The sequence below is a fragment of the Lytechinus pictus genome, chromosome 7 (assembly GCF_037042905.1).
Source record: "Lytechinus pictus isolate F3 Inbred chromosome 7, Lp3.0, whole genome shotgun sequence".
Classification (NCBI taxonomy): domain Eukaryota; kingdom Metazoa; phylum Echinodermata; class Echinoidea; order Temnopleuroida; family Toxopneustidae; genus Lytechinus; species Lytechinus pictus.
Window position 1 is genome coordinate 36,152,323 of NC_087251.1, and position 65,154 is coordinate 36,217,476.

The 65,154-nt window shown below is 37.7% G+C and overlaps 3 protein-coding genes and 1 long non-coding RNA gene across 5 annotated transcripts in view; 1 reads left to right on the forward strand and 3 right to left on the reverse strand.

The window, feature by feature from the left end:
* The window catches only part of LOC129265796 (uncharacterized), a 19,336-nt gene extending 6,999 nt beyond the window's left edge, over window positions 1–12,337 (forward strand). For both annotated transcript variants that reach the window (XR_010294208.1, XR_010294209.1), the window contains exons 3-6: window positions 163–359; window positions 2,302–2,490; window positions 2,723–2,909; window positions 4,722–12,337. This is a non-coding gene — a long non-coding RNA (uncharacterized LOC129265796). The remainder of the gene's footprint in view (window positions 1–162; window positions 360–2,301; window positions 2,491–2,722; window positions 2,910–4,721) is intronic.
* An 18,541-nt stretch (window positions 12,338–30,878) lies between these two features.
* Window positions 30,879–44,180, reverse strand: LOC135154658 (S1 RNA-binding domain-containing protein 1-like). Its single transcript, XM_064101494.1, has 5 exons — window positions 44,080–44,180; window positions 38,008–38,163; window positions 35,746–35,831; window positions 34,755–34,853; window positions 30,879–33,714 (listed from the first exon to the last, which is right to left on the reverse strand). Exons 1-5 carry the CDS (start codon window positions 44,178–44,180, stop codon window positions 33,434–33,436), a joined length of 723 nt encoding a protein of 240 aa, XP_063957564.1. The 3' UTR covers window positions 30,879–33,433.
* Window positions 44,181–47,906: 3,726 nt separating this feature from the next.
* Window positions 47,907–54,132, reverse strand: LOC129265231 (S1 RNA-binding domain-containing protein 1-like). The gene is made up of 7 exons (XM_064101495.1): window positions 54,037–54,132; window positions 52,913–53,020; window positions 51,723–51,814; window positions 50,640–50,722; window positions 49,615–49,721; window positions 48,830–49,042; window positions 47,907–47,922 (listed from the first exon to the last, which is right to left on the reverse strand). Exons 1-7 carry the CDS (start codon window positions 54,114–54,116, stop codon window positions 47,907–47,909), a joined length of 699 nt encoding a protein of 232 aa, XP_063957565.1. The 5' UTR covers window positions 54,117–54,132.
* Window positions 54,133–55,429: 1,297 nt separating this feature from the next.
* On the reverse strand, window positions 55,430–56,647 carry LOC135154659 (uncharacterized). Its single transcript, XM_064101496.1, has one exon. It carries the CDS (start codon window positions 56,645–56,647, stop codon window positions 55,430–55,432), a length of 1,218 nt encoding a protein of 405 aa, XP_063957566.1.
* Between the last annotated feature and the right edge of the window lie 8,507 nt (window positions 56,648–65,154).

Consider the following 65,154-nt stretch of genomic DNA (forward strand, 5'->3'; position numbering starts at 1 on the left):
TGGTACCTTGAGCACCCGATAAAAGTAGTCATGCTAAAACTGCGGTAATACTATGCAGTACTTAAAAACATGTTAATAAGCTCTATATAAATGTTGCATATTATTATTACAACTAAGAATCAAGATCTCAATATTCTCTTAAATTTGTGTTTCTCTTTTCAGCAAGCACGGAGTGCTCCCCACAAGAGTAAAGCCCTGGAATCAAGGGTTCATCTGGCAGAAGTGGCCAACAGGAATCACAGAATATAGAGCTCAATTAGGAAGAATTTCTTTTTATGCTGAATGATGAACTCAACAAACTCAGGTCAATGGTCAAGATAATGCCCAGAAATATCCCCCCCCCCCCCCCAGAACCAGTGGTAAGTTGTGCAATATTTATGAATATTGTCTACACTGTGCGTCCCAGAAAAATACAAAACCCGGAATTATCGATGCTTTATCATTTCTTAATAAAAAATGTCATAGACAAATGACTTATCATGGTAAAACTCAAATTATACCCTTTTATCTAATATTACTTGGACAATTATTCATTCTGCATTAGTTTGTTAAAATGATCCGATGAAAGGAGAGTGAAAGATCATTTGGCAGATGGTATCTGAACTTCAAATTTTTTTTTTGCTCAATTATGCTTGAAGGAATAATCTTAGTTTTACCATATGAATATGGAGCCTCTAAGCTTTACAATGATAGGTAATTTGTCTATTATATTTGTGATTATGTTATGATAAATCTCCAATAGTTAAGTTTCATATATTCTGCACTTTATAGGGTATTTTTGCGATGATTTAAGAAAATATATTTTAGTATGCATGAAATGTAGATGCAATATCAAATTTTGAAGAAAAAAAAATTCTATCTGTATCATGTATCAGCGATTATGTGAGTGAAAATTTGAGGTAATTTAATCAAGGTCATATGTCATTTCAGGTCAAAACCTTGGATTATAATTTATAATTTGTCCTCGTTTCATAAGTAAATGGTCATATCCACTCATTTCCATTTCCTTCAGGCTTGTAATTCAAGTGTATTTTTGCATGTTTATGTACATGTTTTACTCAAAATGTTAGAATTCAATTTTCAATTTATGTAGGGTACATTTCTTCATAGTACATTTTTCATTACATCACAAATTCAAATGGGGAAAATTATGAAGAGCACCAAAGATTTTCAAGGACAATAAGAGGGACAGTGCAGCCAGTCAACAGGGGTAGCAATAATATTGCCCCTTTTTTGGTTTTGAATTATTACAATGTCTATCCAACAGATACATGAAAAACAAAAAATGTTTGATATTACAATGTCACAGAGTTATCAATCCTGTGTATATTGATTTGTGTAATGCTGCAGGCAAGTCTGCCAGAGTCATAGTGTACCAAAGTGATGATGTCACAAAAAACTTTTTTAGCATTTCAGCGCTTTTGATACCATATTTTGGTAGAACATGATGAAAAACCTCCACAACCCAAATTTGGTGGGAATCGGTCCATGGGGGTCTTAGATATGACCTCATGAGTACATAATAAGCCCCATTGAAGTCAATGTATTGTTGGCCTGGTTCTAAATGTTAGGAACTAGGCCAATAATACATTGACTTCAATGGGGCTAATTATGTATTCATGTGGTCATATCTTGGGGCCCCATGGACCGATTCCCACCAAATTTGGGTTGATATACACAACTCAGTGATATGCAAATGAGAGAGTCAATGATGTCCATCACTCACTATTTCTTTTGTTTTTATTGTTTGAATTATACAATATTTCAATTTTTACAGATTTGACAACAAGGACCAACTTGACTAAACCACAAAACGTTAAAACAATAGAAATACCACATGTTCAGGGAGGAATACAACTTTGTTTTACAGAACAATGAGGAGAAAATTAGAATATTTCATATGACAGGCCTGCATATGATAAAATACAAAAGAAATAGTGAGTGGATGACGTCATCAGTACGCTCATTTGCATACCTACCAGGATGTACATATAACTTTTTTTTTTAATTAAGCGAAACTTTGAAATGTCATAACTTTCTAATTTTACATCCGATTTTGATGAAATTTTCAGTGTTATGCTTGATAGATTTTTCTCCTTTTATTCAAATCAACTTTTATGAGGGGTGGACTTATCCTTTGATAATTTTCGAAATGGAAAACAGAAAATGTTTGGTATTTCAATGTCACAGAGTCATTTAATCCTGTGTATGTTGATTTGTGTATAGAGGCGAGACCATCAGAGCCATTTCACTTCAGAACCGATAATCAAATTTTATCTTAATGTATATTTCTCTCTACAGATGGCATATACTGCTATTCACAAGAACAGATTCCTGGAATCAAGGGTTCATCTGACAGAAGTGGCCCAATAGGAAGCAGAGAATATGGAGCTAGATTGGGAAGAATTTATTGTCATGCTGTAGGAAGAACTCGACAAACTCGGGTCAATGGTCAAGAAAATACCCAGCAATATGCCACTTGAACCTGTGGTAAGTTGTGCAGTATACAGTGCATCCCAGAAACATTGTCCCTCCGTGGCCTTTGATTATTACATTGTATAATCAACAGGTAATGTAAAAAAGAAAATATTTGATGTTTCAATGTCACAAAGTCATCAATCCTATGTATATTGATTTGTGTAAAGCAGGTGACATTGTTAGAGCCATTCCACTTCAGAATAAAGAACTAAGTCTCATCTTAAATTTATATTTCTGTCTACAGAGGGTATAGAGTGCTGTTCATGAGAGCAAAGCCCTGGAATCGAGGGTTCTACTAGCAAAAGTGGCCCAATGGGAAGTACTGTATATGGAGGTAGATTAGGAAAAGTTGGTGCATGCAGGAGGATGAACTCGACAAACTCGGGTCAATGGTCCAGAAAATGCGCTGCAATATGCCACCACAACCATTGGTAAGTTGTGCAGGATTCACAATTATTATCTACAGTGTTTCTCAGAAAATAATGAAACCAGAATTATTTATGCTTTATCCTTTGTATTCAGTTTTAGATAAATGACTGATCATTGTAAAGCTCAGCTTCAACTCTTTCATCTGATTTAAATTGGACAATTAGTCATTCATACACGATTAGAAAAAAATTTCTCAAGAAGGGGATACCCCAAAATCATTTGGTGGATGGTGTCTGAACTTCAAAAAGAAAATCACACGTCACAAAAGTTCAATATCTGCTCTTCAAGTTTTGTGCTGTGCTTGTTTAAAAATCGGGGCAACATCAACTCTAAAAGATCTACGCCGAAATTACCCAATCCATTATTCATCATCTAGAGTGTCAAAGCATAGCCTTCATATGACATCTGGGCCCTTTAACTCAAAGCATAGCAATTGACCATACACATCTACATGTATAGTGAGCTGTCATAAAATCTGTGTAGTAGAAATTGGTAAGAATTCTGGATTGATTACAGGTAGACCAATATGTGTTCTCGTTTCAGTTAAAATTCAATATCATGCATTCTCTTGATGATAAAATCTTACTTATGTTCCATATTTGATATCAATTTGTATCAATCACAAAGCTTTGTCTTTTTCTTTACCACCTTCTCCACATATTTCATTAAACAATTCAATATGATATATTTATGGCATAAATTCAGAATTAACAATATACTGATTTCGTGATGTAATTTCAGATGATACACGTACATGATTTCAGTTATGACTCCTTTCGGTTTTAAACCCAAACCAGGCTCAGGGGAGCGTTTCATGAAAGGACTTGTCGGACGTTTTATCCGACAAGTCCCACTTTATCCGACAGTTACCAAAGTAACAGTGCTTCTTAGCCAATCAGAATCAAGGAAAGATGTCAGATCTGACAACTTGTCGGACGGAAATGTTGATGAAACACTCCCCTGTTCTCTCCCCCCTTGTGACCTTGGCTGCTGATATGAATTTCATATGAATTAAGCCAATGAATGTGTGAATCATACTTTTTACTCTAACTCAATAAATAAAACTCATGGAATGCTAATTTTTGGTGTAAATAGTTTTTTTTTAGCATTCATTACAAATGTGCTGGAAAAAAATCAGTTTGAATATCAATTATTATATATTTCTTTGCTTTTGTAAATTTATGTATTTCTCCTTTAAAAAAAATCTTTTGTCTTTTTATTTTCTTTGGGCCAGATTCATTGCAGAACCTTTTTAAAGCATAATTATGCTAAAATCAATTGAGTTTTAGCTGATGAAATAAAAAATAGTCATATCTCTATAAGATGAGAAAATTCCATTTGAATTGACTTTGTTCACAGAAACATTATTTTTTTTTAGCAATTTGGGTCTGACATGCATTTACAAAATGTTAGGTAATTTTGGAACCATGTACCTGGCCCTCACAAATTTGGTCTCAAAAGATGGGCAAGACATGACAGTAAAAAAACCTGGTCAAAATTTTTGTGTGGCAATACGGTCGCAGTAGTTGCAAATATACATGTGAAAATGAACATTGTGCCTTAAATTGCAATATTCAAATTTCTTTTCCAAAACATATCCAATTTAAAGTACTGAATTTATAAACATCTGAATTTTTGGAAGTGTTTTTGTTGATATATATCGTACATATAATGATGTAAAACCTGTTGAAATTTGTTGAAAATGTTTCTGTATAATCATAATGAATATCATAAGTGCATTTTCCCCAATGCAGATATTTCTGAGAAAAGGACTTGTTAAAATAATTTTTTTTTTTTTCACTTTACCCCTACAGTCATGTCGCTCAATGTACGTCATGGATACGACCCCTATCTGGTGTCTACCATCTTCCAAGCATAAATAAGAGAGACAGTCTATCTGAGACGAGGACATAACACCAATCTTAGAATCATTTTCTACAGGGAGTGTCTGGTTTGAAAAGTTATTGGTCTTTATGTGATCATGTAGATCATATTAATTGAACAAATCATCACTTTAAACTTTATGTAAATATATCCAAAACTCTTTATCACCAAATATGGGATTCTTTATTTATTTTTCCTCATGAACCCATCATTTTTATGTGTTTTATGACTTTTGTGTAGCCTAAGCAGCAGGTCCAAGCTATTATCTTTTTTGCTGAAATTTCATTGTATCTGAATTATCTGTTGTTTCATTATGTAGGGCATGGTTACTAGGAGTAAAAAGTAATTTGTATATAAGGTTGGAAATTTTCAAGTGTTTGGCTTAGAATTAATTCTATATTGGCTGGGGCATATTGGGAGATCATATGGGTGAAAAGGCTTCCCTGAAATTTTGGTCGTCAACCCGATAATTGGCATGCACGCTGCCTTGGACCTAATCTACAAAATTGTATGATGTTTATTTCATGAAAATTGCTATTAACTATGTTAATTCATGCACAAGTGGTATGTAAAATCATACCTTTTTGCTCCCAAAAGTAAAGCTACAAATGACCTAATTTTTGGTGTAGAAACTGTGTTGTTCTTCGCAAATGCTCTTGAAAAAAATAATTGATACCAGATCAATTTCTTATGTATTGGATTGTTTCTGCAATTTGTTTTATGTATTTCTTTTTTTTACCTTTGCTTTTCATTGTATTTTAGATGAAATTTGTTGGTGATCAATTAATTTGAATCAATGAGAGTAAATGTACTCATTTATCAATATTTGGCTGAAAACACAATTTGTCCAAAAATTGTACACAAAATCACGTTTTAGAGCAATTTTTTGTCTGATATGCTTGTACAAATTATGCATATCTTCGGAACTGCATTTCTGGATGCTACAAATTTGGTCTTAAAATATGCAAAGAAAGTCACAAAACAACATGGTGAGAGTTTTTCATGTTAAAAAAATATTGCATGAGCGTCAAGCAGGCCCTTCAAGCCCCCCTTCCCCCCCCCCCCCACCCCGGCCTAGTTAGGAAAGTTTCTCTTGATGAAGTATTTATTTATTTATGTGTTGACAATTCTGCAAAAGTGGATCCGAAGGTTTTCCAGAGTTTTTGCCTATTGTGTTTTATCTCTGGTTTTTTACCCTGGATCTACTTGTCGTAGAATTATTCTTCCCCCCCCCCCCCCCTTTCGTGCACATTACTATTATACCTATTTTCCCATTGATTTCATTAATATTTATTTTCATCATACATTAATTACACCCAAAAAATTTAGAATATTTTGTAAGTTGTTAATTTCGAGATAAAGGTTTTTCTATGCTCAGAAATATGATGTATTTTGTGTTATTAATCTTTAACCTATTTGTTTAGGCCTATCAGCAACAATCAAAGTTTGTTATTACCATATTCAATTTATATCTGTTAATTTCTAGCATTAATATCTGCATACGCGATAAAATATATTTCAGAAGAATGAATGATGTCATTAGCATAAATAATAAACAAAGGACCTAGTATAGTTATTTGTGGGACACCAAATGTTATAGACAAAATATCAGATTAATCATCATTAAAAGTCGCAAAATAAACCCCTCACAAAAAGTTCAAAAACTCAAGTTTGATGGATGATTATTTGTTTAATACTGAACCACTTAAAATGAAAATGGTGTTATTGGTTAGCCTCTTTGCAAAGAGGTTCCAATTTTTTTTATTATATTATCATGGAATTTGCAACCACCCTTTAAGGTCAAGTCCACCCCAGAAATATGTTGATTTTAATCAATAGAAACAAATCTAACAAGCATAACATTGAAAGATTTTTCAAAATCGGATGTAAAATAAGGAAGTTATGATATTTTGAAGTTTCGCTTATTTTTCTCAAAACAATATTGAAATAACTTGTTCTCGCGATAATTGAAGAACTGTTTGAGAGATCAACTCGTCTTTCAATCTGTGTTTTTCTTCAGCAAGAAGTTTACCCTCATTGTGCTGCACTCAACCCAGGTTAAGATGAAAAACCATGGTAGATAGGTCTAGTGTTACTGGGTTAGAAAGTGCTCTCATATTATTGGATATTTTAGTTTCTTTTTCTTACGTATATTAAACTAGCAAAACAATTCTGGGAAGTGTTTCACAAAAAAAAATCTCTGACCAAAGTCATTGCGAAAGCATTAACATGCTCATGATCTTTGATACACAGTCTGATCAATTCATTTGCATTAGAGCACGTCCTTTGAGAGTGATTCAATCTATTGATCTGTTATTTTCCACACGCAAGTAGCAATTTAATCACATTTAATTTTTTGTGAAACACTTCTTTAATTTGTCTCTTAAGGCCTCCACACACCTTTCGAGTGGTCCACAATCTGATTTTGGAGCAAATTACATTTTGCTAATTTTCTGTAATGTGATGGACAAATATCTTTTCATTCGAGGCTTAAATTAACTGTGAGAATACTAAATAATTTTATGTGATTTCAAGCCTTTATTTTTTTTGTAAAGGCCAAATTGGTTTTAAATTGTAGAAAATCGTATGATTGCTATGACATCATTTCACTTTTATTCAAATGATGATGCAAGCATAGTCACAGATTTCAATGAGTATTCATTGGATAATTTAGAATTTTACACAGCAAGATGTGACATGTCTCTATGTTCACAAATACTCCTTTAATAATAGGTTCGCAGGCCAATCAAAAGGTGTGCGGTGACCTTTACATCAATGTCAGATAGCTTGGACCTGCCCTACATTGTACAATTGTCTGTGCTATATACAATACTTGCTTTGTATTCATGAAGTGTATTTTTTTTCTTTGTTGAAAAAATGAATTGTAAGACCAGCAGCCCGGAAGATTTATTCAAGTTGCAGGACCATAGCAGTTGACCTCGTTGATCAATGATGGTAGGCCCTCATCCTCACAAACATGGCTTCATCTCTGGTTTGAGCTGGGGTCTTCCAGCCAGAATTACACAGTGACATCACTACCAAGAGATCTCTTTTTCAGTGTGCAGAGAAGGGCACTGGACACAGTTGTGCATGGTAGACAACTTGCCACAATGTAAGTGCTTTAATAATGATTTCAATGATATTTCGTGCAGCCGAAAGTATGCGAGACAATGCAATCAGTTTTTCAGTAATTATGTACTTAGGGCAATAATATTGGGTGGCAATTTTCCCCATATCAGGAATATCTCTCCCTTTTCTTTTAATGACTATAATCCCTTCTCTTTACCTTAACTGGTATTTCTTCCCATTTCTGTATTCTTTTGTTGGCTGTGCCGGATCAATCCATTGATTATAGTCTTTCTTTATATACCTCCCAGTACTATTTGTTCTAGATGTTGCTCTAACTTTATCTTTGTTTCACATTGTTACAACATTATATTTGCCATGACTGATTTAATAATGTGCTAAGAAGATAAACAATTTTTATTAGAAATTTATATATACAGACATAGATCTTATTTTTTTATTGCAGAGCAATAATAGAGCAATGTGAATTATTTTGCAATATATTTATTCTCCTTTTCTGTACGTGTTCTTTTTTTGGCCAGACTAATTTGAATAAATATTTCAAACTTTATCGCGGTCATTTCACCATGTACGTCCATAAACCTCATGTTTGTGCCGAGTGCGTATCCATCATGTATTCACAGAATGTGAAGAGATATTGTGGACTGCACGAATGTTAAGATATGTGATGATAAGGTAGATTCTCAATGTAGGTTTGTCTGCCCAAATCTTCAACTTCGGATATACATTTTTTATCCATTTTTATGAGGGTTGTACACTTCAATGGTTTTTCCTCAATGTGTAAAAAAATGCTCCTTCAATCAGAGCAATATATATAAGTCTGGGATCTAGTTTCAGAAGCGCAATGTCAAATTTTGATTTCTAGAGCCTTGCCAGTGTAGTGTTTCAAGTTGACCAATGTTGATATTTGAAATATTGATGGAGCAGTTTAGCCAATATGGCTTTGGAGCTTAGTGGCATTGATCAAGATCGATCAAAAACTGGCTTTCACTCTAAATCGATGCAGTTAACCATTTGTTCTTCACAAAGTGAAGAAAGAGGAACTGGCGAAGTATGTTCGAAGAGAGTGCTGCTGACTTCCAGAAATTTGTTTCAGTCGCATGTGACATCTTTATATTTGGTGTTTGGAATCTGGTAATGTTGCGATAATCTTCAAGTACTGTCTGACCACAAGGAAAGGTGTTACTTTCAGCTTACGCATGATATCCAGAGCTCTTCAAAACCTCGTGCAAGTCACATGCTTCTTGGACTCCCAAATGCTGATATCTTATGAGACTGTTGGCCTCTTTGTGGTGGCATTAGAGGAATTCTTGGTGGATCTAGTTCCAGTTAGTCATTTTTGTCTTTTACAGCCATTTGATATTTTCCTGTGTTATTTGGATTTTCCAGATTTATTTGACTCTGATGACATGAAAGGCAATGTGAAGTCTTGGTATTACAGAGTCAGAGTCAATCTTGTCACTAAAAGAGAAGCTACATACATCTGATACATTTTCTGGCTTAGTAACTCTAGTTATTAAACTACAATGCATTTGTGTGAATTCTAATAAGGCAGATTCTTTGTCACCATTCATATTCTGTGTCCAGGAGGAAACGCTCTTTCTTTGGAATTAATTTTGAATAGATTTCCTGTGCAGAGGAAACTTCATCATGTTCAGGTATCCATTAAAGTGAGGGGAAGTTCCAGTGCTTAACCCTATATAGCCCAGGCTAATTTGAAATTACATAGACGGGGGGAGGCATTCTTACCCCCCCCCCCCCTGATCTTAGTTTTTTGATTTGGATACTATCTCTCGTTTTTTTAATGAAAGTTGTCGATGTCACTTTTTCAATCATAAATACATGAATTCAGTAGTTCGTAATCAGTATCTATAGGTAAAAATAATGATACATTTATGAATTTTGGCTACATACAGAATTTTCATTGGATTTGTCAAATAAAATCACATTTTTGAGCAATTTTGGTCTGACATGCGCTTACAAAATGTTGCCTAACTTTGTAACTGCATACCATTGCATTGTAAATTTGTTCTATAAAGTTGCGTGAGAAAAATTTCATGACATTTTGTGGCCTGATCTTTACAAATATATCACAAAAAATGTTGTGGAGGCTAAAAAAAGCCCCCCCCCCCCCGGGCTGTATAGGGTTAAGATATGCATGTACCTGCTTACCATTGCCAGTTATATTGGGAGGTCCTCCACTCAATGATTCAATTTGTTTACGATCTTGTGACATCTAAAAATCTTTCATGGGAACTTGTGAGTCTTTCACTTCTTTGCAATGATCATACAATGCATAATTTTCAGACCATCATAAAATTATTTCCTTCTTGCTTATCATTCCTTTGATCATGTCAGAGGAGTTTCTCAGCCACGTTCTGAAGCTTGACATGAAGTGATGCTAGGCTGTTCATTCATCCATCTCCCAGTCTTTGGGTAGGGCAGTGATTGGTAGATTTTTCCAACAGTGTCCCTTTGGCTAAAGAAATGGTTTCCTATATCCAGTGTGGAATAAGTTTGGGAAATTTTGTTGGGTGCTGTCTGTCAGATTTGACAGAAGAGGCAGCGTAGCTCAGTCGGTTAGAGCGCATGTTTCGGATAAGATCGTAGATCTCAACGTGAGGGGTTCGAGTCCCGCTCATGCCGAAACGCGTCTAACAAAAAAGTCTGATGCTATAGCGTTGTGTGTTAGCGTGCCTCACCTCTGTATTCAGTGCAGGTGTGAATACAGTTGGAAAACACTCCGTCCATCGGAAAGGACGCAAATGTTGGTCCCGTGTATAGGAGAGGTACAACCTATGCATGTTTAAACCAATACACTATTCGTCAAAGAGTAGGGTGTTCACCCGGTGTATTGCACCTGCCGGTCGCGGCAAAATCCAGGTCAAGTACCTGATGCGTTTATGCCCAGGAAGGCCCTGCATCGTATACATCCAGATCCAGACATTGCATGATTTGGTAGATTGTTCCAACGCTACATGACCCTTTGGCTAAAGAAGGGGTTTCCTCCATCCAGTCTGGAACAAGTTTGGACAATTTTATTGGATGCTGTCTGTGAGAGTTGTCATTGGTTCTTGATGACCATTAAGCTGAAGAAATGGTTTCTTATATCCATGGAAAGATTTTCTTTAAATTTGATTGGTTGTCGTCTCTGAAATTTGACATTTTGCTTCACTACTAGGTTTCATGCATTGTATTGCAATGATTGATGGGGGATTATAAACCATTGTGGAATATGAAGTGTACTCCCTCAGGACAAGCCTACTTTGAGGTTCCAACCCATTAGATCTATCTTTCATTGTCGGTGCCTCGCCTGATCTCTCAGAGTTCATGGTTATGTGATGGATATGCAAGCCAACATTTGGTTCTTGTATGATGGTGAATGAATAAATTAGCTATTTTTATCAAAATGCAGTGTTCACTGAAAATTCATAGAACCGCGATTGCATCATGAACAGAAAAGGATATATTTATTTGCAAATCATAATATATTCCATTTGCTCTTTTGAAAAGAAAAGCTCCCCCTTTAAAAATAAATCTATTGGCTAGGTTTTTTTTTAATGTGATGATATAAATTAAATTGATTAATAAAAATATGAAATGTGAAAAATAATTAGTGATAATACTCAAAAATATTAATTTGAACATTAGAACATTGTAGTGTCAGTCATGGATAGTTAATGTTGAAAGGATGTGAAGTAATCGAAAATGGGCAGATACGGGGAGCATTTTATGACAAGTTTTGTTAGTGATCATCACTAATTTGCTCTAAGCCAATCAGATGCAAGGATTTGTTGGTGAAAATCACTGACAAATCTTCATGAAATGCTTCCCTGGATGGATAGTACAGGGAGGTATGGGAAGAGAGCACAATCAGTGGAGGGGAAGGGGGAAGGGGAGATGGTTGTAAGGAAGGGAGCAGATTAAAGGAAATAAGGTGGTAGTTTTGTTCAAGGGTGAATGAAAAGACTACAAAGGAGATTAATAGATCGATTCTTATGGCAAGGAAGGGGGGATGGGGGGGGGGGGTTGGTAAAGGAAATTTCTTTTTATGAATGAATGTCCCCCCTTCAAAAAAAAGTAATTGTTGCCCCCATGAAATAATCACTTGGAAATTTGATGCATTGTCTATCATACTCTTGGCTACACCAAAGATCATTGAAATCATTATTAAAGCACTTTCATTGTGGAAAGTTGTATACCATGCACAACAGTATCCAGTGCCCTTCTCTGTACACTGAAAAACAGGTCTCTCTCTGTAGTGACGTCACATATTGTGTGATTTTGTCAAGAAGACCTCAAGCTCAGACTAGGCTGCTGGTCATTTTGTGAGGGGGTAGGGTTTGCCCCATTGAATTAAGAGGTCAGCTGCTATGGTATCTTGTATACTTGAATGAATCTTCTGGGCTGCTGGTCATTTTTTTTATTGGCTATTTAAAAAAAATCTTTAATAAAAGTTGTTGGAAAATGAAAATTCATTGCTTTTCAGTTATGCTTATTCTGTCCACTGTGTATATTATCCACTTACCTGCCCCCTCTTAATCTATTATGAACCCCGACACCCCCCCCCCCCACCCCATGTGAAATTTGGCTTTGTTCCTTTATCCCCCCAGGGTGGACCCCATTGCATGAAATGTACTATTAACGGAATTTTGCCATCCACTTGGTGGTTTAATGAGCCCCAATTTTTTTTTTTTCAGAAACAGTTTATGGTGAAAAGTTTTTACCTTTGTAATATATTTCTCCCTTTCCATTTTCTAATTTGGGCAATTCCGTAAAATAAGCTTTTCCTACATCCTACCTTTCATTTTTCTCAAGTTTTTACTTCACTTCACAAACTGACCAAGTCATGGTTATTTGACAGCATTACAGACTGTCATAAGAACCAGAAAATTTCATGAAGGTCACAAATATAGGGGGTCGGACGTACATATTTTATGGAATTGCCCATTTGTTTTTTTGGGGGGTCCATGGTTGGGGACACCACATTTGCTCCTGCGACATTTGCTCCGGTCTCAATATCTCAGAGTGTAGTAATGTGCACATTTTCCATCAGAGCAATTGTCGCCGGAGCAAATGCCATGGAACTCCATGGTACTCCATGGTCTACCATTGGATGGCAAAATTACTTTAATAGCATACAAGCAATACACATCAAGGGCATTAGTAAGAATTACACACACACAAGGGACCTTTGGAAGAGTTCTAACACACCTGAGGCAGAGCCGAGGGCGTTTGGACCATTTCAAAAGTAACAAATGTGGGTCATTCTAACGCCTTGGCAAAATGTGTATTGTTTCATAAAATAGTGATGTGGATCCTTATTTGATAAGCCATCCTTGTCTCAATACAGGCAAAAATATATATATATATATTTTTTAGGGGCTACTTCTCGCAACCTACTGCATAAATCTGCAATATTGGATACATACATGTACATTTTACCATTGCAGTGAATGGGCTCTTTTGAGCTTTACTAGGCAAAATTGTCCAGGGCCCCCATGTAATTAGTCTCGGTACCATGACCAGTTATTAGCAATTTTTCCTGTTAGCTAATTTACATAACTGGTCATGTGATAGATTTGAGCCAATCATCTGCTAAGGATCCATATCACTATTTTAAATTAATTATCATGCAACAGGGCCTAAGGCCGGTATTCTGAAAATTGTGTTATCTTATCAACCCTTTTGCTAGCAAGTATGTCATTGGCTCACATAGTAATTTTTTTCTATTTATTCTTTTTGCTTTGAATTGTTCATTTGTTATGAAGTAACCATAAATACCACTTTTAAATTTGTTTTGGTAAACACAGAAAATGTAATTCAAAAGATAACACAATTTTCAGAATACCAGCCTGTCATGGTTACTGTACAATGTGCAGAAGGTAAACCAAAGTTAGCAGGCTAATGTATATTTCAATTGTTAAATGTAGATTTCCATTTTGTATTCAAAGGAAATTCCTAAGTAGGCCTATATTTTCCTGGTGCAATTTTCATCCTTTTTTTGTCTTCAGAAGAACATTAATGATCCCTAAAAGGCATTTTATGTCACTATCAATCAATAAACCAAAGGATTTCCTTTCTTTATTTCTTTTGACCCTCATGATTTGGATTACCCTTGTCCACACTGTACAAGCCAAATAACCTTCAATTAGTCACCCCCCCCTTACACACACATACACACTCCTCCCATCCAGATTCTAAAATGTTGCAAAATGGATTGATATTGGCAAACTTTTCCTCCTTTCAAAAAATGACACTTTATAGTTACAGTAAATACTGTATTAATCTGTTACACAAATGAAAGTAAGCTTGGTCAACCACATTTTTTTTCCATAATCCAAAAGAAAAATCATGTAGAGTAAAATATTAAGTCATTGGTTAATGCCTTAATAACAATGCACATTGCAACATTTCAGGTATAATTAAAATTTAAAAAAAATGGGATCGTCTTATTCTATCTTACAAGAGTGAACTTCATGAAAATGAACTTAATTTTCTTGAAAAAAAATATTTTCAATTTGATAAGATTTATTTAAAACAGTATTTTCTGACAATGTGCTGTATATTTTGTCACACAATCGATTCTTATTATATAATAATAATCAATCCATTGAAAAACACTATACCTAAGAAATATGTATGGAATTAGGGCAAGAATAAATATTTCAAATTGGCAGTGTAAAGGGTCGTTTTCTTCAAAGTTTTTAAATGTTTCTTAATTTTATCATTAGGTTTTGGGTCTGAAGATAATCCGAAGTTTGTTCAGTTCTGTTGCTGAAGTGATCATTAGATCAGGTTTATCAATGTGAACATAAATTTCATGAAGTTCACTCTCATTTTCCAAGAGGTTTGTAAAAAATGGGTAGACAGGAGAAGAGAGACAGAGGAAGAAAGAGAGGAAAAGTGAGTGAGAGGGGGAGAGGGGGGGGGGGGAAGGGAGTGAGGAAGGAAGGGAGAGAAAAGGTGAATAGGATTGTGATGAGATCAGTTGACAAGGGCGAATGAAAGAGCCGTGGGTTAAGTTAGATGTGCTCGAGTTATAGACCAAGATCGAAAGGGTAAGAATAGCTGAAAATGAATCGAAGTGGGAAGAAGTGAAAAGAACAGAAGTTAAAATGCAAAATCTGTCAAGAATGAGAAAAGGGATGAGATATGCAATATATGAACCTGAATGTGAAGAGGGTGAAAATTGAGGGTTTTTTTTTTCAATTTTGAGGGGGCAGTAAAATAAGATTTGAATTATTAATGATCGATAGAAAATTAATGATTGGTAATTATTCAAGGGAGTTGAGAGGAACGATATCTTATGTACAGAAGTGAGAGGGTAGTGTAATGGGTCGAGAAGGGTCGGAAAGATTTACCGAGAAGGAAAGTGTTAAAATGATTAATGCAAATTAACAGCGACAAGTACAGAGGAGGAAGTAGAGAGACAGAGGGTTAGGAATACGATTTAAATGAAAATGATGAGCAATATAGAAGTATAAAATGAACGTGATGGGCAATTCCATAAAATGATCAACCTTTTTGTACGCCCGATCCCCATTTTTGTCAAGTCTTACTTCACTTTATAAACTGACCAAGTCATGGTCCTTTGAGAACATTACAGACTCAGATTTTTGTAAAGTATTATATACATGTTTACTAATTTGTTATTGTAAAGCGCATTGAAATGTTCATGTAATGCGCTATATAAATGTAACTTTTATTTATTTATTTACTGTCAAAAGAACTAGAAATCAGAGGCAGACAATTTCATGAAGGTCCCACATATAGGGGGTCGGACGCACATATTTTATGGTATTGCCCTGATGAGAAATGACAGAGTTTAGTGATGAAAAATCAACAACCAATTATTACATAGTTTAGAGATGAAACTACAAAAAATATGAAGGTATATAGATGGGGATAGATAGAAGAGAAAGGGACATTTTTTTATAAAATCGGTACGAGAATAAATACAAGTAGCCAAAAGAATGTGTAACACGATCATTTACTAATCAATCGTCCTGGGTGTCGTTTCATAAAGCTGTTTGTAAGTTACGCACGATTATTTTTATGAAAGGCTGGAACATGTTTTTTGTGGCAAAGTCAGCTAGATAGACATCTGTCAATGAGCACAAGAAAGGATCACCAGTCGTGCTTAAAGTCATTTGTAACTTAGAAACGGCTTAATGAAACGGTCCCCAGGCAAAAAAAAAATCGAATTAAAAGAATTTCGCCCAAATATCACTTGCACAGGAACTTATATTAGTTCGAATTGCAAAGTGCACATCAGAAAATAGGCCTATCATAATTTGTGGGAGGTACCAGCAATCGAATAAATGAAATATTTTTACTTCTCGAATTCTATGCATAGTTTCTTTGTAAGTTTTTTTTGGGGGGGTCAACTTGCAGCTTATCAGGGGATAATTCAAATTTTAATCGGCAAAACCGTTTTCTTGCGTTTCCGGCGCCTGCTCAAATAACTGCCGCCTGCAAGTAACTTGTTTAACTTTTAGGAATGTTGTAAACTAGGATTATGCCTATAAAAACGCAGTTTTTAACTAACAGGGATGCAAAATTATGCGATTTTTTTAGAGGAACCAAAGGAGAAAGCAAAGCGACCGAGATGTACAAAACATTGCCCTTTAAAGGAGAATGAAACTCTTCTATAAAGCTCGCATGAAAACAGAAAAATCAAAGAATAAGATCAATGAAAGTTCAAGAACAATATCGGCAAAACAATACGAAATTTATGAGTATTTGAATGTTGAAATTAATTTTTTTATGGAAATCCTCCTTTTAGTGGCAATGCAACCAAGGTTTGTGACGTCATAGTACAAATCTCCCCTTCGCACACTGAAAATATACCCTAAAACATCTATTTTAGCCCATTTTTGTTCATATTTTCTCAGACTGTCATCGATTCCTTTCTTTGATTTTCTGTTTTCACACAAGCTTACTAGGTCACAGGGTATCATTTTTTCTAAAGACTAAATTTGATGCATTCACCTTCAACTATTATGGGCTACATGCCAGGCGTAGACCCAGTGGAGTCGGAAGGTAAAACTGCCACAAAAAAAGGGGAATTATCCCAAAATACCTTCATGACCCCATTTTTTTTTCTTGGTTGTTGGTGTTATTTGCTTATTTTATTAGTATTATTATTTTTTTTTTTTTTTTTGGGGGGGGGGGGTTGCTTGTCAGTTTATCTTGAGATGAAACGCCCATTTGAATGACCTTTTTCGGGGGGGAATATGCGGCTGCATGTAAGTTTACCTTACTGCACAGCCCCCCCCCCCCCCAAAAAAAAAAAAAAAAAAAAAAAAAAAAAAAAAATTAATGAATAACAAGGACAAATAATCAAACGAGCATAATGCTAAAATTTTCATTGAACTCGGATGTAAATTAGGATAGTAATAGCATTTTTAATGTTTGCTTATTTTTCAATGAACAGTTATGCACAATATAAAATAGTCGGTGATGTCACTCGCTCACTATTTTTTACTTTTTATAATAAAAGATATATATCAAATTTTGCAGATTTGACAAGGGAGTAATCAATCTAAAGTTAAAGGTTGCAACAATGAGAATCCCTCATTTTCAAAGAGGAATCAGGCAATGTATCACATTATAAAGAAGAGAAATTCAGATATTTCATATTTCATCAAATAAAATAAAATACAAAATGGTGAATAGGCGATGTCATCATTTCCCTCATTTGCCTACTGACCATGCTTTAATTGCATACTGTTTTATGAAATTAAGCAAAAATTTAAAAAGTCGTGACTTTCCTTATTAAATATCTGCAGATTTTGATGAAGTTTCATCATTATGCTAGTTTGATATTCCTCTTTTCATTCATTTTTGGGGGGTTGGGGTGACTTTAACGTCCTCGTGAACTTTCCTGTGATGTAGCGTAAAGGTCGTCGGTCTCGAGCGGGCCGGCGGAAGACCAACTAGATCCTTCATTACTCCTGATCACGATGAGACTGCATCGGGTGAACTTTCAAACCATGGTATCAGTATGGTATAGGTTCGTCGATCAAAGTCCACCGTCCACATCCTACTCCTCTTGGTAATAGTCAGGGAGCTAAGGAAGACTTTTGATCAAACGAATGAGATACCAGTATATGAATATTGGAACATTATTTGGGAAGGAACCTCAAAATATTTACCAAACTAAACTTCTGACATTGTCTGCTGCATAAGTAATCCATATCACAGAATTTCTTTTCTAAACACACTCAAATTGATGCTACAATAGAGATGATCATATTACTATTCTATTTTTAATTAAAATCGAGATTGACAAAATCGAACAATTTAGCAAACAATTACATTTTTTCTTAATTTTTCTGATTTTTTAAAACTTTTTTTTATTTTTGTCGATTTGTTTATACTAAAACTTATACAACGAACTGATGTTTGTAACTCAGAAAAACTACCAACACCAACATATATGGGGACAATTTGTAAAAAAGAAGAGAGTAATATATTTTCCAATAAAGAGTTTATACGCTCTCATCAGAATATACCCTAAAGTTATGAATACAATATCACCCTTGACAGCATTGACAACTACTTTTCTTCAAAATTCGTTTTTAAAAATAAAATTTAAAATAAAAAGGCACTCCTTTTGGACTCTCCTGTGCAGATGCAGATGCAACTGTCAGAATTTCGGTTTAGTAAATGTTGGGTTCCGCTCCCCATTATGCTACAATATTCGGATAGTGGTATACCTCGTTTGTTTGATCAAGAGCCAATACTGCCTGACCATAAAACCGGGTCTTCTCATGTGGGAAATCTGATTGGCCAGTCAACGATGACGTCAGACCTCATCTCACCGTAAGATTATACCACATGCAGATGCCTTCCAATACCGCAATATTCTTATATTCACTTGACGCCGCCATCACCCCCTGATGAAAACCTTTCAAGTTCCTCGCTGACCAGACTGTATGCAAGATTGGCGGTTCCACTTCCAATTGTAGCTCAGGATCGATGGATTATACGTCTTGGCCGATGCTTCAGTTGCCTGACATTGCAGCTTTTGTTACTGCAAAGGATTACTTAGCTCAGGCAAATCTACATGTCACTGTCCCTTGAGCTCAATCGCAAGTGGCAGATATCACTGCAGGAATGAGATCTGGAGCTATTGTCAGAGGAAAAGTCCACCCCAGCAAACAGTTGATCTGAATAAAAAGAGAAAATCACACAAACACAAGGCTGATGATTTCATTAAAATCACTGCAGACGTAAAATAATAATCACATTTAAAAATTACTCTCGTTTTTCTCAAAATAGTTATATGCACAACAGCACAACATGATTATATGCAACTGAGAGTGTTGATGATGACTCATAATATGATTGATCAAATATTTCAATTTTTGAAGATTTAAATGAGAATAATGAAGCTATTTAATGAATCATAGTAGGTTACGGCAACGGTGCGGATTGAATTCTACATATTCATGAGCGGAAATCCCAGGGGGACAGGGGGACGCGTCCCCCCTACCATTTTGGAAAGGGGGGGGGGACATAATATCAAATGTCCCCCCTACTATTTGTGTTTTTCATTATGGAAAAAAAATACATAATTCAAAATCGATATTATACACATGTCTCCTCGAATTTCGAAATATATATAAACAGATAGTTTTCGTTAAGAACTTGGATAGGAAAAGAAAAGGTGACCCGACAATTGCTCCGCCGACATCTGCTCCGCCGACAATTGCTACGCAAAATAAGACAGTTGCTCCGCCGACAATTGCTCCGGACAATTGCTCCGCCGACAGTTGCTCCGTCGACACTTGCTCCGCCGATATGTGCTCCGTCGACACTTGCTCCGCCGATATTTGCTCCGCCGATATTTGTTCCGCCGACATGTGCTCCGCCGACATCTGCTCCGCCGAAAATTGCTCCGCCGACAATTGCTCCGCGACAATTGCTCCGCCGATATTTGCTCCGCCGAAAATTGCTCCGATTATACGACAATATTGCTCCGCGACAATTGCTCCGCCGATATTTGCTCCGCCGAAAATTGCTCCGATTATACGACAATTGCTCCGCGACAATTGCTCCGCCGATATTTGCTCCACCGACATCTGCTCCGATTATACGACAATTGCATGAACATCTTATTTCTCCAAGTTGGTCTATGTTAAATGATAAGAAATTCATCCTGATACAAATTGTTTTGTCGTTGTTTTGTTCTTGTTATAATGTTTTATTTATTTTATTCTCCCCCTATCATCACAGCTTTCTGCTTAAAAAACAAAACAAATTGTTCTCCCTGCCGCTGCCACTTGACAAATTGTAACGGAGAAGGGGAATGACACACTCCCCATTGAAATTGTGAATCTGGATTTTTGTTCATATATTATTATCATTGGTTTCACTCCGGTCTTGAGCGGGGAGAGAATTTGGGGGGGGGTGCTGGACACAATATCTCTTCTGCTTTCTAGCAACTTATACACCATACATTCGCGCGGGCTCTCTCTCTCTCTCTTTCTCATTTTGTTCTTTCACGTTGTTTATTTTTATTGGTGACCGCTTGATTTATTGTATATTTATCAGTATTATAATTATTAATATTTGTATCAATAATTTTTATTTACGTCTTCGGCCTTATCTACCCTTGCACTTTTTTTCCTTCAATTTGTTTCAAACGAAAGTATGATCATCACTGGCGTACAGATGGGGGAGGGGCGTGCTAGGGGTCACGGATCCCCCCATTCTCCCTACCAATGAAAAAAAAAGAATAAAGGAAAGGAAAATAAATGTCCTCCTTGTCTCGCCCCCTCCATTTTTTGTTGTTGGCTCATTACGCTACTGGTGAGTTACTATAAAACTAGACTTCGGTTGTATTTTTGTTCTATTCTGTGCAAAGCGACAATATAAATATATTATAATAAATGAATATATGTATGTATCTCTCTCATTACGTCTAAACAAATAATGTTATTTTTTAAAGACAATAATATATATACCATCAATAATATAGTTACAAATTCATGAAACCCAATACGCATCTCACTGAATTTATAATGCGAGCACAAAGCACGAGCTGTTATTGACATGGAAAGGGGACATTTATACGCCTTTTTTAAATTGTAAACATGAAGCATATCTCGGGGGGGGGGGGGATATCTCGTAAAAGAAATGAGAGCACGATGCGTTAATTTAATATTTTGGATCTATTTACCAGAGTTACAATTCTATATATTTATTTTTCTTTGTGTTATTTCTTTCGACAAACTGTAATTGAAGTATTGAAGAGTATATAGGCTGTTATGCCTGCTGATCATGATAGAATGTGGATTATTTTGCTGATTCATTATATCTTAACATGTGTTCTTTAAATTGGGTAATTTGGGTACATGTTAGAAACACAGGCATTGTGCATTCAGATGCACATTGTGGAAATGAGATTCAGTATTCCTTGCAGCTAAGAAAGGTTTTGAAAATGACACTACTCTCAATTACATGTATACTGTGTCCATAGTTGCGAGTGTGTGAAAATGAAGGTGTTTGCAGTCATTAAAGTGTAATTTTGGTTGGAAAACGTTAATAAAACTGTCGAGAACGTACAGTCTTCATGATTTCATTTATCTCATGTTCTGATCAGTAAATCAAATAAAAAATTATAATGACAAGAACTTGTTAAGTTTATCCTTCTATTTCAATCCCATGAATAAACAGAAATCGCGATATTCAAAAATAATAAGTCATACACCTCCTTTTTTCCTCAAGCTCACACTCACTCCCCCTCTTTCTCTCTCTATCTCTCTCTCTTTCCCTCCATAACCCTTTTCACAATCATTTTTGTTTGATTTCCGCATAAGCAAAACGACGACGACAATGATAATGATGGTGATGATGAAGATGCTGATAATGATGCTGATGATTATAATGGTGGTACAATGATAATGATAATAAGTACATGAACACACGTTTTCTTCTCATATAGTTCATTTTTGGAAAATACATAGGCGGCCATATACACATGAAGGTATATCATTTATGGAAGAAAATCTTGTTTGATTGATTTTTTTTATTTTTTGAAACTACGTGTAAAATTATATCCCCCATCAACAACAAATTGTTACTTACATTATAACATCATAATGAATATAATTCGACTATTGGCGGACCATATTTAGATTTAGATTAAGATTTATTCATTTTCCGTTCACAAAGCACAACAAAATCAAAATAACAATACATAGTCAAATTTAAAGTACAATATCAATCGGTATAATGCATAAGAATTAGAACGTATAAACAATGAGAACTAATGCGAACTAAAGTAACCTTGACTAATAACTATATAAAAAAAAAACATATGGATTTTATTTTTGGATTATTAAAAAAAAATTAATTATCCTTTTTCTATCAGTGAAGAAAACAATCATGATCAACATAAAACAAAAAAGCAACTCACTATTATATACAGTATTATCATAATCTAAAAACCTACGATGTGTATGACATGATGTGGATGTGGAGACCAGACTGAGAGCACTGTGTGTACGAGAGGATATGGAAACCAGAGTGGAGGGGTGTGCCGAGAAGGTGACACGACATGTAGCCTTTCACAAGTTGGTATTTTCTTGAATATTAATTTTTACTTACTGAATGTCTTGGTCATGTTTGTATGGCACAAAATTTGCCGACAGTAAACATTTTGCGTGACTACAGTACAGGTTTTCGACAAAATAAGGTGGGGTATACCGTTGAATTTCACCTGGAGCAAATGTCTCCACTTCGGAGCATATTTCGCCAGTCTGAGCGATTTTGACGCTAAGAATGGGGTATGTCTAATTTGTTTCTACTGTTATAACATGGAGCTATATGGTTATAATAATTACATGAAAACGCGTTTTTTTTTTCATTTTAATCGCCAGGCATGTAATAAAACTTACACAAATGTTCCCCCCCCCCCCACCATGACTAAGCATTAAGAATATATATCCCTCCTTTGTGCTTACCCCTTTTTTTATATTTTTTTCTATATGCATGTATCAGGGACCGCAGAGCCGGGGGGCTTTAGCCCCCCAATTTTCCAAAGCCGTGTACAAAAAACGTAAGAATGACCATAATTGATTGTGATTTTTAGCATGGACAGCCCCCACTTTTGACTCAGCCCTCACTTTGAAAACCGTTCCGCGGCCCCTGTGTATGACATTTAATATATCATGCAAGCATAGTTTAAGTTTACTTTGTAAATTCATGGAGCTATGCTCCATGGTAAATTGATGCCTTCAGCCTGTGCTAAAATTGTTATGCGTATGAAAGTACGAATAAAAAAATAAATAAATAATTGTCGCATTATCCGAGCAATTTACGGCGGAGCAGATGACGGCGGAGCAATTATCGGCGGAGCAATTGTCGTATAATCGGAGCAGATGTCGGCGGAGCAAATATCGGCGGAGCAATTGTCGGCGGAGCAATTTTCGGCGGAGCAGATGTCGGCGGAGCAGATGTCGGCGGAGCAAATATCGGCGGAGCAAATATCGGCGGAGCAAGTGTCGACGGAGCACATATCGGCGGAGCAAGTGTCGACGGAGCAACTGTCGGCGGAGCAACTGTCCGGAGCAGTTGTCGGCGGAGCAGTTGTCGTATTTTGCGTAGCAATTGTCGGCGGAGCAAATGTCGGCGGAGCAATTGTCATGGAACCAAAGAAAAGGCATACCGGTCCGTCTATTCTCGAACTCGCATCTAGCCCTATATGCCAGCCAAAGAGTGTTGACATTGATGACATCGATGGCCATTGTCAATTTCATAACTAATAAACATGACGAAAAAAGAAAATCGCCTCTGGTTACTTAGTAAATTTAGTGAATAGATGGTAGACGAGAATGTTCCATACCCTGTAAAAACATACCTTTGCATGGTAAACCAATTCATTTTCCCTTTATTCCAAATTTACTTGGAATATAAGAATATTTTCATTGTTCGCGTACTCAGTAAAAGGAATAGTTTTCATGAGTTATGATTAATCCTTCGCAGTTAATTTAAACTATGTTTAATCCCCCAAAATTTGTTTCTAAATACTCTATTAACGAGACTTTTATATTCCATTTTTACACAAAACTTCCTGCCGTGGGAGGGGTCATCATAGGTAGATCAAGGGGGCGAAGCGGCGGCCGCCCCCTATTGGCGGCGCAAAATAAGAAGAAAGATAGGACGAGGCATTGCTTATTGAGATAAACTGCTTGTTCTTTATTTCAAAAGTGCATGCAAGATCCAGTTTTTAGATCTGAATATAAAAAAAATCATTTCGCGCTTCGTGCTCGCATCAGTAATATGGTTGAGTTAGATACTATCCTGTTTATTGCTATAAGGTGAAAAGAAGATTACCTTTTTGGTCGGAAAATTGAAAAAATTAGGATTCGCTTCGCGCTCACATTAATTAAAATTTAGTTAGATAGCTACCCTGTCCTTGATTTTAAAATATGCTAATAATACAAATTTTTAGGCCGGAAATGACATATCGTCAGCACACACTTCGCGCTCGAATCTAATATTGTTAAGTAAACTTCCTATCCTGTTCATGATTTGAAAAAGTGTTACGATTGTCCAGTTTTTAGGTTGGAAAATACAAACTTTTAGCTCGCGCTTCACGCCCGCATTAATTGTTTAGATTCCTATCCTGTTCATATTTATTTAAAGTACTAAGAATGTCTAGTATTTAGATTGGAAAATCAGAAACTTTCACCTCTTGCTTCGCGCTCGCATTAGTTGATTAGATTCCTATCGTGTTCATATTCTTTTTTTTTAAGGTGCTATGAATGTTCAGTTTTTAGGTTGGAAATTAACAACTTTCAGCTCGCGCTTCGCGCTCGCGTTCATTGTTTAAATTTCTATTCCGTTCATTATTAAGTGCTAAGAATGTCCAGTTTTTAGGTTGGAAAATCAAAAACTTTCAGCTCGCGCTTCACGCTCGCATTGTTTAGATTCATATCCTGTTCATATTCTTTTTTAAAGTGCTATGAATGTCCAGTTCTTAGGTTAGAAAATCAAAAACTTTCAGATCGCGCTCCACGCTCGCATTAATTGTTTAGATTCCTATCCTGTTCATATTCTCTTTAAAGTGCTATGAATGTCCAGTATTTAGGGTGGAAAATCAAAAAATTTCAGCTCGTGCTCGCATCTGTTATTTAGTTAAATTCCTATCCTGTTCGTGATTTGAAAAAGTGTTACGAATGTCCAGTTTTTAGGTAATTCCTATCCCGTTCATGATTTGAAAAAGTGTTACGTGTGTCTAGTTTTTAGGTTGGAAAATCAAAAGCTTTCAGCTCGCGCTTCGCGCTCGCATTAATGGTTTAGGTAGGTTTGAATCTAGTTCATGATCACAAAAAATGTTCAGAATGTTCAATTTCCAGGTCACAATTTATGAAATATCAACATATTTGGGCTCGCGCTTCGCGCTCGCATTATTTATTGAGGCCTTTCATCTTTAGTTAGGAATACCTCCCCTCTTCGAAATATGTATATATATATATATATATATATATATATATATATATATATATATATATATATATATATATATATATATATATATATGTATGTGTATATATATATGTATGTGTGTGTGTGTGTGTTAACATAAAAACGGAAACCTCAATAGTGTCCCCCCCTACCTTCAAGGAGAGATTTCCGCCCATGTACATATTCAGGGAGGAATAAAAATTTATTTCACGTACGTATAACGAAGAAATAAATTGATTACAAAAGAAATGCAGAATGCCTCACGGTCAAAAAGTAGATTTTGGTTAAAGTGTTAGGTGTAGTATCTTCTATAAGACATCAAAGTATAATAAAATTCAAACTACATTGAAATGTTAAGTAAAACTTCAATAAATAATGTTGTGGAAGCAAAGAGATTTAACAATGATGGGCAAAATATAGTTAGTTGCTGGTATATTCTAAATTAATTTATGCAGCTCTCATACTGGTCTCAAAGCATTTAGGGGGAAGAATAGAATCAATAAAAATCCAGTAATTCAGATTGTCAGTTCTGAGGTATCATGATGATGAATTTCTAAATGTTGATTAAAGCATATAGGGTTATACGAGTCAAGATACTTATGTAAAAAAAAAGAAATGGAAGCATTAATTCAATGATGCTGCAGGGAATTTCATTTTCTAATGTACTTATGAAATTATAGGTGCCAGGTAAACATGGCAGAGGTTATAAATAACAGAGGTAAAAGTGGCGGGGGTAAAAAGAGCAAAGGTAACATTGGCAGAGATAATAGCGGCAGAGGTAAATTGGCAGAGGTAAAATGGCAGAGGTAATAGTGGCTCCCGGTAGTGGCTTAGGTAAAAATGGCAGAGGTACAATAGTGGCAGGGTAAAAAGGGCAGAGGAAAAATGGCAGAGGTTAAAATATAGGGGTGAAAATGGCAATCGAGGTAAAAATGAAAGAGGTTTCTTTTTTCTAATGACGGGGTAAAATTGGCAACTAGAGGTGAAAATAGCAGGGGTTTAAAATTGCAGAGGTAAAGAACAAATCGCATCAAACTTTCTTATTGACAACATAAATTTCTTCAAGACCATGTGGAGCTACATAATATTTGTTTCTTTCGTGTTTTGTCACGGGTGTACAAATAGGGGGCTTGGGGCTATGGACCCCCACCCAAAAAAAAATCGTGACAAAGAAAAAAAATAAAGAAGAGGAAATGAAAAAAAGGATGGAATATGATATTATTTTTTAAATAATATGTCAAAACCTATAAAATCAGATTTCGAAATCTTGGCTCACTAGCCGCATTTCAGAAATTTTGCCAAATGGCCCCCTCAATTTTTTTAGGGGTGGGGGTTAGGGGCTCATTACGTACGCTACTATATTTTTTTATAGGTTTGACTAAAGTACACAGAGATTATATATGGTATAATTTTGGGAGCAAAAAAATAATATCACACAAATTCATCTTCTACATGAAAACACATTTACAATTTTGACTTCATTACGTTTGGAGTCGATTATATATTTCATGATAATTTATTCATGCCATACTTATACGTTGACAATGGATAGAATGATCCTTTCTAGTCGATATCACCTTGAAAATAATACTTTTTTATGTTAATTAGACTCAATTATATGGTTAGGGGCGTCGAACCATTTTTCGGACTGGGAGGGGCAAAAGCCCCAAAATGTCCCCAATTTTCGGCGCAATAAAACATAATTTACACAAATGATCAGTTTATATATTTGAGAGTATTTTCATGTCAGGTATATACAGTGCTTGTATAGTGCTATCCAATGCTTTTTAAACGTATATTTGCATTGCATTTAATAACCATTTCTAAGTTGTCAAAATTATTGGAGAATTCAAAATCTCCCCATCCCCCCATCCCTCCCCCATCAGGATCGACGCCTCTATAACTATCATATTCATAATTTTTAATCACAATTAGCTCAACGTGAACTTACTCGACCAAGCCTTTAATAACTTTAATCGTAGCAACTACATGTATCTTCATGGTGGTAAATGCACCAATAAAAATCACGGTTTCCCATAGTTACAATAATGGTAAAGTGACAGTAAAACTACTTGGGACTACATACTCCTGATCTGCAATGTTCCTCTAATAATTAATGCACAATTTCATTTATGAGAAACACACTTTCACTGGAAAAATTATCATCTGTATACTTTATCATCATTTTCATATCAGGAGAAATATCTTCTGACAGAGGCCGTCATTTCCCTTTGTCTTTTGACAACGAGATTGTATGTGCAACAAAATAATTTGGTGAAAAGTTATCTTTATTCATGTAAGATTTTCCCAAAGACTGCATAGTAAAGACACACTCATTTCATTTATCTTGACAAACACAAAATTTAATACTCTTATGGCTGCCCTTATGTTTCGACTTTATCGGTACTTTGGTGTTGGCAAACACATTTTTTAGCCATTTTTGAGACCTTCCAAAAGTTTTAACTCTTGTCTGTTGTTGAGTCGACATGTATGCAGACTTGATATTCTCCGCCAACTTTGTTGGAATGTGGAGTCGACGAACAAGCAGGTTAAAGTTAGGATATTGAATGATTTTTGTTCTGAAAAAAATGTTAAAGTTGTTAGAAAATTATCGTATTTCACTTACCTGGTTTTCACCAAAGTGAACATTCCATCTTTCCTCTCATAGGCAGTAATTTCGGGAGAAAAAACCCCAGAAAAAAACCCCTGTCTTGTATCAAGTTTGAAATGGGTTTAAGATAGCATATCCACAGTTTAAATTCTGTTGTCGTGTGGCGCCTTGGTCGGACATTTAAAACGCCATTGTTGTTACCAAAGGCGGTACCACTTGCATTCCTGTCGGCGAAATACATTCACCCTCGATCACCTGCCCATCAGCTATTCAAATTTCCCGCCATTGTTCGCTCGTTTCGTCCCAGTGCGTTACCATGGTCCTATTATGGGTAGTCACTCGTCGTTTTGTTAAACTGATCATTATAGTGAATGGCTCTGTCAATGTCGTTTCAATAAAATTCCATGCAAAGACTACCAAATTAAGTTCAACCAATGTTTATTTTCAATTTTATATTAGCGATACCAAGTGAATATCATTATTTCACACTCGACTCCCCATCTCCTGAAATTCTTCAACAAGTATGCATAATGCGTTTATGATATTACACTTTGTCTTATCTGTTTTAATGACTATGGGTTAAAAATATGATAATTAATATTTTTGTATTTACCAAAACTAGACAAAAACCCAGTAATATTCTTCAATAGAGTTGCAATTATTGTGGGAGTGAAACTCTGCAACTAGCGCACCATTTTATTCCGTTTTATTTCATGTCCTGACTGTTCTGAAGAAGAATCCAGAAGTGAACCCCCCCTCTCTCTCATATGGCGGCAAAAAGGAGAGAAGACTAAAGTTGAAGGTGAAGAAAGGAGACGACCGAGTAAGAAAAAAAAGAAACTTAATAAATTGAAGAAAAATGAATAAAAGAAGAAGAGAGGAAAAAACATTTAGGCTTAAAATTTTCTGTTAACTGAGTCTTTTTTGAAAACATAAAATTATAGGCGCTTAATATCTAGTTTCAACCTACCCCCGGCCCCCCCCAAAAAAAAACACTTCTGCTAACTAGAAAAATAATGCGATCGCGAAGCTCTAGCTGATTGAATAAATAAGCCTGTATGTTGACCAGCATCATGAACACCATAAATATATTATATCCCTTAACATATAAAGTCCAGCGCAAAACGCAAGGTCAATTTTGTTGACCTAAAAACGACACAGGCCACTTGTTTAATTGTGAAGGAGAAACATAATTCTCATTGAACAGTTAATGTGAGCGCGAAGCGCATTTGACATAATAATAAAAGAGTGGAGTGCAAGCAGATGCGATAGTTTCAAACAGTTTTTTGTTTTCGTGAATGTCATACGTATGTCGCGAGGAAAAAACCTACGTAATAAAACAATATTAGGACTATTTGTACAAAGTTAGGAACAGAAAAATTCTCAAAAAAGAAAAGAAAAAGAATTTGAGCGCGGAGGACTCGTTACCAACAAGGTGCATATATCATACAAAATAAACTAATGAAAGTGTGAAACAAGAACTGAACTTTTGCTTTCCGTATTTACTTGAAAACTAGAAATGATCAGGATACGTATCTCATACGGAATAATGCGAGCGCGATGCGAGGGCGAAAGTTTTTATTTTGATATAGCAACCTGAAAGGTTTATTACTAGTAATTCTCCACCTCCTCTGCTCATTTCCTTCACCGTTTTTCCTCTTCTCTTTTCTCATCCCTTCTTTTTTCTGTCTTTTCCTTTTCTTCTTTTTATCTCCCCTCTCCCTTTTCTGCGCCGTCAAATGGAATCCGCTTATGTATCTTTTTTTTTCATTTCCAAATCTTGTAAAAAAATAAAATAGCAATCGATGTTTCCTTTTTTTCTCTCTAATTTTGGCAAATTATTTTATTGCTTTCTTATTTATAACCAATTCTCTTTTTACAACGTTTTTATTCTCCCTTTCTTTTCCTACTTTCCAATACACTCGCTGTGTATACCTTAATTTCTAGGAGGGTTAAGGAGCTAGGAGATGAGGTTGTTACGATCCCGGACTTCATTTAAAAAAAAATTCACTTGCTACTTTTTTTTCATCGGGAGGAGGTGCAGGGCCGTTTCAACACGGCTTTTTTCTCCAACGCTTCGTTCCGTCTTCCCTTCCTTTCCTCTTCTCTATTTTTTTTAAACTTGGGAATGGGGGAGCAATGCCCCTGCCTGCTGAAGGCGTGGTCCTTTCGCAACCGGACTTCCTTTTTATATTATTATTCTTTTCACCTTCTATTTGTTGGAAAAAGAAAGGAAATTATGATTTTAAAAAAGTTTTTAAAGAGTCTCCCCCCATCCTCCATATCAATCTAGATTTAAGGGCAGAGGCTTTTAAAAATTTCAATTTTCCCCTTTTTCTTTTATCCACCTCCTTTTCCCCATCTTTTTTTCTCCCCCCTCACCTTTCTTTCACTCTCTTTTAACACTTCCTTTTATTCCCCCCTCTATCTTGTTTTCCTTTCGTGTTTTCCTTCAGCAAGAAATTTATCCACACTGTGCTGCACTCAACCCATGTGAGGTAAATGAGTTCCGGCAGGAACCAATTCCTCAAAAAGCTGTGTGCACCTGAATCGGTAGCCTAGCTTAGCCTGGTAATGATAATAGCAGGGCCCGCTGGGGGAACACTTTTCGGAACTGAAGTGGCTACCCTGGGTAAATATGCTGTTATTATTATCTTTTCCTTCTCCCTCCATTTCCCTTTTCAGCTTGTGCTTAGTTTCAATACACCCCCTCAAGTTTGGTTTCTTCTTTGCAAATCCTGAACCCCCACTCACGAATACTTTTGCTCATTACACCACTGACTGAAATCAGGTTAATAATTTATGCAAAACATGATATTATTAAGCTGATACAAAATTTGCTACGAAGAGCACTTAGTTGAAATACACACACATACAGAGAACATGATGACAAAAAAATACTTTTAAACAAAAAGTAAATTTAATGTTGAAAAATAAATATTTCTATGTGTTTACAAGATCTTTACTCATAGGTCACTCTTCACTTTGGCAACCTTGCAATAAAAGTAGACTTGTTGGCACTGATAAAAAACATACATACAAAGTGCTGAAGTGGCATCTTGTCGCACTCAATATTTCATCAACATATGCTAAACCACTGAGTGCTAGCAATTTAATTAGAAATTAGATTTTCTAAGTGGTGGGAAATGAAAAATGATGTTTGCGGATGAACAAAATCTTAATGCCGTGGAAAAATCAGAACCATCACAACCCTGCATTAACTTATGATTGTACACTGTAAGGTATGTGTATAATACTTGATAGACTCATATCAAGACCACAATGAATAAATAATTACAAAAATATAATGAAAATAACTCTTCAATAATCTATCTCCCTTTCGTTAATCAAATATGCAAAGATAAAGTTTACAGTATTCTCCTGTTATAACAGTTACATTCCAAAAAAAATATACATCAATTTAAAAATGGATGTCAGTTGTAGTTAGGGTATTGCAATCCACTTAACAAAGAGTTGTGGTTATCTCCCTATGTGTAGAAGATATTTCTTCAATACTTCCATATCACACATTTTCATTCAAAATTAGGACACTGCTTGGAAACAAAATATTAAAAAAGAATGAATGACGTGACGGTGATAACGATATAAACTCCCTCTATCCCCCCCCCCAAAAAAAAAGAAGATATAAAACAAAATTAGAATGACATTGTTCTTGTATTTTTCTTTCAATTTTTTTTTGTTTAAATCTCAACATATACTATTTTTATATATCACATACTGCAATGCCATTGCTCTCTAATTTGTTTTTCTTAAAATCCTCAAGCAAAGGCACTTTAAAATATCACGTCAGCACAATTCATGACTGAATTGTCAGCTCTGACAATTGTAGGTAATACTATTCACCGTTGATTACCATTTTGGTGCATGTGGGACACCTTCAACAATATTTTGTTCAGTGCTTATAAAATAAAACAAAATTAAGCACAACCTGAATCAACGTTAAGTATTTCTTAAAAGAAGACCTTTGTAAATTTGTTAACGTAGGCCTTCAATTGCACTCAAATAAATTCTTACTTCTTTAGCTCTTGTAATGCAGTAAGCGGTGGCAATTACCACTTTTTATCTTCAGGGTTTTTTATCTCCGATAAGAAAAAAAAAGATTTACAAATATTTTCCCTTGAACTTGAAAGGAATGTCAAGAAAACAATGGATTCAATTTAAGTTGTGCTAAGTTGTGATTTATAGTTGTTTATACTTAATAGCAGTTTATGACATACATTCTTGCATTGCATTGCCTTATGGCATTCTTGAATGCTAAATAAAATTAACATCTTTTGCCAAGTGATAAAGAACTCTTTGATGACGTTTTGATCATTGCTTACATAACTTCAACTTTACTCATCATCTTCTTCATCAACAATCAGCCTAATTCAAGGTCAGTTGGAAAAAGAGATATTGGCAGATAAAACAAAGAAACGTGACAATCATACACTTTCAAAATGATATTCTCGTAACAACTCTGTGATGACGATTTGATCATTGCTTACAAATTTACTCATCATCTTCGTCATCAATAAATGGGATTAAGCCTTGTTCAAGGTGAGTTGGAATAAGAGGCCGATAAAACAAGAAAAATAGAGAAATCATATACTTTCAAAGTGATGTTCTCGTAACATCTCTGCGACAAGGTTTGGATCACTGCTTACATTCCATAAACTTTCCTCACCATCTTCGTCATTAATGTATAAGCCTTGTACAAGGTGACTTGGAATAAGAGATATTGGCCGATAAAACAAGAAACATACAGAAATCAACATTTTGAATGTGATATTCTCGTTATAGCTTTATGAAGAGGTTATCAGCATTACTATGTGCATATTACTTCATTTTTTTACTATATTCATTATCTTCATCATCAATAAATAAGCCTTGTACAAGGTGGGTTGGAAAAAAAGAGATGTTTTGCTCCTGCAACATTCAGTTGTTCCTACTGAAATGCACTTATTAGGCCAAACATAAACCTGAGCTTCAAACCTGAGCTTAAACTTAATCCTAATCCTCAAATGATTCTGAACTAAATACCCATTATAACCCTAAACCTCCTCTTATATCTTTAGATATTGTTACCCAAGAGACATATAGAAATAATAGAGAAGATAAGAGAGAAAAGATGAAAAGTATTAGCAATGCCCCATCCAATCATCCATCCTAATTATTAAGAGCAAATGACATGTTACCAAAGACACATATAAAAATCACACAGGAGCTAAAAAAAAAGAAGAAAAAGACGAATAGTCTTTGAAAGTGACACATGGACACACCTAGAAATACGCCAGTCAGACATAAGGACAGATCAGCATAAACCTACAAGTCTCAAGCTGACATTCCACTTTCTTCCGTTCCACCACCACCACCTCTCCTTATCGCCCAGTCCCAAGACCTTTTCCTTCTACGACGTGACACACCCCAAACACGCAAACGGATAGACAGAAGGACATATCAGCTTAAACCTACAAGTCTCAAGCTAACATTCCACTTTCTTCCGTTCACCAGTTTCTTTTCCGTGACCACCACCTCTATCTTGTCGCCCGGTCCCAGGACCTTTCCCTGCAAGATGTGATGCGGCATGTGGTTTCTGTGGCAGAGGCCGTGGTCTGCCAAGCCGACGTCTACAAACACTCCAAAGTGGACGGCGTTGACCACCCGACCAGAGAGTCTCATGCCCGGCATGATTTGCTCGATCGTGATGATTTCCTGCTTGAACAGGGGCTTCTCAAATTCTACGATACAAGATGATTTGGAAAGGGATATAGAAGAAAGGATAAGTTTTCAGTTAGGATGATTCAAGGCAATGTTTCATCAATATTCATTGTTTAAGAAGTTGTCGGAGCACTGGAGAGCATTTCATGAAGTACTTGTCAGAAGTTTTATCCGACAAGTCCTGTTTTATCAGACAATTTCCATAGTCACAGTGCTTCTCAGCCAATCAAAATCAAGGAAAATTGTCAGATCTGAAAATTTGTTGGACAAAAACGTTGATCAAACACTCCCGATGGGGTCTGATTGTTGCTATGGTAACTGTCGGATGAAACAGACTTTGTTGGATAAGACATCAAACAAGTACTGTCGTGAAACATTCCCCAGTAAGCATTAAACAAATTCAGCCCAGAATCATTATCATGTGACTTATGAAGTTAATCATGTGTAATGAAGGGTCAGTAGCATTAGAGATGCAATCAGTCTTAAAACTAAGATATCTTCAAATGCTATAACAAAATATGTGTTGATAAGTTACAGTGGATTATAAGAATGATTGTATCTCTTACTGTTAGAGGGTATATAAATCTTTGGTGAAAATTCAATAAAGACAACAACATTATGTTGATGGCATTTGTTTTCAAAAAATAATTTTACAAAGTAACTGAATAAAATCCAGCAAAACAAAGATATTTCGTTTTGCTGAATTGATTGATTATAGAAAAGAATGATTCAAAGTCAACATCAAGAATGCCAATAAAAAAAATAATATCAAGAAATTTTTCAAATTGAAAACATGAAGTATTAAGTCATATCCTATTGTGCCTATGGTAAACTTGAAGCCAAGCTTCTCTTTCAAATGCAGGTAATGATTTTTATGTCATTTAAAGATACACCAGAGTACAGGTTTCATAAAAATGTATTACTTTTTAAAAACTGATATCTTTTCAACCTCAGAAATAGAACAGAGCCATTGCTATGTGGGCACTGTCTGACATGGCGACATCCTACTCTATGGCAAAACATCACTGACTCTAGGAAGTATAAAAAAATTTAGACTTACCCACTCGGATATCATAATTTCTTGGTTGTTGCAATCCATTGATGATCAAGTCTAAAGTCGGCTCGCCCACTCCAATACTCTCTGCTAATGATTCTTTACCTGATGGGAATTCAAATTGTTGGAAAGAATGGACATCATGGATATCAAACAAATTCTAATAAAATAATAATGATGATGATGATAACAATAATAATCAATCACAACAACAATATGCCACTTTTGAAAAAATCTATGCATTTCTGCAAAGACTTTAAACTTTCTTTTATCAGACCAAGTTTTTTACTGGTCCATCCCCCCCCCCCTTTCAGATCTCGGCAGCAAAATGTGTTACCAACCCAAATTTTTGCACAGAAGTTTCAGACACATGAAAACGTTATAACTATCTATTTTCAAAATCTTGTACAGGATGATAATCTTTCTAAACTATATTCTAAATAAGCTAAAAAGATTTGTACATGTACATGATGACAGGGTAACTTGTGTGATATTTATTAGTTGGTAAAAGATATCATTTTGAACAAGAGTGTCGCTGGGGCGAGCACATAATACGCCCGCCTGTAATGTGGAAAATGGAGTTATTGGTCAAGCAAGAAAAGTGGAAGGTGGTATCTTGACCTTTGATCTTTTGACCTCAAATCAATAGAATTCATGGGATCCATGCTAGTATGATACACACCAAATTATATGAGCCTAGTTAAGTTAAACTGAAGTCATCATGTTTACAAGGACTTCAGAAGGGTAAGATGAAAGCATGTCACTGTGACCTTGACCTTATGACCTCAAAATCAATAGGCTATCTGGGAGCCATGCTAGTATCATACACACCAAATTACATGAGCATAGGTTAAGTTAGACCGAAGTTATGGCGTTTACAAAGAAAAGTGAGCGGACGGACAGACGGAAGTGATTCCACATTACGTCCCGTAGGACGGTTGTGTAAAAATGAATATAACATTAGTGCAGAGAAAAATGAAATAAGAACCCTTTATACCTCTTGACTTGATCAGATTGTCTAGTTTATGTTTGATGCTCTCACTGCCAATGTCCTTTCCACTTGAGAACGCCATCTTTAAGAGTCTAGAAATTGGAAATAAAAAATACAATCAGATCATATGCTATATACCAAAGTCCAAGAGCTGCATTGAACTATTCTGCAACAGGTCAAGGAAATGGGAAATTATTTCATTATCGGGGTTTCTTAAAAGGGAATCCAACCAAAATAAAAACTTGTTTTTATAAGGAAAAGAAAAATCAGTCAAGTTGATAGGTGAAAGTTTTAACAATATTGGACAAACAACAAGAAAGTTATGAATTTTTAAAAGTTGTAAATATTGGAAATCACTATACCCATGGAGACTTCAAATTGGCTGCATATGGGATGTCATAGTGATGTAAGGCAAGGCTACTCTTCCATGTACTCCAATACATATTATGGCTAAAATGTCATTTTTCCCAAAAGTTTTATTTCAAATTATATTTTTCTTTCATGAGGACATAAAACAATATACTACCTGGGTTATATTTAGATTAGTGCCCCAGGGGAATGGGTACTTAGGAGAAAACCACTAATCCCTGATAATAAAGTACATGGCCTATGGGAAAGTTGTCCTTGCCTCTTGTCATAATTTACTTACCCAGTTGCCAATTTGAAATCTACATAGTATTAGTGATCTCAATTTTAAAGCAGCTATAACTTTCTTATTGCTTGTCCGATTTCTTTCAGACTTTCACCATTCTGTTTAATTTATTTTTCTCCTTCCCAACACAACATTTTATGGCCAAGGCTGGATTCCCCTTTAAGTTTTTTTTTTCACAAAGCAGTAAACTTTCTAGAGTACTGGTCTGGTAATAATAAATGAAAATTTATGTAATGGGACATTGGCACTTCAGAGTGTGTTTCATGCAAAGTTTTGCCAGTAATGTGAAATGCTTTCCCCAGTTACTTTTTAATGTTTAATAATATTTGTTTGAAATACCATAAACTTCATGAACATTTTTTCAACATTTAACCCTATCTAGGCCGGGGTATTTTGGGAGTTCATATTGCCGGGGGGGGGGGCTCCTTGAGATCTTGGCCGTTGGCTGCGCGATCGCGCCGAAAATTGGCACGCAGGTTGTCTGGGACGTAATCTACAAAATTGTATAGCAAATTATTTCATGCAAATTGCTATTAAGTGATTATGCTAATTTATGCGTAATTAGTATACAAAATTATACTTTTCCCTCTAACTCCCTAAATAAAGCTCCAAATGTTCTAATTTTTGGTTTAGAAACTCTTTTTGGTGGTCTTAGCAAGTTTACATGAAAAAATTGCGATATATCAGATCAATTTCTTATGTATTATATTGTTTTTTGCAATTTCTTATGTATTTCCTTGTTTTTTTACCTTTTATTTTCATTGTTTTTTCAATGAAATTTGTTGGGGACTCTTCTGAGATCATAAACAGCATAGAATACATTTGGACCAGCAAAACTAAAAATAATCATACATTAATGATTTTTGGTTGAAAACACAATTTGCATTGATTTTGTACACAAAATCACGTTTTGAGCAATTTTTGGTCTGACATGCACTTACATAATGTTGCGTAATTTCGGAACCGCGTGATGCAAAACTGGTCTCAAAAGTTGCGCAAGACTTGAAAGTAAAAAGTGAGCAAGCGGTGCGGTCAAAAAATTTCGCGCGACGAAAATATTGCGTCAATCGTTGAGGGGGGGGCTCCGAGGCCCCCCCCCGGCCTGGATAGGTTTAATAACAGATGTTTCTTATAAAATTCAAGATAGTTACTGTTGACATCCTCATCATGTGCTCTTTACACTAGTAGCAAAAATAATTTTTGTTCACTCGGTCAGTTTGACTACTTCTCAGGATGCATGAGCTAAATCGATTTGGTCTTCTATGACTATTTGGTATAATTGCTCTTTGGTCTACTCTATACTTGGTCTACTCTATACTTGGTCTAATACCCAATTAGTCTAATTCTCATTTAGCCCAATGGCAATTTGGTATCTTTCACTTCCCCTCCTATTTTTCACTTTATCCAATGAAAGTTTGATTCATAAATACATGCAGACTAAATGGTCTTAGATCAAGTGAATATCAGACAAAATGACAATAGATGAAATTGTTTGTAGATGATGTTGACAAAGTAGGATTAGACAATGTAGAATAAGACCAAACACAAAAGAGAAAGAGCGGGTGTTGCCCAATCAGCAATTTACATCAAAAAGCATTTCTCGAGTACCGACTTACTTTCTTGTTTCTTCATAAGATTCTGGATGAATCCAGGTGGCATCCAGTGGCTCTGGCTCAGTGGGAGGAGGGGGAGCTGCTTTCTTTCTTCTCTTTGATGGACCAGCTGAAGTCTTGGCTCGTTTCCTTGTCAAGGGTTTCACGTCTTCATCCTCACTGCAATGATAATATTCCAATTCATTTATTACAATTGTGTGTACAGGAAATTGCGACTGTCTTTCAAAATTATAGCACAGACCTACTTCTTTCAAATAGGCCCATGTCAAACAGGTTTGATACTCAAGTTAGGTTTATGTTCAAATGAACCAGATCTAGATCTAGGCCCTACAGTGATATGGTGACAGTAAACCTTGATTTTGAAAACTTTATCATGAAATAAATGTTTGCAGCAGCTACAGATACTAAGTTTTAAGATTAAAATACAACATACAAAAGCCATCACTGATATAAAAAATATGACCTGGATTTCCTACAAAAAATCAAAGAATATGTTCAGACAGTCACTACGGCAAAGCAGACAACAAACTCGTAATGAGATCCTAACAGAAGTTAAATCTTCCAAGGACAATGGCCCTCTTCTCTTCAGCAAACTTGTCAAGCAGCCCAGATCTTCCAGCAACATCAGAACAGAAACAGACCTCTCTTATTGTCTGTGATAAGAAGTACACAGGGCAACAACTCCTTGCAGGCTGGGAGCAACACTTCGGTACTCTTTCCAATCCTGATCCCCGCCCTCCCAGCCAGGTAGATGAGGAAATAACACAGCCTCAAAAGAACTCACATCTTTGCAGCTGAACAACGCTTTTGCCAAGCTGAAATCTGGCAAAGCAGGAGGCGTAGACTAAATCTCCCCTGAACATGTTAAAATTTCCGGACCAATCACCCATCTTGTTCTTGTGCAGATTTACAACTCAATCTGACTATACTGTCACAAACCCTCCCAACTTCAAGACTAGCCTAATCCTTCCGATTCAAACTAATGGGGTACATCACTCAGTACTACTTTCTGCAAGCTCTTAGAACTCCTCATTAAGCCAAACTTAGAAGAAGCTCTCCATAATTCAACCATACCTCATGAGCTCCAAAGTGGATTCCAGGAAGATCACTCAAGTCTACTGGTAGTAGGGAAACTGGACCTAATTTTTTATCTTTGGATAGGGTTTGACTTACGTGCTATGACTGTATTCATTTGAAAGAAAAAATTTTGCTCATACCAACTGCCAATTTTCTTGATGTAATTCCATTTTACTGCAAAGTTACAAGTGAACAGAAATTGACATTTTTCTGCCAATTACAGTTCAAAAGCCTCTCAAAATATGGTCATCTACGATACGCGTTCACGTCTAATTCAGGAAATGAAGGCATCCCTCGTAAGGAGGAGTCTCCACAAATGTGGCTAATGACGTCAGCGCGCAATGTTTTTTACGTGGCACGGCTCTGGAATATGTATCACTTTGACCCCTACTGTCTTCAGAATTTCACGTTACGCACCCCTACGGGTGCGTTTAGGTCAAGCCATTTCATGAGCGAATGCAATGCATAGAGAGGGGGGGAGAGAGACTCGATCGTAAGGTGCAGAACCAATGCTTGAGAGAATATGAGAGACAAAAGCTTATGAAGAAATGTGTCTGGGATTATTTGTGTGCATTATAAGTGTGTCCATTCAATGTACCTTCCCACGTGGCTCACGACACGGCATGGAAATTTCCTTAATGTTTATGTCTGGCATTTGTCTTTGATTTGCATGTGATGTGGCAGTGCAATATCTAGTGTGTATTTGCTACGACAGAAAGACTTTAATAATCACTTCATGAAAAGGTATTCCCCAAAATGCGAGATGGGGGGGGGGGGGGCGGAGCAGGACGGCAAAGAATGAGAGGAATCAGCACGTAATTGATTTTTTTTTAAATGTGGGATTCTCTTATTTATTCATGATTCCCGTTGATTCTTAAAAATTGTTTTTAAATGCTTTTAATTAGGTGCTGGTGGGGGGGACAAGTTCCCACCAACTCCATATTTGATTTCTTTTAGCTTGATTGTCAGAAAATTATCGAGTTGTCAACTTGACAGTGGTGCCCAACTTCTTTTTGTCCAAAAAGCGTCAACCCCCTCCCCCCGTTCTGGTTATTCCTGGATTCAACCCTTCAAACAATTAACCCCTCTCCTTGATTTTTCATTTTGGTTGTTATTGATTTCCACACATTCATTATTATATTTGTCATGGATAGAGTTGTAATTTCTTTATTTCCTTTGATTTGTGAAAGCTTTGATAACTGGGATCCTAAGAACTTACGATTATAGTTACTCTGTCATGGCAACTACCATGGGAACGATTTTCTCATCACACTGCTACTCCAACCTCTCGCCCTTACATCTACCTTATCTCTCTTTCTGCTCCCTCTCTTCCCCCCCCCCCTGTCTCTCTTCTTCTCTGGGTGCTTTCATGTCGGGCCTATCCATTTAAAAGGAAAGTATTCTGATCGGGAATTTAATCAGATCAGAGTACAATTTGGGGCTGCTTTATTGATTTTTGGTTCGGCTATATAGGTTAATTAATTTATTTGTTATTGTCATCACTGGCAGATCCAGGGGTGAGAGGCACAAATAAACTTTGTAATGTAAAAATGCCATTGAAACAGAAGAGTGCCCCCCCCCCTTTGAAAGTTTTTTTTTCGCTTGTCAAATTTATTTAATCCCCTTAATTTTTGGTTAAAACCCTTTTTTTTTAAATACCTGTGTGCATAATACTATTATATCATCATGCTTGTAATGTAATAAGCCAATTAATGGCTAAAATTTAAAAATAATTGGTACCATGACATAATGATATTTTGCTCAGTCATGTGTACATGCATTATTTTTGTTTCTGTTCAAATAACGATTCACATTCGGTACATCGCCAATATGGAAGTAAAAACTATATATGCACCGTTTTTACCCATATTCATCGGGATACAATTTTAAGACAAGTGGAATGCCTCTGGCCGTCTCACCTGCATCACGCGATTCAATATAGCAGCAGTGCTGATTTTGAAAACTACTATAACTCGCACAAGATGTTCAGTGATACTTGGTTACTCTTATTTCCACGTTTTATGAACTAGCTAGACCTATACACTTATAGAGATATGATGGTAATTCAACAAATACCCCCAACGTGGCCAAAGTTCATTGACCTTACATGACCTTTGACCTTGATCATGTGACCTGAAACTCGCACAGGATGTTCAGTGATACTTGATTACTCTTATGTCCAAGTTTCAAGAGAAAGATCCATCAACTTTCCAAGTTATGATGGTAATTCAACAGATACCCCCATTATGGCCAAAGTTCATTGACCTTTGACCTTGGTCATGTGACCTAAAATGCGCAAAGGATGTTCAGTGATACTTCATTACTCTTATGTCCAAGTTTTATGAACTAGACCAACACACTTTCAAAGTTATGGCGGTAATTCAACAAATACCCCAATTTGACCAAAGTTCATTGACCCTAAATGACCTTTGACCTTGATCATGTGACCTGAAACTTGCACAGGATGTTCAGTAATACTTGATTACTATTATGTCCAAGTTTCATGAATCAGATCCATAAACTTTTAAAGTTATGATGGTAAATCTACAGATACCCCCAATTCGGCCAAAGTTCATTGACCCTAAATGACCATTGACCTTGGTCATGTGACGTGAAACTCATGCAGGATGTTCAGTGATACTTGATTAACCTTATGTATAAGTTTCATGAACTAGGTCCATATATTTTCTAAGTTATGATGACATTTCAAAAACTTAACCTTAGGTTAAGATTTTGATGTTGATTCCCCCAACATGGTCTAAGTTCATTGACCCTAAATGACCATTGACCATGGTCATGTGACATGAAACTCAGGCAGGATGTTCAGTAATACTTGATTAACCTTATGGCCAAGTTTCATGAACTAGGTCCATATACTTTCTAAGTTATGCTGTCATTTCAAAAACTTAACCTCAGGTTAAGATTTGGTGTTGACGCCGCCGCCGCCGTCGCCGTCGCCGCCGCCGTCGGAAAAGCGGCGCCTATAGTCTCACTCTGCTATGCAGGCGAGACAAAAACCATATATTCCTGCCAATGCGACTGCATGATTTTTGCCTCATGTTTTCTTAAAGATCTATCATTTTCAAAGTTATATGATTTGTAATACACCCAGCCTATTTTACAATGCATGAATATAACTCTTCAAGTTCATGTATATACATATAATAATGATTAATGCAGTCAAAATTAAGTTCATACAGTATCAAGCTACCATATTTTTTTTTTCACATTTGTTCAATTATTCTTGCATCCCCTTTCCAGTAATCCTCTAGAAGTGGCCCTTCCATGTCTCAATCTCAATATCACTATCGTCATCATCGTCTTCACTTTCCAAACACTCATATTCTACTTTACATGTCTTCTCTACTCCCTTTCCATTTTCTGCGTCAATTACATACCCCCTGAACCACACATCTTTATATTCAAATTTGTGTTTTATTATGTAACCAATAAGGTCTGTTGCTGTGACATCCTTTGTATACAAATCCCCCGACTTCAAATCTGCAATCAATTCTTGTTTACTGTAGTGATATATGTCATCAACATTACTTAGATATACCAGATCCATTCCATTAAGATATTTTCCGGCATACAAATGCTGTGTACCACTTATTATCATTTTCCTCTCCAATCAAATGTTCAACTATTTTTCCTACAAGGTTGTTATACGGGGTGTGTCTACCAACATTTTGTTTCTTTCTTGATTGTTGCTCTCTTCACTCTCTCTCTTTCTTTTCATGGATTCTTTGTATTCCTTTACTTTTCCCTCAGGTGCACATAATATATTAACAATTTCCTTATCCTCTTCTTCAATTAGATCGATTCTTTCATTGCTCTTCTTCATCACTTTCAACAACTGCCCCTTCATTTCTTCAACAGATTTTTGTTTATCCTTTTTGTTGCATTTAAAATTCCATTCTCATTTTTTTCACAAAAAATTATATTTTCGTGCCTCCAGCTGTGTTTTTAGCATATCTATTTTCTTTTTGTTCCCACTTTGTTTAACAAACACCTCTCCATCTCTTCCTGACTTGTCCAAACGCCTCCGCAGCTCTCCTGTACCTCTTTGTATATCTTGTCCTTCCTTGTTGTTTCCCTTTCTTCTTTTGCCACTTTGCTTTCTCTTTTTCCTCTTTCGATCTTTTCTCTTTCATCCCATATCTTTCGGGCGCGGTGAGCGTACTTCTCCCTTTTCCGTTTTCTCTGTTTTCTTGCAAAGTCCATATACTTTCCTCTTTCTTCTGTTGTTAAATTTGATAACCATTTACTGGTTTTATTTTTTGAAAACGTAATCATACCTTCTAAACAGAAACTATTTGCACTTGGTTTCTCCCACATCAGACGGTCGAGCAAACCAAAATCCCTTTCTACTTAAGTATTTGTCCTTGGAACACTGACAACCTCGTCATCGCTACCTTTATATTTATCTGTTAGATGGTCTTTGAGCATACGGTTTGTTACATTAAGAAAACTACTAGTAAAAATTAATTCTAATACTTGCTTCATTACATTGTCACTATCACACGGTTTGATTAGTTTATCGTACACAGCATCTTCATAATCTTAACATGTGGAAATATATTTACATTGCCTGTTAACATTTGGGAAGAATCTTCAGACGGTTCGCTGAATGCTTTCATTACATCTTTAAGACTTGGTTAATGTTACTTACATTGCTCTTTACCTCCATGATGTTCTATAATGGGCTAGTAATTAACTTATCAATAAGACCAAGTGCTCTACAAGCTGCTATAAACTGGGGAACATTGATCTGCATTAACTGCCTTAATTAACAGATTTTCTTGCTTATGTATGCTAAAGAAATCCTAGAGATCATCAAAAGAAAATAAACACCAGCAGCATTATAAAATAATATATTGAAACGATTCCCCTTAAACGGTGCTAATGGTACATGATTTCTGCCTCTCTCACCAAAGAAAGCCCTAAAATTGACGGACTTCCCCGATTTTTCACAACCTCTATCCTGAACTGCTTTACAAATTGTCCTCACTACCGGGTAATCGTTCTACTCCACCTTCATTGCCTTTCGCTTGAAATCCCACTGCCCTCACACCAACATTTGAATCTCCAACCACCATCTTCTCCCATTTTCTCATTGCTTGCCCCGCCTGTTCAGCCAATCCAACAATATAATGAAGCCCACAAAATAATTATTCATTGCCACTGTCTTTTCCTTCTGAACTTCTGTGAATTCCTCCCATCCTCTTACAACACGGGGTAATAATTCCAACTACATGTATACTGTTGCAACAGTTCGTTAAATTTCTTTTGCACAATGTGCCTGTCACTTATTGTATTTTTTATTTTACATATTATTTCTTCTATTTTACCACCAGGAAAGACTTCGCTAACATCATTCAAAATAACTTTTAACTCGTCTAATGATTCTTTTGCTGATCCACCAACACCTTGTCTTACACCTAACACTAAAGTTTCGCCTCCTTCTGTATGTAAATCAAACGCCCCAAAATGATGACCATATTTCGTTGTTCCATCCGCCTCAAGCGTAACATTCCTTTCATTCTCTTTCTTCATCTTTTCTGCTATTTGAAATTGACTTAGTGACATCCCTTCTACATACATATCACAAGAAAAGGTCCGTTTTGGTAACCTATCTACATTCACTTTCATTAATTTTTCTAGTACACTTCTTATCACTCCTTCACAATTCCGTGTACTAACACCATAGTTACAAATCAGATCTTGGTAAACTATTCTTACATCATCGCTGTATTTTGCACCATCTCTACTATCTACTTTTATTTCACTTGCATCGTCTTAACATTTTTCTTCAAACTTTTCTATTTCTTTAACGGCTTTCTTTAGTCTTCGCTTTTGTACCATTATCTCTGTTTGCATTTTTCTCATCAATTTATTTTTTTCTCGTAGGTAGCGGAGTGTATCCTTTCTTCTTTTTTGTTGAACAGATTTTTGCTTCTTTTCTCCTTCAACTCATTGCGGATTTTTGCATATTTTCGTTCAAGTTTACTTATTCTAATCCTATTTAACTGTAGTTCCTTATCCATCCTAACAACCATCGCCTTTCTTTCTTCTAGTGATGCACCTTTCCTTAATTCTTTTCTTTTAACATTTCTGAACTTTATGATCTTTTCCTACATGAATCTAACTTCATCTCCATCTTTTCGTACTTCTTTTCCATCACTTTCATTTGCTTTCTCATTTCTGCTTAATGTCTTACTTCTTTTGGGGGCCGACCGTCTTGGTCGCAGGCAAGAATGACATGTATTTACATTTTGATCACTTACTTTACGCTCACCCCTACAATATTTACAACTCTTCCCTTTTGCCTTACTACTACTAGCCCTACTTCTTTCCTTAACAACAAACACTTCTCTCATATATTCATGAAGCTTATCTTCTTTGTACCTGCTAGCGCGGATCATCGATTGAACATTTTTTTTTCTTTTTATACATATGTTGAGCACTAACATTATCGATATCAAAAAAGTTGCTTAGTAACAGTGTAAATTGCTTTGTACACATTTCCTGGCTCTTTGCCCAATTATATAATTTATTCGCTATTCTATTCGTCAGACACTCCCAACCAAGCTTCTCCCAAACACTCTCACCACACATTGCCAATTGCACATCTCCAACTCCCACTGTACTAAGTTTGTACTCCTTAACGCTCTCGAATCCTCTTCCTTTACTACACATTTTCTTAACCTTTCTTTTCATGTTACCAATATGAATTGTGACGTCATTTACGGGTCGTTTATTGATACTCTCTCTTAATAGGTGTAAACATTCTTTGGTTGATATATCAAAGTCTGGCAGGCTCGTAAATTCATTGAAAGAGGTCTCGGTAGCACACCGGGCTCCCATCGTATTCACGGCCGCCTGAAGCTCTCCCGTCTACATCTCCTCCGACTTCAACACAAGTACCATGAAATACTGCGTGGCATCTTGATGAAATAATATTTATGAACTGACTTGCTTCTTCCACTGACATTGTTTGTTTGGTTTAATATATGATTGCTGCCGCGAGACTTTGATATATCGACCGAAAATAAATTCAAAAATGATGTAAAACAGGGGATGATAAATAGACAGATCAAAATACACCCACACGCACGGTTGAATGATTACACCAGTGATGAGTCACTAAGTTTACATATGCAAATTATCCACGTGCATGTGTGTATAAGCGATACACTAATGTTCATTCACAAAGTACATGTAGATAAAATTACATTGAAACTCCATAGCATTATGCACAGCGACAATTGCGATGAACTTTGAATCTTGCGCCGGTTGGGCAAGTGACTACAGGCGCGGGACCGCCTGACGTCATTAAGAAAATCTGGCGTCATCGGGTTTACCGCGCCTCTTTTTCGCTGTTCAAAAACTCGCATGGTAAGGGTATTTTAAATTGCAATCCGACACATGATCCTCAGGGATATGCAAAAAAATGATGTCATATTCGGATTCAGCATCGTCGAAAGTGCAAACTGGACTCAGTTTACAGTGACTTTCATCGTACTCTTGCTATCGCAGACGGAATGTTACTTCTCATTGTATCTTTTATTTGCGAAAGAGAGTGAATTGTAAACTGATATGAGTATACAGAGCAAATTATTTCCTTTCTTTTGGTATATAGATCATGATCATACGATGTGAGGATCAAGTGTCGAAAATGCTTCAAAGTTGAATTTTTCTCCAAAATCTGACCAATTTGAGGGAAAGTGCGACCCATGCGAATTTGCGTGTGTTTGCGCTCGCGCTGCATTGAATTTCATCATTGAAAGCAATAAGAAGCAAACATTCATCGCCTATCCGGATGCCGCTAAAGCTTTTGATACAGTTAGGCACAATTGCCCAAGCTATACAAGGCCGGTGTTCAGGGTAATCTTTGGCTTATTATAAAGAGACTGAAGATCTTAGCTCTGCTGTGTGATGAAAGGGCAGAATAAGTGGAAGCTTTCCAGTGAGGCAAGGTGTAAGAAATCCCCTCTACTCTATCTGGCTTTCATTGATGGCCTGATCAGCAGCCTCCATTTGTCAGGCCTAAGAGCTTATACCCAATCCATATACATAGGCATTCTTGTACTCGCAGATGACGTGGGACTGGTGGCCACCTCCGTGAAGGAACTGAACAGTATGCTTCAACTTGTCTCTGATTATTTCTGCAGGTGGCCCTATACCATCAATCCTTCTAAGAGTGCCGTTATCATCACTGGAACTGGTCCCCAGACCTCAGAGGAATGGCAATTCAGTCCTAGTAGCATACTGTACCTCATGTGGACAAGCACCCTCATCTGGGTATCACCCGCCTATCACACAAACTCGACGCTTCCAAGATGACATCCACCGGCCGCAAGACACTCTATGCTCTTCCAAGTGTGGACGCATTCCGCATGGGACTCACCCCCACAGTCATGGCATCACTTTGGGAGAGATATTGTATACCTAGGATGTTGTATGGTTCAGAGGTCATCCACCTGACTAAGGCATCCCTAGACTGCATAGATACGGCCCAAATAACGTTGTTTAAAATCCTAGGTCTCCCTTGCTCTACTCCTTATGAATCTGTCCACATCCTGACTGCCCTCCTGGCTAGGGCTGTATCTGATAACGAAGCCATCCAACGCCTCAGACTTCTCGGGAAGTTGGTGAACCTTGATCCTTGGAAGTTGTAGTATCGTCTTCTTCATTTTATGTGCCGGCATCCCAACTCCAAGACTGCCAAAACGTTCCAGTCCCTCCTTAACAAGTATGACCTACCCTCAATCAATGATTTCTCAACTCCCCTATTCAGTAAAAGCAAAGGAAAAGACTCATCTCTACAGCTGTCTGCGACTATAGGGAGGAAGAAATACACACAGCACTAGCAACTTAATCCTCACTTCATCTGCTTTAGTCACCTAGACCACATCCAGAGGACAACCCTACTCCCGTCAAGGCTCAACTCTCATGGTTTTTGTTAACCCTTATCTCTGAAGAGTCAACTTCTCAGTGGTGTCTATGCTTCCAACACACATCTCACTAAAATTGGAAGTCGTCATAACAGCATCTGCTACTGCAATAACAAGGATGACACTGTAACCCATCTTATAGGAGCATGTACCCTGTAGGCAGAGGAAATGAAAAGGTTCCTCCCTAACCTTCCTCTCTATCTTCAACAAGATCTTGCCTTAACTCCTGTGTCACAAGCAACAGAAGCTATTACAAATGTGATACTTATTGGATTGGACACTAATGCAACGAGTATACCTGTTGCTTCAGCTCCTCAACTTAACTACTATTCTCTTCATTTCTTGCATGAGCTTCATGTCAAACGTTCTTTGTTGGTGGATAATAACTAGAGATTCTTGTGATATATTGTAGTCCATCCTCTTCCCGAGCCTTGCTCTCTGGTCTTTCATTTCTATACATTCTTATCAAACCACTTTTTTCCGCATATCCACTGGATCTTGCGGTTCTCCAGGACTGGAGGAAATCAGCAGAAGAAGAAGAAGATGGTGACAAGACATTTACTCCTGCGACAATTGCTCAGGGCTTTATTTCGTCTTTAGATGTACACTTAGAGTTAGGGTTGCAATAACGTTTTATGGTTTGGGTAGGGTATAGTGTTAAATCCGGAGCTGAAACTAGTTATTTGAATAGTGTATGGAATTTACAGCAGAGCAATTGTTGTGGGAGCAATTGTCACCAGAGCAATTGTTGTTGGAGCACATGTCATGGAACATCACTGATAGAAACCTACCTTGTTGATATGATGATGACCTCATCCTTGGTAGTCTGCTCAACGGTATTATTGCCCGAGGGGTTGATCCTGACAAACCCGGCGCACTGTTTGAAGGTCTTAGGTCCAAGACCCTTCACATCGAGCAGCACCTGACGATTGGTAAATGCTCCAACCCTCTGACGGTGGGCTATTATCTTCTTAGCTAGACCCGCTGAGATGCCTGAAACCCATCTACAAAATTAAGAAAGATACCCTTAAAGCTTGTTCAGATATTCATTACCTCCACATGTCATGGTAGAGAACAAAAGAAATCAAGCTCCAGAGAAGAGTCATGTCTTATTCAGCAAAATTTCATGAATTTCTACCCCTGCAATGACCCTGTCAACTACTATTTATAAGCTTGAGTATTATGCAATGTGATGCCTTCTTATTGTCAATTTGAGTTTAATCAAAGATGATTCCCACCGTCATTCTCATGAGCAGGCAATATTTGTTATACTACATGTACTTATTTCACAAGTTCCAACTACAGTTGACTACATTCATGGCAACTATGATAAAGGCGGATAATAATGGTGGAGTACCAGGAGTGTCATATCTGACAGACATCTGACACATAGAAACAAATCATCATAATCATCATCAGCATCCTCATCATCATCTTCATCATCATCATTATCACAATCATCATCATCGTCATCATCGTCATCATCATCATCAGGAGCCCATAAGACACATATAATTTGAAAATCAGTAAATCAATTGTGGCACCAAAATAACAAAATGAACAAGATTTGACTCACTTGAGCAGAACTTCTGAACATATGTTGAGATCCACTCCAACGAAACTCACACATTCCTCTACCACATCTCCTAACGCTGCCTTCAGTAATCTCTCTGGTACATCATGCTATTGGATGAAAATGAGAATGATCAATGAAACAATCTGCTAGTGATTTACTTTTATAACCTACTGAAACCCTTGCATCTGGGGGGTGTTTCACAAAGATTTAAGTATGACTTGAGTTGCTCTTAAATGCCGACGCGTACATAATATGCAATGCGCAATGTGATCGATGGATACGCGGTAGTGCGCGTCCTGTTTGCATGATCTGACCAATGTGGTGATGTCTTCTATACCGTATGCAACTGGGAGTTTAAGTGCGACTCTAAGTCACACTTAAATCTTTGTGAAACACCCCCCTGATTGGGTAAAGCAAATTATCCTTTGCAAATCACTGACAATTTTTTTTTTCATGGAATGCTCCCAAGGGGAATGTTTCAGGAAGTATCCTGTTGGTGACTTTCAATGGCAGCTGTTACAAGCTACTGAAGTCCTTGCATCTGATTGGCTGAGATCAAATTTGTTGGTGAAAACCCCAGGCAACCAATGAAAAGATTTGTTACAAAGAGCTCCCCTGGTCATTGGACTAACCAAAGATAAACTTCAAAATATGTTTGTTTGTTGGATAATCGGGAGGGTAAACTCTGCAGTTTCCTAAAAAGCAAATACTGACAGAAACTCCAACGTCAATATCAAACTATAACATGTATTAAAAATTGATAAATAATCCTATAGGATTCCAATTTAAAGTGACATCAATACACATACAAGTCTCTGATTCTGTTTCACTAATAATGAGAGGAATACAAGGCTAAATCGCAGATTTTCTTTTATGCAAATATTATAAGAGGTATAAACATGTTCAAAATTGTTTCCATTGATTCTTCAAATACATAATAAAGAGCTGGCACTCAACCAAAACCAATCCTTTCTCGTAATTCTTTCTCTTATAAGAGTCATTGATGAAAATAGTCAAAATATTACCTGGTACATGCCAACACCTATGTGTTTTGGATCTATCTTGACAAGTTCAGCAAGGGGGTCCTGAAGTCTTCTTGCAATTGATACTACAAACAAAGCAAACAGTGTGTGTGTGTTAAACATTATCAATCAGACATGATTATTTACATCTGGGACCGACCATTAAATTCTTATCTCGCTAAATTAATTATGGGGGAATAATAATGACTTTTAATTAATTTTAATAATTGCTTTTCTATTTACCATGAATCTAGATTTCCATATACCACCATTGGTACTGATTATAATTGTATAGACATTACCCAAGACTTATTGCACAATTGGTGTAACGGTCAGCGAACGTTTTTCTAGTACGGTACTATGTAATTGTTGCTTATTTCAGTTATCAGTGAAAAGTTGCAAAGACAAAATCCCATAGACTAGCACAGTATTTTCTCTCGCGGACCAATTCTTTTATACATCCTGAAGGTATCGATCATATTTAATTATCAATTTAAAGAGTGTACTTTTGCTGCACATTGAAAGTACATGCACCAATAGGACATTTCAATGATTAGGCCTAATTAGGCGATTTCTTTGGGCGATTCCTGATCTTCAAATTGGCTTCGTAAACTCTGCTCATGGTACTTTATGCGGAATGTACATATTTCTGTGTTGGCGGGCGATCACGAGCCAGGAAACAAATCAAGTGAGCGTTGTGCTGTATCACCCGTATCCGCGCCATAACATACGAGTGATGTGAAGGACCAATTTTTTGTGAGCTTATATGGTTAGCTGACGTAGTTTAAGAACTTTGCGTTATGAAAGATCACTAGTTAAGACACAGCATCAGAAGTCTTGGAGTTGACTTATGATGACAATTAAGTCACAAAGCTTGAAATATTATAAGTAGCTACACAAACAATGTGTAATTCCTGGCTGACAGTGAATCCCTGTTTATCCGAAACAGTCAAATTGAAAATGATTAGAGGCATGGGTGGTCATTTACCGGATGGAAAAACCTTTAACTACAGCACTAATACATACATAAATAAATGAATAAACAAACAGACAAATAAATAAAATAGTCAAATCAGGGTTATGTACCTGCACTTCTAATGTTTGGATCTAACTTTGGCATCTCTTTCTCAGCTTCAGGTGACACACTGTATATTGATGCTCCATCTTCATTCACAATGCTATCAAAGATGAAAAATAAATGTCCTATACTTAAAGGACAAGTCCACCCCAACAAAAAGTTGATTTGAATAAAAAGAGAAAATTCAAACAAGCATAATACTGAAAATTTCATCAAAATCGGATGTAAAATAAGAAAGTTATCCTGGTCAGTATGCAAATTAGGAGACTGATGACATCATCCACTCACTATTTCTTTTGTATTTTATCGTGAGAAATGTGAAATATTCTAATTTTTTCCTCATTGTCAAGTGAAACAACGATTAATTCCTCCATGAACATGTGGAATTAGCACTGTTTAATACTATATGGTTCAGTCAAGTTGGTCCTTATTGTCAAATCTGTAAAAAATGAAATATTGTATAATTCAAACAATAAAAAACAAAAGAAAAAGTGAGTGAGGGACATCAGTGACTTTCTCATTTGCATGTCACTGAGTTGTGCATATCACTGTTTTGTGAAAAATAAGCGAAACTTTAAAATATCATAAATTTCTTATTTTACATCAAATTTTGATGAAATTTTCAGCATTATGCTACTTTGATTTTTCTCTATTTACTCAAATCAACATTTTTCTGGGGTGGACTTGACCTTTAACTAAGCTTATAGATAATGATAAAATATAGTGTTTGGATATTACTTAAGCTACACAAAATGAAAATTTCAATCAGGTAATACAAAACTAAATGAAGTTCAATATATTTTTGTTTTTGTTTTGGAAACATGATAGTATGCCTAGCAATTGAGTATGGAAACTCTTGTCAGAATGCTCCCCATGGAGTGGAGAAAGTGCATACATTGTGTGCAGGTATGCAAGGATTACATGGCCAGGTTTTTTTTGTAAAGTGATTAAGACTAAGACACTGTTACGATGTACTAAGTACTATGTAAAATCAGAATATTATTTCATTATAATTACATACTAAAAATAAGCTTGTGTATAGCAAACTTTAACAATAGGTGCACTTAAATAACAAATCAATTAGGTTTTTAGTTCATGTATATGATTTTTTCAGAATCCTTTCCTTTATAATAACTAAAATTCTTTCAAGCTTAAATTTCTGAAAAGAATACCTGGTGAAAATTATGGCAACTCTTACCAATATTGGACATGAAGCGGATGAAATGAATTTGACCTTATGACCTCTGAAATGAACTCCTCAGTTTGACGACATGCTGTTCCATTACCTATGCCGATGGTTTCACATCTTGGGTAGAGGGAAGGAGGAAAGAAAGAGATAAAGAGAGAGAGAGAGAAAGAAAGAATCTTTAACCTTGTATTTGAGAAGTGATCATATGTATTAAATAAAATATATATAGATAACATTATCATATCCTTAACACAAATTAGGCTTCAGAAAAAGCAATATTTAGACTTGCCTAACGCGAACACAAATTAGGCAATTGAAAAAGTAAACATTAACATTAGCCTAGAAAAAAAATAAAGCAAATCAATTCCCACGGGATAGGTTCGAAAAATAAGAAAGCACACACAATTGTGTTTACAATGATTACAATTACAGAATATAATTGAGTATATGAATATAAAAAAAGCCCAAGTCCATAGGAGGTCATTTTGAGAATATAAAAAAAATTGATATTTTTCAAATTTGGGCAATTAAAGTATATTTGGCCAAAAGACATCAGAGAACATCATAAAACAGATTTAAGTGTACATTTTTTATGAACATTAATATTCATGTTACTTGTGGGCGGGGCCTTTTTTCTGGTGGACTTGGGTCGTTTTTAGAATCATATGGACTTGGGTCATTCTTACATTCATATACATGATAGACTTCTGTAGTAAAGTCGAAGTAATGAGAGAGGGCGCTAAGATATGAATGTAAGAAAAGCCCAAGTCCTGGTCTTGGGTTTTTCTTACACTCATACCAGATTTTCCTCCTCTAGTTGAGGCATTTCTTAGATGATTTCAGATTCATCATTTGTACACAAGACGAGTCATTGTATGAGGAGCAATTTCCCATATTTAACTCAATTTCGCCAAAAATTGGACTTGGACCGTTTTTACATTCAGATACTCAATTACTACATTCACATACTTTATGAAAATATAAAAATATATCAGTTAGTTTACCCAATGGGCCATCAAAGTGTATACTATTTTACTGCAACTACATTCATTTATCTTTTATTTCTTTCCCATTTTTTGAGATACAAGCTTTTGTTTCCCCAGGAAAATCATTATGGATGGAAAGCATCTTACTGGAATGTACTGATGAGATCTGTCATTCTTCGTTTCTCAAGATACCTATTCCCCGTATGCATGTAGCTTACATCAGTCATTACGATTTCACCTGAATAAAATATAAAGTCAAAACAAAGGAACGTGGAGAGCAGACCTTCTTGCTTCACATGAAACAGAAAAGGAAATCAACTGTATGTTTATTATTGATTGACAGTTCGATGCTGGAGTGTCATGGCCTCTTATCTCAATTTTTTAAAAATTTCAGTCCAGCTCAGAGGAGGCTGCAGTTTAGAAATAGGGCATTGGTGGCAACCTCATATTGTCTGAAAACAGTCTCCTAATTCATGAAGAGAACTCTTTCTATGCAAAAGAATGTGGGTCTAAAATCAAGCTATATCTAATCTGTCATCAAATTCTTTTGATTTTGAGATACGAGGTTTTAAAACCCTAGCAACGATCTCGAGAAAATGAGTACAAACAGCAATGTTAAAAAGACGTATTAAAAATTCCTTAATCGCTAGAGGGTATTCATTTGTCTCGCAATCTACTATGGTCAACAAGGAAATTCGTGATCACTCTCGCAAAAAGTGTTCACTGGCTTTCTAGGAAATTCGTGATCACTCTCGCAAAAAGTGTTCACTAGCTTACAAGTTCACGAGCTTTCGAGTGCCGCTGCAACTCTTTATCAAGTGACGAAAATTATCTGAAAACGTACTCTATTTATACTAATCTCCAGGACCGTACGCACGAACGCGAGAACAATAGGTGGGCATTGATCCGTTGCGTCGGTATGCGGTGCGGCCGGTAATCCGTATATGCAAATAAGCCGGGGGTATATGCAAATACGCCGTGGGTCGGCAATATGCAAATTAGACAAAATTGGCGGGCTCGCTAGTTTCCCGTGGGCGGGGGCTGACTAGCTGAGCGGTCCCTCGTTCGGGGCCGGGAACGATCGGGTCGGCGTGCACTGCCAGGTAAGGGGGTATTGTGCTGTCGGATGGTTCGCATCCAGAAGTCGGGGATGTCGATCCCGCTGTCTCTGTTGAAGTTGTTAGGACAAAGACGTATACTAATAGCCTCCTTAATCCTGCGTGTATACCAATGTCTCTCTTTGGCAATGCAATGTACACCCTCCCAATCTGGGTGGTGTTGCTTCTCCCAAGCATGTTCTGCCACTGCGGATGTGTCGGTTCGCTGTAACCGAACATCGCGCTTGTGTTCAGAAATGCGTTCAACTATCGGTCGGGCTGTTTCTCCGATGTAAGACCCGTCACATCCCTGGCAAGGAATGTTGTATACTACGCCATCACGTCTGTGATCAGGGATAGGGTCTTTGGGGTGTACAAGCTGTTCGTGTAAGGTGGTGTCCGAGCGGAAAACCGTTCGGATACCGTGACCTTCTAATCAGCGTTTAAGTTGTTGTGAGAGGCCATCTATGTATGGCAAGACTGTGCAAGTCTTGAAAACCTTCTGATCCCTTGGTGGTTGTTTTTTCTTGAAAGGCGCCACGTATGTGTGCTCTTTCTTTCGGGAGTTCAGGTGGGTGAGTTATGATACATGCTGCTCTGTCGAACAGGCATTTAACAAGACCCTTCTTGACCGATTTGTCGTGATGAGAATCATATGGTATGTATTGGTCTGTATGAGTGGGCTTGCGGTAGACAGAGGTGGAGAGTTTCCCGCCCTTGTGTCTTTGGACTAGCGTGTCAAGGAATGCTAATTTCCCTCCTTGCTCAGTCTCCAGAGTGAACTGGATGGACGGTTGCTGGCTATTCATGTATGAGAGTAGGCTGTCTGTTTCGGATCTGTTTACGATTATGAAAGTGTCATCGACGTATCTCTTCCACACCCGAGGGTGGCATGTGGAAGGACACTTGGGCAAAGCGTTCTGTTCAAAACCTTCCATATATAGGTTAGCCACAACCGCTGAGACTGGGCTACCCATTGCTGCTCCTTCTGTTTGCTCATAGAAAGAGCCTCTGTACAGAAAATATGTGGATCTGAGGACGAACTCCAGGAGTTCGGCTATCTGTTCGGGCATAAGTGTGGTACGTTCTGATAATGTGGGATCGGATTGCATGCGTTGCAGGGCCGTACTGCATGCGCCCTCTATCGGTACGTTAGTGAAGAGGGAGACTACATCAAAAGAGATCATGGATTCCTGTTCGTTAACTGTCTGCTCCGATGTGAATTCAGCGAATTCACTGGAGTTGGAAACCGTGTGTTCTGAGCAGTTAGTGAGAGGGGACAGGATGTCCGCCAGGTACTTTGATAGGTTATAGGCAAATGAACCTATGCATGATACTATTGGTCTGAGAGGTATCCCGGGTTTGTGTATTTTGGGCAACCCGTATATTCTAGGTGGCTGTTTCTGTGTGGGCTTTATCTTTTTGTATGTAGCCTCATCTAGAACTTTGTCTTTCTTTAGTGCCAGTAACGTACTGGTCAGTTTGCGACACATTCGATCTGTGGGGTCTTTCTTTACCATTTTATACGGACCAGAGCTCAGAAGCTCGGTCATTTTGTCTTCGTAGGCGGTACTATCTAAAATGATTGTGGCACTACCCTTATCCGCAGGGAGGATTGTGATGCTATCATCATTCTTGAGTGTCTTAAGAGCATCACGCATCTCTCTTGTGGTATTCGGTTTCGGAGGACGTGCTCTCTGTAGAATGGAATCTACATCTTTTCGTGCGGCATCGGCCGAAACTGGATCAATATACTTGACCGCGGTTTCAACCCGAAACCCGAAACCCCCCCAAATCAGCCATCTTCGCTCCCTGGGATGTTTTAGCATCCTAACCGATTATTACAGCGAGAATCAAGAGAATCAAGAGGATCCAAGGAGTTTGAATTATCGACATGGAAAATTGGGCAAAATTGGCAAAAATTGAGCAAAATAATATTTGTTCAATATTTCCCCCGAAACCCCCCCAAATCAGCCGTCTTCGCTCCCTGGGATGTTTTAGCATCCTAACCGATTACTACAGCGAGAATCATGAGGATCCAGGGAATTTGAATTTTCGACCCCCTCGCCCCACCCGCGACATGGAAAATTGAGCAAAATAATATTTGTCCAGTATTTCCCCCGAAACCCCGCCAAATCAGCCATCTTCGCTCCCTGGAATGTTTTAGCATCCTAACCGATTATTACAGCGAGAATCAAGAGGATCCAGGGAGTTTGAATTTTCGACCCCCTCGCCCCACCCGCGACATGGAAAATTGGGCAAAATTGGCCAAAATTGAGCAAAATAATATTTGTCCAATATTTCCCCCGAAACCCCCCCAAATCAGCAGTCTTCGCTCCCTGTAATGTTTTAGCATCCTAACCGATTATTACAGCGAGAATCAAGAGGATCCAAGGAATTTGAATTTTCGACCCCCTCGCCCCACCCGCGACATGGAAAATTGGGCAAAATTGGTCAAATCGAGCAAAATAATATTTGTTCAATATTTCCCCCGAAACCCCCCCAAATCAGCCGTCTTCGCTCCCTGGAATGTTTTAGCATCCTAACCGATTATTACAGCGAGAATCAAGAGGATCCAGGGAATTTGAATTTTCGACCCCCTTGCCCCACCCGCGACATGGAAAATTGGGCAAAATTGGTCAAATCGAGCAAAATAATATTTGTTCAATATTTCCCCCGAAACCCCCCCAAATCAGCCGTCTTCGCTCCTTGGGATGTTTTAGCATCCTAACCGATTATTACAGCGAGAATCAAGAGGATCCAGGGAGTTTGAATTTTCGACCCCCTCGCCCCACCCGCGACATGGAAAATTGAGCAAAATTGGCCAAAATTGAGCAAAATAATATTTGTTCAGTATTTCCCCCAAAACCCCGCCAAATCAGCCGTCTTCGCTCCCTCGAATGTTTTAGCATCCTAACCGATTATTACAGCGAGAATCAAGAGGATCCAGGGAGTTTGAATTTTTGACCAATTCGCCCCACCCGCGACATGGAAAATTGGGCAAAATTGGCCAAAATTGAGCAAAATAATATTTGTTCAATATTTCCCCCAAAACCCCCCCAAATCAGCCGTCTTCGCTCCCTGGAATGTTTTAGCATCCTAACCGATTATTACAGCGAGAATCAAGAGAATCAAGAGGATCCAAGGAGTTTGAATTATCGACCCCCTCGCCACATGGAAAATTGGGCAAAATTGGCCAAAATTGAGCAAAATAATATTAGTTCAATATTTCCCCCGAAACCCCCCCAAATCAGCCGTCTTCGCTCCCTGGGATGTTTTAGCATCCTAACCGATTACTACAGCGAGAATCATGAGGATCCAGGGAATTTGAATTTTCGACCCCCTCGCCCCACCCGCGACATGGAAAATTGAGCAAAATAATATTTGTCCAGTATTTCCCCCGAAACCCCCCCAAATCAGCCATCTTCGCTCCCTGGAATGTTTTAGCATCCTAACCGATTATTACAGCGAGAATCAAGAGGATCCAGGGAGTTTGAATTTTCGACCACATTGCCCCACCCGCGACATGGAAAATTTGGCAAAATTGGCTAAAATTGAGAAAAATAATAATTGTTCAATATTTCCCCCGAAACCCCCCTAAATCAGCCGTCTTCGCTCCCTGGGATGTTTTAGCATCCTAACCGATTATTACAGCGAGAATCAAGAGGATCCAGGGAGTTTGAATTTTCGACCACATTGCCCCACCCGCGACATGGAAAATTGGGCAAAATTGGCTAAAATTGAGCAAAATAATAATTGTTCAATATTTCCCCCGAAACCCCCCCAAATCAGCCGTCTTCGCTCCCTGGGATGTTTTAGCATCCTAACCGATTATTACAGCGAGAATCAAGAGAATCAAGAGGATCCAGGGAGTTTGAATTTTCGACCCCCTCGCCCCACCAGCGACATGGAAGATTGGGCAAAATTGGCCAAAATTGAGCAAAATAATATTTGTTCAATATTTCCCCCGAAACCCCCCCAAATCAGCCGTCTTCGCTCCCTGGAATGTTTTAGCATCCTAACCGATTATTACAGCGAGAATCAAGAGGATCCAGGGAGTTTGAATTTTCGACCACATTGCCCCACCCGCGACATGGAAAATTTGGCAAAATTTGCTAAAATTGAGCAAAATAATAATTGTTCAATATTTCCCCCGAAACCCCCCCAAATCAGCCGTCTTCGCTCCCTGGAATGTTTTAGCATCCTAACCGATTATTACAGCGAGAATCAAGAGGATCCAGGGAGTTTGAATTTTCGACCACATTGCCCCACCCGTGACATGGAAAATTGGGCAAAATTGGCTAAAATTGAGCAAAATAATAATTGTTCAATATTTCCCCCGAAACCCCCCCAAATCAGCCGTCTTCACTCCCTGGGATGTTTTAGCATCCTAACCGATTATTACAGCGAGAATCAAGAGGATCCAGGGAGTTTGAATTTTCGACCACATTGCCCCACCCGCGACATGGAAAATTGGGCAAAATTGGCTAAAATTGAGCAAAATAATAATTGTTCAATATTTCCCCCGAAACCCCCCCAAATCAGCCGTCTTCGCTCCCTGGGATGTTTTAGCATCTTAACCGATTATTACAGCGAGAATCAAGAGAATCAAGAGGATCCAGGGAGTTTGAATTTTCGACCACATTGCCCCACCCGCGACATGGAAAATTGGGCAAAATTTGCTAAAATTGAGCAAAATAATAATTGTTCAATATTTCCCCCGAAACCCCCCCAAATCAGCCGTCTTCGCTCCCTGGAATGTTTTAGCATCCTAACCGATTAATACAGCGAGAATCAAGAGGATCCAGGGAGTTTGAATTTTCGACCACATTGCCCCACCCGTGACATGGAAAATTGGGCAAAATTGGCTAAAATTGAGCAAAATAATAATTGTTCAATATTTCCCCCGAAACCCCCCCAAATCAGCCGTCTTCGCTCCCTGGGATGTTTTAGCATCCTAACCGATTATTACAGCGAGAATCAAGAGGATCCAGGGAGTTTGAATTTTCGACCACATTGCCCCACCCGCGACATGGAAAATTGGGCAAAATTGGCTAAAATTGAGCAAAATAATAATTGTTCAATATTTCCCCCGAAACCCCCCCAAATCAGCCGTCTTCGCTCCCTGGGATGTTTTAGCATCTTAACCGATTATTACAGCGAGAATCAAGAGAATCAAGAGGATCCAGGGAGTTTGAATTTTCGACCCCCTCGCCCCACCCGCGACATGGAAAATTGGGCAAAATTGGCCAAAATTGAGAGAAATAATATTTGTTCAATATTTCCCCCGAAACCCCCCCAAATCAGCCGTCTTCGCTCCCTGGGATGTTTTAGCATCCTAACCGATTATTACAGCGAGAATCAAGAGGATCCAGGGAGTTTGAATTTTCGACCACATTGCCCCACCCGCAACATGGAAAATTTGGCAAAATTTGCTAAAATTGAGCAAAATAATAATTGTTCAATATTTCCCCCGAAACCCCCCCAAATCAGCCGTCTTCGCTCCCTGGGATGTTTTAGCATCCTAACCGATTATTACAGCTAGAATCAAGAGGATCCAGGGAGTTTGAATTTTCGACCACATTGCCCCACCCGTGACATGGAAAATTGGGCAAAATTGGCCAAAATTGAGCAAAATAATATTTGTTCAATATTTCCCCCGAAACCCCCCCCAAATCAGCCGTCTTCGCTCCCTGGAATGTTTTAGCATCCTAACCGATTATTACAGCGAGAATCAAGACGATCCAGGGAGTTTGAATTTTCGTCCCCATTGCCCCACCCGCGACATGGAAAATTGGGCAAAATTTGCCAAAATTGAGCAAAATAATAATTGTTCAATATTTCCCCCGAAACCCCCCCAAATCAGCCGTCTTCGCTCCCTGGGATGTTTTAGCTTCCTAACCGATTATTACAGCGAAAATCAAGAGAATCCAGGGAGTTTGAATTTTTGACCCCCTCGCCCCACCCGCGACATGGAAAATTGGGCAAAATTGGCCAAAATTGAGCAAAATAATATTTGTTCAATATTTCCCCCGAAACCCCCCCAAATCAGCCGTCTTCGCTCCCTGGAATGTTTTAGCATCCTAACCGATTATTACAGCGAGAATCAAGACGATCCAGGGAGTTTGAATTTTCGTCCCCATTGCCCCACCCGCGACATGGAAAATTGGGCAAAATTTGCCAAAATTGAGCAAAATAATAATTGTTCAATATTTCCCCCGAAACCCCCCCAAATCAGCTGTCTTCGCTCCCTGGGATGCTTAAGCATCCTAAGTGATTATTACAGCGAGAATCAAGAGAATCAAGAGGATCCAGGGAGTTTGAATTTTCGACCCCCTCGCCCCACCCGCGACATGGAAAAATTGGGCAAAATTGGCCAAAATTGAGCAAAATAATATTTGTTCAATATTTCCCCCGAAACCCCCCCAAATCAGCCGTCTTCGCTCCCTGGAATGTTTTAGCATCCTAACCGATTATTACAGCGAGAATCAAGAGGATCCAGGGAGTTTGAATTTTCGACCACATTGCCCCACCCGCGACATGGAAAATTGGGTAAAATTGGCTAAAATTGAGCAAAATAATAATTGTTCAATATTTCCCCCGAAACCCCCCCAAATCAGCCGTCTTCGCTCCCTGGGATGTTTTAGCATCCTAACCGATTATTACAGCGAGAATCAAGAGGATCCAGGGAGTTTGAATTTTCGACCACATTGCCCCACCCGCGACATGGAAAATTGGGCAAAATTGGCTAAAATTGAGCAAAATAATAATTGTTCAATATTTCCCCCGAAACCCCCCCAAATCAGCCGTCTTCGCTCCCTGGAATGCTTAAGCATCCTAAGTGATTATTACAGCGAGAATCAAGAGAATCAAGAGGATCCAGGGAGTTTGAATTTTCGACCCCCTCGCCCCACCCGCGACATGGAAAAATTGGGCAAAATTGGCCAAAATTGAGCAAAATAATATTTGTTCAATATTTCCCCCGAAACCCCCCCAAATCAGCCGTCTTCGCTCCCTGGAATGTTTTAGCATCCTAACCGATTATTACAGCGAGAATCAAGAGGATCCAGGGAGTTTGAATTTTCGACCACATTGCCCCACCCGCGACATGGAAAATTGGGTAAAATTGGCTAAAATTGAGCAAAATAATAATTGTTCAATATTTCCCCCGAAACCCCCCCAAATCAGCCGTCTTCGCTCCCTGGGATGTTTTAGTATCCTAACCGATTATTACAGCGAGAATCAAGAGGATCCAGGGAGTTTGAATTTTCGACCACATTGCCCCACCCGCGACATGGAAAATTGGGCAAAATTGGCTAAAATTGAGCAAAATAATAATTGTTCAATATTTCCCCCGAAACCCCCCCAAATCAGCAGTCTTCGCTCCCTGGGATGCTTAAGCATCCTAACCGATTATTACAGCGAGAATCAAGAGAATCAAGAGGATCCAGGGAGTTTGAATTTTCGACCCCCTCGCCCCACCAGCGACATGGAAAATTGGGCAAAATTGGCCAAAATTGAGCAAAATAATATTTGTTCAATATTTCCCCCGAAACCCCCCCAAATCAGCCGTCTTCGCTCCCTGGAATGTTTTAGCATCTTAACCGATTATTACAGCGAGAATCAAGAGAATCAAGAGGATCCAGGGAGTTTGAATTTTCGACCCCCTCGCCCCACCCGCGACATGGAAAATTGGGCAAAATTGGCCAAAATTGAGCAAAATGATATTTGTTCAATATTTCCCCCGAAACCCCCCCAAATCAGCCGTCTCCGCTCCCTGGAATGTTTTAGCATCCTAACCGATTATTACAGCGAGAATCAAGAGGATCCAGGGAGTTTGAATTTTCGACCACATTGCCCCACCCGCGACATGGAAAATTTGGCAAAATTTGCTAAAATTGAGCAAAATAATAATTGTTCAATATTTCCCCCGAAACCCCCCCAAATCAGCCGTCTTCGCTCCCTGGGATGTTTTAGCATCCTAACCGATTATTACAGCGAGAATCAAGAGGATCCAGGGAGTTTGAATTTTCGACCACATTGCCCCACCCGTGACATGGAAAATTGGGCAAAATTGGCCAAAATTGAGCAAAATAATATTTGTTCAATATTTCCCCCGAAACCCCCCCAAATCAGCCGTCTTCGCTCCCTGGAATGTTTTAGCATCCTAACCGATTATTACAGCGAGAATCAAGACGATCCAGGGAGTTTGAATTTTCGTCCCCATTGCCCCACCCGCGACATGGAAAATTGGGCAAAATTTGCCAAAATTGAGCAAAATAATATTTGTTCAATATTTCCCCCGAAACCCCCCCAAATCAGCCGTCTTCGCTCCCTGGAATGTTTTAGCATCCTAACCGATTATTACAGCGAGAATCAAGACGATCCAGGGAGTTTGAATTTTCGTCCCCCTCGCCCCACCCGCGACATGAAAAATTGGGCAAAATTGGCCAAAATTGAGCAAAATAATATTTGTTCAATATTTCCCCCGAAACCCCCCCAAATCAGCCGTCTTTGCTCCCTGGAATGTTTTAGCATCTTAACCGATTATTACAGCGAGAATCAAGAGAATCAAGAGGATCCAGGGAGTTTGAATTTTCGACCCCCTCGCCCCACCCGCGACATGGAAAATTGGGCAAAATTGGCCAAAATTGAGCAAAATGATATTTGTTCAATATTTCCCCCGAAACCCCCCCAAATCAGCCGTCTCCGCTCCCTGGAATGTTTTAGCATCCTAACCGATTATTACAGCGAGAATCAAGAGGATCCAGGGAGTTTGAATTTTCGACCACATTGCCCCACCCGCGACATGGAAAATTTGGCAAAATTTGCTAAAATTGAGCAAAATAATAATTGTTCAATATTTCCCCCGAAACCCCCCCAAATCAGCCGTCTTCGCTCCCTGGGATGTTTTAGCATCCTAACCGATTATTACAGCGAGAATCAAGAGGATCCAGGGAGTTTGAATTTTCGACCACATTGCCCCACCCGCGACATGGAAAATTGGGCAAAATTTGCTAAAATTGAGCAAAATAATAATTGTTCAATATTTCCCCCGAAACCCCCCCAAATCAGCCGTCTTCGCTCCCTGGGATGTTTTAGCATCCTAACCGATTATTACAGCGAGAATCAAGAGGATCCAGGGAGTTTGAATTTTCGACCACATTGCCCCACCCGCGACATGGAAAATTGGGCAAAATTGGCTAAAATTGAGCAAAATAATAATTGTTCAATATTTCCCCCGAAACCCCCCCAAATCAGCCCTCTTCGATCCCTGGGATGCTTAAGCATCCTACCCGATTATTACAGCGAGAATCAAGAGGATCCAGGGAGTTTGAATTTTCGACCCCCTCGCCCCAACCGCGACATGGAAAATTGGGCAAAATTGGCCAAAATTGAGCAAAATAATATTTGTTCAATATTTCCCCCGAAACCCCCCCAAATCAGCCGTCTTCGCTCCCTGGGATGTTTTAGCATCCTAACCGATTATTACAGCGAGAATCAAGAGGATCCAGGGAGTTTGAATTTTCGACCACATTGCCCCACCCGCGACATGGAAAATTTGGCAAAATTTGCTAAAATTGAGCAAAATAATAATTGTTCAATATTTCCCCCGAAACCCCCCCAAATCAGCCGTCTTCGCTCCCTGGGATGTTTTAGCATCCTAACCGATTATTACAGCGAGAATCAAGAGGATCCAGGGAGTTTGAATTTTCGACCACATTGCCCCACCCGTGACATGGAAAATTGGGCAAAATTGGCCAAAATTGAGCAAAATAATATTTGTTCAATATTTCCCCCGAAACCCCCCCAAATCAGCCGTCTTCGCTCCCTGGAATGTTTTAGCATCCTAACCGATTATTACAGCGAGAATCAAGACGATCCAGGGAGTTTGAATTTTCGTCCCCATTGCCCCAATGCGACATGGAAAATTGGGCAAAATTTGCCAAAATTGAGCAAAATAATAATTGTTCAATATTTCCCCCGAAACCCCCCCAAATCAGCCGTCTTCGCTCCCTGGGATGTTTTAGCTTCCTAACTGATTATTACAGCGAAAATCAAGAGAATCCAGGGAGTTTGAATTTTTGACCCCCTCGCCCCACCCGCGACATGGAAAATTGGGCAAAATTGGCCAAAATTGAGCAAAATAATATTTGTTCAATATTTC

Bases quoted from the DNA above. Each gene is read 5' to 3' on its own strand.
- LOC135154658 (XM_064101494.1), bottom strand. From the start codon at position 44,180: ATGGTGGTTGGAGATTCAAATGTTGGTGTGAGGGCAGTGGGATTTCAA. The intron at 38,164-44,079 runs GTAAAGCAGTTC...TTATCATTGCAG, and splicing joins CCCGGTAGTGAGGACAATTT to TGAGGATGAAGACGTGAAAC. The intron at 35,832-38,007 runs GTAAGTCGGTAC...TCCAATTTCTAG, and splicing joins TCTTATGAAGAAACAAGAAA to ACTCTTAAAGATGGCGTTCT.
- LOC135154659 (XM_064101496.1), bottom strand. From the start codon at position 56,647: ATGCGTGATGCTCTTAAGACACTCAAGAATGATGATAGCATCACAATC.
- LOC129265231 (XM_064101495.1), bottom strand. From the start codon at position 54,116: ATGACTGATGTAAGCTACATGCATACGGGGAATAGGTATCTTGAGAAA. The intron at 53,021-54,036 runs GTAAGATGCTTT...CCTCTACCCAAG, and splicing joins GATCTCATCAGTACATTCCA to ATGTGAAACCATCGGCATAG. The intron at 49,043-49,614 runs GTGAGTCAAATC...TTAATTTTGTAG, and splicing joins TGTTCAGAAGTTCTGCTCAA to ATGGGTTTCAGGCATCTCAG.